General features: G+C 42.4%; 3 protein-coding genes across 4 annotated transcripts in view; 2 read left to right on the top strand and 1 right to left on the bottom strand.

Annotated features, from left to right (window-relative positions):
• Positions 1-2,239, bottom strand: part of LOC112255009 (stathmin-3) — a 22,065-nt gene extending 19,826 nt beyond the window's left edge. The window contains exon 1 of the mRNA XM_024428031.2: positions 2,094-2,239. Coding sequence (XP_024283799.1) covers positions 2,094-2,112 — 19 coding nt within the window. The 5' untranslated portion in view covers positions 2,113-2,239. The remainder of the gene's footprint in view (positions 1-2,093) is intronic.
• A 12,698-nt stretch (positions 2,240-14,937) lies between these two features.
• On the top strand, positions 14,938-37,491 carry helz2a (helicase with zinc finger 2a). 2 transcript variants are annotated; one of them, XM_024428029.2, is made up of 20 exons: positions 14,938-15,113; positions 17,341-17,959; positions 20,083-20,269; positions 22,920-23,027; positions 23,816-24,327; positions 24,427-25,080; positions 25,403-26,195; positions 26,504-26,579; positions 26,682-30,225; positions 30,331-30,413; positions 31,309-31,449; positions 31,540-31,701; positions 32,075-32,219; positions 32,435-32,551; positions 32,700-32,889; positions 32,983-33,117; positions 33,305-33,517; positions 33,609-33,765; positions 33,878-34,045; positions 36,896-37,491. In XM_024428029.2, exons 2-20 carry the CDS (start codon positions 17,361-17,363, stop codon positions 37,060-37,062), a joined length of 8,151 nt encoding a protein of 2,716 aa, XP_024283797.2. In that variant the 5' UTR covers positions 14,938-15,113; positions 17,341-17,360; the 3' UTR covers positions 37,063-37,491. The 2 variants fall into 2 exon arrangements, with proteins under 2 accessions (XP_024283797.2, XP_024283798.2); XM_024428030.2 differs by lacking the exons at positions 14,938-15,113; positions 20,083-20,269 and having other exon boundaries at positions 17,345-17,959.
• Positions 37,492-57,365: 19,874 nt separating this feature from the next.
• Positions 57,366-66,525, top strand: LOC112255007 (serine/threonine-protein kinase 35). Its single transcript, XM_024428028.2, has 3 exons — positions 57,366-58,033; positions 60,682-61,442; positions 64,432-66,525. Exons 1-2 carry the CDS (start codon positions 57,541-57,543, stop codon positions 61,401-61,403), a joined length of 1,215 nt encoding a protein of 404 aa, XP_024283796.1. The 5' UTR covers positions 57,366-57,540; the 3' UTR covers positions 61,404-61,442; positions 64,432-66,525.
• The last annotated feature ends 5,564 nt before the right edge of the window (positions 66,526-72,089 follow it).

Here is a 72,089-nt window from a genome sequence, read left to right as displayed (position 1 = left end):
CTAAAAGATCACTAATGTGAACGTACAGTATACTAGCCTCGTACAACCACCCTGAAGCTTTGAGAGCACAGCGGTTAGGATGACACCATACTCCCACAAAATACATTATTGACTGACAGGATATTGTTATGTAAACGGATACTTTAGACATTCTTTTGACACTGTAACAACAGTAATGACAAGAAAGGATGATAATCCACATTGCCATAAGATGTTTACTACTTTTTCCGTGCTGTATATATACTTCATCCGTAATACCTGTGCAGAGAACTGTTATTCTTTGATGAAAATGTGGTGAAATTAGTATTGTTGTTAATCTGCCTGACTTTTAGCTGGATGCATGGGGAATGATGCTTCTAGATCCTATAGCTGTTGTCAATGAGGTGCCGATTCTCTTTTTCCTCAATCAAGCGTGGAGCTATTATACTGTAGGTCAATGTTCAGACAGAGATGAGACTAATCTGTGTGAACAGATGAATGGAAGGACAAGACGTAAAGAAGCTGCACAGAGCATGGAACACTGAGTTAGCGCTGGTTAATATCCCTCGTGTTAATGCGGAGGCCCATGGGGGTTGCAATAGGCCATCAATAAAGATATCCCTCTAGTGGTGTGGGGGCTGTGCTTTGGCAAAGTGGGTGGGGTTACATCCTTCCTGTTTGGCCCTGTCCAGGGGTGTCCTCAGATGGGGCCACAGTGTCTCCTGACCCCTCCTATCTCAGCCTCCAGTATTTATGCTGCAGTAGTTTATGTGTCAGGGGGCTAGGGTCAGTTTGTTATATCTGGAGTACTTCTCCTGTCCTATTCGGTGTCCTGTGTGAATTTAAGTGTGCTCTCTCTAATTCTCTCTTTCTCTCTTTCTTTCTCTCCCTCGGAGGACCTGAGCCCTAGGACCATGCCTCAGGACTACCTGACATGATGACTCCTTGCTGTCCCCAGTCCACCTGGCCGTGCTGCTGCTCCAGTTTCAACTGTTCTGCCTTATTATTATTGGACCATGCTGGTCATTTATGAATATTTGAACATCTTGGCCATGTTCTATTATAATCTCCACCCGGCACAGCCAGAAGAGGACTGGCCACCCCACATAGCCTAGTTCCTCTCTAGGTTTCTTCCTAGGTTTTGGCCTTTCTAGGGAGTTTTTCCTAGCCACCGTGCTTCTACACCTGCATTGCTTGCTGTTTGGGGTTTTAGGCTGGGTTTCTGTACAGCACTTTGAGATATCAGCTGATGTACGAAGGGCTATATAAATAAATTTGATTTGATTTGATCAATAGTTAAGGAACATTTTTGTATTTTAAATATAAGGTTGCAAATTACAATTCATAATAACAGAAATGTTGGATTTAACTTTTTGGGCTGAAAATGTATATGACATCCAACTGAACTGACATCCTATGTACATGTCTAATTGGATGGGGTAATCATGTCAGAGATCACTGCAAATTACACCCTGGTGATTCCTATATAATGAACTGTATGGGACCTAGAATTTGAACTGTATAATCTGCTGCGTGCACTGCAAGACGCAATGTGAGATTCCTTTTTTACTGCTTCAGATCTGCGTCATCAAGCCGGCAGTTTACCAGCAGGCACACCTTGGCTGTGTCACAAATGGCCCCTCAATTCCCCCTGGGGCCCTAGTCAAAGGTAGTGCATTACATAAGGAATAAGGTACCAATTGAGACGCAGCCCTTGGTATGACTGGAGGTAAATCCCTGAGATCTCTAATCACAAATGGAAACCATCTGATCCCCTGAAATAATCCACACAAAGTCATTTTAGAGAAACATACTCAGTTTTAACATACGACCTTTAGAAGCACTCAAATGAAACAAATGCGAAACCTAGATCTCATCCATTCATGAATGGTGGAATTTGATGTGGCCAGACATTAGATCAAACAAAACATGCTCTGAAGATCTATTTTACATGTAAAATGAAGAACCTATTTGAGCAATACATATCAAAATACCCATCAGCGCATCTCCAATAACATCTAGATATTCCATCTAAAACATACAACAGAAGGATTTTATCTGATAAATACATATCCCCCCCTTTTATAAACGATAGGTTGTAACATATGCCTTACCTGATACAGTGCTGGACATGGTTGCTGGAGATGGAGGCGAGAGCAGGATGTTGCCTGATGGAGGAGAAGAGAGAATGTGAGCGAGGAGGAGGAGAAGGAGAGACAGAGGGCTGAGTGTATATATCTGCCCACGTGTGGCGCAGTGCACAAGCTTTTCTGCGTGGCTGCGTTAACATTGTGCAGCCGGTTCAGCACTAGGGGCTGCTGCAACCTGCCGGGGGGTTATACAGTCTTGCCCATTCCCCCACTGAATGGCACACATACACAATCCACGTCTCCTCCGCTTCATCTACAGTGATTTAAGTGGAGATATCTCTGACATGGGGCGACGCACAATTGGCCCAGCGTCGTCCGTGTTAGGCCGGGTTTGACCGGCTGACCAGGTCACCAGGTGTACGGTGTTTCCTCCGACACATTGGTGTGGCTGGCGTCCGGGTTGGATGTACATTGTGTCAAGAAGCAGTGTGGCTTGGTTGGGTTGTGTTTCGGAGGACGCGTGGCTCTCGACCTTCGCCCTCTCCCGAGTCCGTACGGGAGTTGCAGCGATGAGACAAGACTGTAACTACCAATTGGAAACCATGAAATTGGGGAGAAAAAAACGGGTAAGAAAAAATAAGATGGGTGACACCTGGAGGGGGGTGGAGACAGTCACGAGGACAGGTGTGACACTTACAGAGAAAAGGTTACTTAAAAAGCCCAATGCCGTTTTTAGAAAAATACCTAAAAGAACAAGAAATAAAAGTAACAAATAATTAAAGAGCTGCAGTAAAATAACAATAGCGAGGCTATATACAGGGGCTACTAGTACAGAGTCAATGTGTGGGGGCACCGGTTAATCGAGGTACATGTAGGTAGAGTTATTAGAGTGACAATGCATAGATAATAACATAGAGCAGCAGCAGTGTGAAAGAGGGGGGGGGGGGTGCAAATAGTCTGGGTAGCCATTTGATTAGAGTGTCATGGGGAAGAAGCTGTTTAGAAGCCTCTTGGACCTAGATGTGCTCCAATACCGCTTGCGTGCTGTCTGAAACGAAAGAGTATGTTGGCGCTAGAGCATTTGTATGATTGATGCCAGCAAGCATTTAGCCTCCCTGGATAAAAATATATCAGAGTTAGCCAAACAGGAGAGGCCAGTTTGGATTTGGCTTCACACCAATGAAATCACATTATAAGCAAAACATCATCACTGTCAGAAAAACGTGTCGGACACTCGTCGGATGTGACAGGGTTTGCAAACTATTACAGACTACAAAGGGAGGCACAGCCGTGAGCTGACCAGTGACGCAAGCCTACCAGACTATTTAAATTACTTTTATGCTCGCTTCGAGGCAAGCAACACTGAAGCATGCATGAGAGCATCAGCTGTTCCAGAAGACTGTGATCACAGTCTCTATAGCCGATGTGAGTAAGATCTTTAAACAGGTCAACATTCACAAGTCCGCACGGCCAGACGGATTACCAGGATGTGTACTCGAGCATGCGCTGACAAACTGGAAAGTGTCTTCACTGTCATTTTCAACCTGTCCCTGACTGAGTCTGTAATACCAACATGTTTCAAGCAGACCACCATAGTCCCTGTGCCCAAGAACACTAAGGTAACCTGCCTAAATGACTACTGACCCACAGCACTCACGTCTGTAGCCATGAAGGGCTTTGAAAGGCTGGTCATGGCTCACATCAACACCATTATGCCAGAAACCCTAGACCCACTCCAATTTGCATACCGCCCCAACAGATCCACAGATGATGCAATCTCTATTGCACTCCACACTGCCTTTTCCCACCTGGACAAAAGGAACATCTATGTGAGAATGCTATTCACTGACTACAGCTCAGCGTTCAACGCCATAGTGTCCTCAAAGCTTATAACTAAGTAAAGACCCTGGGACTAAACACCTCCCTCTGCAACTGGATCTTGGACTTCCTGATGGGCCGCCCCCCAGATGGTAAGGGTAAGTAGCAACACATCCGCGACGCTGATCCTCAACACGGGGGCCCCTCAGGGGTGATTGCTCAGTCACCTCCTGTACTCCCTGTACACTCAGGACTGCATGGCCAGGCACAACTCCAACACCATCATTAAGTTTGCCGACGACACAACAGTGGTAAGACTGATCACCGACAACGATGAGACAGCCAATAGGGAGGAAGTCAGAGACCTGGCCATGTGATGCCAGGATAACAACCTCTCCCTCAACGTGATCACGACAAAGGAGATTATTGTGGACTACAGGAAAAGGAGGACCGAGCACTCCCCCATTCTCATTAACAGGGCTGTAGTGGAGCAGGTTGAGAGCTTCAAGTTCCTTGGTGTCCACATCACTAACAAACTAACATGGTCCAAACACATCAAGACAGTTGTGTAGAGGGCACGACAAAGCCTATTCCCCCTCAGGAGACTGAAAAGATTTGCTATGAGACCTCAGATCCTCAAAAAGTTATACAGCTGCACCATCGAGAGCATTCTGACTTGCATCACTGCCTGGTATGGCAACTGCTCGGCCTACGACCGCAAGGCACTACAGAGGGTACTGCGTACGGCCCAGTATATCACTGGAGCCAAGCTTCCTGCCATCCAGGACCTCTATACCAGGCAGTCAGAGGAAGGCCCTAAAAATGGTCAAAGACTCCAGCCACCCTAGTCATAGACTGTTCTCTCTGCTACTGGCAAGCGGTACTGGAGCGCCAAGTCTAGGTCCAAGAGGCATCTTAACAGCTTCTACCCCCAAGCCATGAGACTCCTGAACAGCTAATCAAATGGCTACCCAGACTATTTGCATTGTCCCCCCCTTTTACTCGGCTGCTACTCTCTGTTTGTTATCTATGCATAGTCACTTTAACTCTACCTACAGTACATGTACATATTACCGAAATTATCTCGACTAAACTGTAATAAAAGCACATTGACTCTACACCGGTAGACCCTGCATATAGCCTCACTACTGTTACTTTACTGCTGTCTTTATCTATTTATTTTTATTTTTTACTTATCTATTTTTATTAACACTTATTTTTTTCTAAAAACTGCATTGTTGTTTAAGGGCTTTTCACTGTAAGGTCTACAACTGTTGTATTTGGCACATGTGCGATTTGATTTGATTTGATTAGATTTGACATTTACAAATTACAAGTGTAGAGGAGTACTACTTCAAGCAGTTATTTCACCATGTTATGCTGTGCTATTGGTTTACCAGTTGAGGTGAGGAAACCACGATGTTGCCACAGGGTTCCAAATATGCTACAGACACCAAAAGCGTACTGAGAGTCAGCATACACTGTGAGGGATTTTCCCTTTTCCCAACACACATGCGCTTGTAAGAGCAAAAAGCTCTGCTGCCTGTGCAGAGAAGTGGGAGGGCAGTCTAGCTGCCTCCTCAATACTGCGGGGTGTACACACAATATAAGATGCAACTGGATCACCTGAAGAAGAACATTAAGCACAACCATCCACAAAATAGATTGAATCACTGCTAGGAATTGGCCCATCTTGGAGATCAGGACGTGGTTTACAAAAGAGGTCAACCACCTCACTGCAGTCAAGTGCATCACCGTCAGACTGTGTGGGGAGTAAGATTGCAGGGTTTAAGACAGTGCAGAGTTTCAGAGTAACTTGGGACATTGTTAATAACACGTTCTTCCAATGTAACAGCCTTGCGGGGGTGAGTTGTTCTGTCCTTGCCTGTGAGATAAGGAAGAATACAGAATGAAGCACATGAACAGTCAATGGCCGCATAGCTACAATGTCAGCACAGGCCAACACTGCCTCAGTTGCTGCTGCCACAGAGCGGAGGCAGGGGAGCAGTGCACGCGCGACAGTATGGAAACGTTTCCAGTAGAAACCAACAGGTCTCATCTTACCAGTTTGTGTCAGTACCGATTACATAAACCCATTATTTTCTGAAACGAACAAATGGAAAGGTTTGGAGTGATCGGATAACCCCAAACAAGGTGACAACGGGAGTGCCCGTTTAAGCCGAATTAGCGCTTTTTCACCATCTTTAGTGCACTCAAACTGATCCCCATGGCCAAGGGTTTCAAATGAATGAGATCAGAGAGAATTTTGACAATTTCAGAGTAATCAATTAACCACACTCTACAATAGCCTGTCATTCCCAGCAGTGAGAACATCTGTTCTTTTGTACTTGGTTTTGTACTTGGTTTAGGAACCCTGTCCGTAGCCAGACTCCTGCCCCCTGGTGTAATCACATGGCCTAAATACTTAACAGTTTGTTGGACACATTGTCGCTCATTGTGGAGGGGCTTGCAACGTAACCTTGGGGCAGAACCGCCCACTGATAGCGCTGTCTTTGAAAAGAAAACACAAACTAGTACTGAGAATCTGGGTGCACAGGAATGCCAAAAAAGGTATTAGCCAAATCAACAACTGTAAACCAATTTGAACCTGGCGGGACAGAAGAAAGGATAGTGGCTGGACTGGGGCCCTGGCATACACTGCATCGTTAACAGCTCTAAGATCTTGTACCATTCTCCATTCACCAGATGCTTTTCTAACAGGTCAAATTGGCGTGTTGCAAGGTGATGACGTACAGGTGACAACAGCCCTCCAGCTCAGAAGAGAGGTCAGGATTTTGCCAATGCCTGCCTCTGCCTACTTATGCAAGGGGTACTACGCTGTGTGGGGTCAATATGTGCCTTTAGGAGAGACGGTCACAGGCGTTGCTCCTCTCATCTTCCCTATGTCATATTCATCCTTTGCCCATAAACAGTCCGGAACCTGAGACAACAGTACGCTGTCAGGGGCGGGCTGGTTAGGTGCAAGGGGAACAGGAACTTTATTGTCCCATCTGTGCACTGCGTGCGTGCCCCAACCACAGAGGAGAATTCTCTCCCATCTGTGCACTGCGTGCGTGCTCCAACCACAGAGGAGAATTCTCTCCCATCTGGCTGAGCCTCCCAATGCATTGCCAACCTCAATCCCCTCACCCATGTACCGAATTCTTCCCATTTGGTATCCTTTATCTTGGAGATAGAGATACGGGGAACTGATTGGGGCACAGAGAAAAACTGTTGCAGTTCAATGGTTACATCAGCTACCACACCCAAAGCTCCTTCATAATAAATAACATATTTTCAACTCTTCCTGCTCTTTCTCATAATGGCAAAGCGATTCAAACACATGGCCCTTCGACTATGACTAAATTTGGCAGTGCAGTGTAAGTGTTCCCACTTAGTTTGGCCTGGTCGAGCAAATGCATTCAGTGGGTCAAAGGGGTCAGGAAAGTCCTATGAATAATACCAGTGGTGGCCTGGTACTTCCAGTGTGGTATAGACACCGATGCTTGGAGTTACAACCAGGTCCTCCTCACTGCAAGAAATGCTAACTCCTAATTTACACAATAGGTCTCTTCCCATTAGATTTACAGGGCAGGTAGGACAATAAACAAAAGTTTTATCACCAACTTTGACCAAGAGAGGTTTAGTAAGGTTCTCTACCATTGGATTGCCAGATGCCCCAATGGTCTTTATTACATATTTTTACATATTTTGACAACAGAACTTTTAAATTGTTACATTTAGATCAAATAGAAATGGTTGGCCCTGAATCGACCAGGAAGGAAATTCACACCGCCCACACACACATTCCTATTAGGTGAATCTGCACTGTTAGAAGATAAAATGGGATACTCCCCAAAGTGGCATTGTTGGCTGTCTTTTCCTTCTACTTCCTCCTCATCCTACCTCGAGTTTCCCCCTCTACCCTGCGGGTTAGATGCTGTCACATGTGGTGGTGATGGATAGCAGGTATCATTGTCCTCAGCTTCATCATAACCACCCATAGCACCCCTGTTCTGGGGGCAATTTCTTGAAATGTGGCTAGGCTGTTGACAGTTATAACACCTCCATGGCCCTCTTCCTCCTCCACGGCCCCTTCCTTTTCTTGCTCTTCCAGCCCCCCTTCCTCTTCCTTTGTCTCCCAAGTTCCCTATGTTCCCTTCCTCATAAAACATCAGCTGGGCACTTGCCAGTTTCTTCTGTTGTTCCTCCCTTCCTGCAGCTTGTGTACAGCATGAGGCCAGACTGTAGTCTGAGGATGAGATTATGGTGGAAAACTGGGTCCACCATTGTGCCCCTCTATGAGGGGGAGGGAAAAGATCCTTCATGATGTCCATCCTTTCTCCAATTTCCCAATTCCGCTGGACTAGGATGGTTGGAGCGGCGTTCGCGTCATGACCTGCCAATGGATGTGGTATTGGGGGGAAACAGTGCGGCAGAGGTTGGTGTGAAAACAGGAGGGGGAGGGGTTGTAAATCTGGATAGAGTTCACAAGTCATTTCGGTGACTAGTCGCTCTGGGGGCTTAGGGTCTTGGCAGGGGCGGTCCTGAGGTGTCGGAATTCTACTCTGGAACTCAAGTGTGTATGGTGGTCAGAGGCGTGTATTTTTCTTCTTGGTTTTCCTCAGATTATCCTCCGTCCGCCCCCACAGCCCCCACTCCTGCTGCTGGGGGTCCATGTCGTGGAGGTGGTAGCTGTTGTTGAGGTGGGGGAGCGTAGGGTGGTGGACGATGTTGATACAGTTCTTCTTTACGTCTGTTCCTACTTGCTTTGCCTTTCTTCAGCTTTCATCATTACCTCTGCACCCTTCTATGCACGTTTCCTCTCTCTCTATCCTTGTCTCTGCTTCAACTTCCCACTTTCTAAAATTATCCCATCGTATATTATTTTTCTTGCCTTTCCCTAGTTTTTCCAACTGTTCTCTGACTAATTTCAACTTAACGGGTGCCTTCTTCTGGAAAGTCTCCATTCGTTAAGCAGGGCCATTGCGACACATCCTCGGCAACACTCAAACCCCACTCAAACCCTGTTGAACCACTGGAGAGCTAGTCCAAATTGGTATCGTGCCTACATAAAAAGTAAACACAGTTTTTCTATGATACTTAGTTTCAACTGTCCCTAATCTGATATTCTGTTCTAACATTTTCAGTGTATTAAACCGTATAGCCGTACAGATTTGATGATGTTTAAATGTTTAAGTTAAAATGGTGCAGGAATAGTGGAGGCAGTGCTCCTGAAGTCTTTGTGCTGACTTGCGGTAACTCTGTGGTTCTAAATCAGTAGTTTAGTAAACTGTCAAACATTAACCATGATGCAGGTCTGTTACATGCAATATTTGCTTTGTGGACTTCACCAGACAAATGTTCTTCTCCGGTTTTGTGATGAAACAAACATATGTGCAGTTGAATTTATTCCTCCACTGTGTGACTGTTGTCTTTTTGTTTCACAGCCTTATTGTCTATCACGTGGGCGTGTGAACGAATGGGTTATTGAGCAACAACACAAATACCACAATATGGCTTTTTTACAGGCTTGCCTTCCCCAGTGATTTTACCCAGACACCACTACTACATACATGACCGAAGACATCACAAGGGTCTTAATACGGTACGCAAGATGAGATATTCATTTGACAGACATAAATTATGAATATTCCTATGGGAATTCAAATAGGTTGGCCATTCAATTCAATACAACTTTATCAAACCAGTCATGGCATTTATGGTGGCATTGTCAGAGCATACAATCTTCTACTGTACACAATGACATTAATATATTCAACTCAAACCTACTCATACAACTCAAGCTGTGTCTACACTTGACACTCACATGCGACTTCTGCTATTAGAATACAAAGACCGCATTGAAAAGACAGGTCGATTGCATTGTGGCTGGATTGTGCTCAGATTTGGCTGACCACTTCAGAAGGTGATCAGGGATGCATTGTGTGCAGATTCATCCTCAATCTGGAAGCAATCAGGCTACCGAAAGCTCATACAAGGTTGCATTGTGGCTGGATTGTGCTCAGATTTGGCTGACCACTTCAGAAGGTGATCAGGGATGCATTGTGTGCAGATTCATCCTCAATCTGGAAGCAATCAGGCTACCGAAAGCTCATACAGTGGGAAACCTGGTCTCAGAGCATTTTGTATGATTCTGTATGTAAATCTGGAGACACTCCATTTAGTATGATACACTCTTAGAAAAAAAAGTGCTATCTAGAACCTAAATGTTTGTCCGCCACTGTCGTCGTACCTGGAGGAGAGCCCGGTCGGCACTCATCAAGACCACCTCCAGGTATCAAAGACAAGCGGGTCGCCATTGGACGCCGGCTGCCCGGTGTCGTCTCGAGTAGAAGGAATGGCTATCCACCCGGGACCTACCCCTCCGGGTGGAAACCCGCAAACTCTCCTCCCGGTTTATCAGCTTCTTCCCCATCTCCAAGATCATTACCCCTCTGCTGTTCGTCTTCTGTTGCCCCGTATCCTTCGTATACATCCCACCTTTCATGTGTCCAGAGTCAAACCCATGTCTCACAGCTCTTTGTCTCCCATTTCCAGCTCCTGCTTTTTCCAGTCTCTCTTTCCTCGCCCTCCTGGCTGTGACCCTTGCCCTTCCTGACTTCGAGCCCGCATACCTGACCACTCTGCATGCCCCTGTTGGTATAGTAAACTATTGTTTATTCCATGTGATCTGCATCTGGGTCTTACTGTAACGGATCTCGTCCTCCTCTTCTGAGGAGGAGTAGCGAGAAGGATCGGAGGACCAATGCGCAGCGTGGTAAGTGTCCATAATGTTTAATCAAAACACAACAGAACACTGGAACAAAACAATAAACGTGAATAAACGAAACAGTCCTGTGTGGTAACAAACACTGACACGGAAGACAAACACCCACAACTCAAAAGTGAAACCAGGCTAACTAAGTATGATTCTCAATCAGGGACAACGATTGACAGCTGCCTCTGATTGAGAACCATACTAGGCCGAACACAGAAATCCCAAATTATAGAAAAACGAACATAGACAATCCACCCAACTCACGCCCTGACCATACTAAAACAAAGACATAACAAAGGAACTAAGGTCAGAACGTGACACTTACCTTCATACCTGATAAATACAACTTATTATGTGACTTGTTAAGCACATTTTTAGTCTTTAAGTTAGTTAGGCTCGCCATAACAAAGTGGTTGAATTGAATTGACTCAAGACATTTCATATTTACATTTTTTATTAATTTTGTATTAATTTGTAAAACATAATTCCACTTTGGCCTCCCGAGTGATGCTGCGGTCTAGGGCACTGCATCAGTAGAGACCGGGGTTCGATCCCAAGCCGTGACCGTAAGACCCATGAGGCGGCGCACAATGGGCCAGTGTCGTCTGGTTTAGGGGAGTGTTTGGCTGGCCAGGATTTCCTTGTCCCATCGCGCTCTAGCAACTCCTTGTGCTGGGCCGGGCGCCTGCAAGCTGACTTCGGTCGCCAGCGGTGTTTACTCCGACACATTGGTGCGGCTGGCTTCCGGGTTAAGCGAGCAGTGTGTCAAGAAGCAGTGCGGCTTGGCATAGTCGTATTTCGGAGGACGCAAGACTCTAGACCTTCCCCTCTCCTGAGTCCGTAAGGGAGTTGCAGCAATGAGACAAGATTAACTATCAATTAAATATCCCGAGATTGTGGAGAAAAAAAAATCCACTTTGGCATTATGGGGGTATTGTGTTTAGGCTAGTGACACATTTAAAAAAAATTTTTTTTATCAAAATGCTTTTTTTGGAGAGATGAGTTTGGATTGGTCTGCCATATAGCACGCTTCTGTCTATTTGGGCTGGTAATCCTGTCTAGCACAGCTTTATATATATATATTGATAAGTGTTGCTTTCCACTTTCTGGAGGACCGAGTTTTGAAATCAGAGAAATTAGAGTATGATAGCTAAGGAGATTGAGAAAAATACCTGTCTCCAGATTATATCTTCAAACTAAGGGCAACCATGGAATCCGTGACAGGGAGAAGCATCCATCCATGATGTGTACGGGTAAGATAGTCCAGCTTGCCACATTTTCAGATATTACACGTTTCTAATTTTGACAATGTCGTTTTAATTTCAAGTTAAAAGTGTACTGTTAGCTAGCTAGCTAACGTTAGCTGGCTGGCTCGCTAGCTAACGTTACGTGTACAAACTTATGATTCATATCTCAGAGCCATTTGCTCTGCTAGTTATAGCCAAATGTCAGTTAGCTAACATTGAACCTGGTTGGTTAGCGACCTACAGATACATGCAGGGTAGTAAGGTCATGAGTTGGGATTATGGTTCATTGTTTAGCTAGCTAGCTAACTACATGTCTTAACAAAAGACTCCAATATGCAAGTAACCATTTCAATAGAATGTCTCTGCGACAACTGTTGATAGACTTAGCTGGTAAATTCGCTCTGGCTATCTACTCTGATTTCAGAGTACTCTCACTGGTATTGCCAGAGCTCAGAAAAACTGACGAAATTATGAACGCTCACGAATATGGCCGGTGTCAGTAAGCGTAAATTGTTGCCAGCAGCACAGTTGCAGTCACCAACAGCCTAACCAACTCTGCTAGGGTGAGTAAAGTGGTCAGTGAGCTGTTCTCTTATTTGTGTCTGGAAGTAGCTAGCAAGCTAGCCAACTTAAGCCAGTTAGCTTGGGTGCTTGAATGTTTTGGTACCTACTGGAGAGCTCTGTCAAGGCTGTGGGTAACTGGTGAAAGGAGTCAGGCGCAGGAGAGCTGAGATTTGTGGACAAGGTATTTAATACAAGATAACACCAATATAAACACAACATTACGATGCAGGAAAAATACTGGTACCACAAAAAAACGGGCGTAATAACAAGACCCGGCAACAAAATACCAGCCGTCAGTAACAGCCTGAACAATAGAACAAACATGCACACAAACATGGGGGAAACCAGAGGGTTAAATAATGAACATGTAATGGGGAAATTGAAACCAGGTGAGTAGAAAACAAAGACTAAACAAATGGAAAATGAAAAGTGGATCGGCAATGGCTAGAAGGCCGGTGATGTCGACCGCCGAACGCTGCTCGAACAAGGAGATGGACCGACTCTGGCGGAAGTCGTGACAAGCTCTTCTTTGTCTAAAACCATACAGTATTGTTCACACCCTCTTAAGCTTTAGCCTGTTGTGGCAGAATCAGAATTCTTTAGGTAACATTGGTAAATAAGATGTTTTATTAATAAGTATGCTTATGTGGGAAAAGTTACTTGGGGCCCAGAGAGGTGATAGGTCAGGTTGGTCTTATCTGTGAATGTGTCTGTAACTATTCCTAAACCATGTGAAGGGATGGTGTGATTAATGGGGAACCAGTTAGATGGCTCCACAATGTCTGTGTGCCAGTCACTCCTCTCCGAAAGCTTGTCCAGGAGGGGTTGTATTTTTTATGGGACTGTCTAGAATTGACAATTGATATATGCCATTAGATGAGGTAATATTTTGGTCCTAAGTGGTAACAAGAACGAGATAAGAACTTAGTCTAAGAGGGCAAACTGAACGATAATGTGTAGCCAATGCTGTCTGGCTATGGGATACTCACTCCTCTCTGAAGTAAAATCTTTCTTTGTGTAATGTTCCTAAGATCTGTTATTTGTCATGTGAGTTTAGATGGGTGTGTCTTTGCTATAAAGGATCTCAGTTGCCATTATTTTGACACTCTCAGAGAATTCATTTATAGACACTGAATTGATCTGAGAGTCACAGGGCTATGACTTTATTTATTTTCTTGAATTTTACCCCGTTTTCTCCCCAATTTCGTGGTATCCAATTGTTTAGTAGCTACTATCTTGTCTCATCGCTGCAACTCCCGTACGGGCTCGGGAGAGAGGTTGAAGGTTGAAAGTCATGCGTCCTCCGATACACAACCCAACCAAGCCGCACTGCTTCTTAATACAGTGCGCATCCAACCCGGAAGCCAGCCGCACCATTGTGTCGGAGGAAACACTGTGCACCTGGCAACCTTGGTTAGCGTGCACTGCTCCCAGCCCGCCACAGGAGTCGTTGGTGCGCGATGAGACAAGGATATCCCTACCGGCCAACCCCTCCCTAACCCGGACGACGCTAGGCCAATTGTGCGTCGCCCCACAGACCTCCCGGTCGCGGCCGGTTACGGCAGAGCCTGAAAAACATTGTGTAAAAAACATTGTGTAAACATTGTGTAATGTTCCTAAGATCTGTTATTTGTCATGTGAGTTTAGATGGGTGTGTCTTTGCTATAAAGCATCTCAGTTGCCATTATGTTGACACTCTCAGAGAATTCATAGACACTCATTTATAGACACTGAATGGATCTGAGAGTCACAGGGCTATGGTGAAGCTCATATAATTAAATATGGACTTTATGATAACTCTGACTTGTGTGTGGTTTGCTCTCTCATGATTTGGTAATACAGGAAATTTCCACGACAAGCCCCGCCCATCTCTTTAAGGATTGATCCGAGCAATCTGCCCTAACAAAAGACGTCAAGGCCGTTTTCTCAAAAGTTTATCAGCTTCCAAAGCAGAATTACTTCACCATTGTTCCTCAAATGCGGTGTATGATATACCATTGTGTAGCTCTGTGTCACTGCTTTTATCCAATGTAAAAAACACCATTTCAAATGTTGCTACATAAGACCGAATCAAGGCGGTCGGTCACAAATGTGGAAAAGGTCAAGGGGTGTGAATACTTTCTGAAGGCACCTGATACCACAATGTTATCATGCTGACTTTATGGTTTAACAACAGTGCCTATTTTGCATGTCAGCAAAGTATGACCTCACAATACGTCACTGTTAGACCTTGGTGTGTGCATTCCTTAATGATAAATGAAACCTGATTTCCCTGCAAAGCCATCCTCCAGCTGTGGTGGTCAGTTATCTCAACAGTTCATCTATGTTCTACGCCCACCTCATAGTGAAACCTACAGTATGTTTTAGGTTTCATTTCAGCATAAAAACGAAACTGACAGAGTAGTGTTGTAATGTTGTTGTTGTTACTAGGGAGGGATCTAGTGGTTGTTGACATACACCATAAATACTGCAGCACTTCCTGAAGGGTTTCTAATCCAATACAAGACATTATGATATTCAGCCTAGAAGTGTGTTGGAACTGTAGTGTAACATGAGCTTATGAATAACTTCACAGATTTTATTTCAAGAGGACAACACATCATAGCCATGGTACATTTCACATTTTCCTAAGAGGCAAGTATATTTTTATATTCCTGTTGTTGTTCATTATGTTGATAGTGGAAAGGTAAATGGTTCATACACATGAAGTAATATAGACAGATGGCCTAATGATGTCTATAACATGTTTTTGAATACTTCATTGAGATTGCTCTGCATTCATGTGTCATATCACATCCAGCTGTAGATGTTGTCAGACAGTGTACAAATTAATCAATTGGCAGTTAATGTTACTATTTTCTTGCTCGCTTAGTGTGACTTACAGTATACCTACAGAGATTTGAATTGAATATCTCAGGAGTCACAGAATGTTTTTTAATGAGATAGTGGGATACCTAGTCAGTTGTACAACTGAATGCATTCAACTGAAATGTGTCTTCTGCATTTAACCCAACCCTTCTGAATCAGAGAGGTGCAGATGGCTGCCTTAATCAACATCAACAGTGCCAGAATGACAGATTTTACCTTGTCAGCTCTGGGATTCGATCCAGCAACCGCCCAATGCACTAACCACACACCTGCAGTTCATAGCTATATCTGTATTGCTTAATGTTAATGTTGTCTGCAATTGGTTAATTGAGACCAGTTAGCCTGTTGAATTGAGAATAGCTTTATAGCTATATTAATTAACAAAAAATGTGTGTATATATATATATATATATATATATATATATATATATATATATATATACACACCTGTATATATATTTCTTGATCATATATTTTGCTATTTAGAGGATATTGTTTTGAAGAAACTTTTATTGAGATCATTTGATCATTTTGGTGACAGGTGCAAAGCAAGGTCCAAGTCAAGCAGAGTAAACTTATAGATATTTCTGGTTACAGCCAGTCCTATTTTACAGATACTATAACAATTAAAGGTGCAATATGCAGAAATCGCACCGCCATTTCCTGGTTGCTAAAATTCCATTAGTTCGCCTAATTTCAGTTTATGTGACAAAACAAGCAATGTATAGTGTAGAGAATCATTCTACCATCTAAACCGCTGTGAAAAGTAATTTCAATAACCAAAAATATTGTATTTTCAGCTGTTTGAAGCTGGTGTGCAAAACCGAAAGTAAAAGATCCAAAACTAAACTAAAGAAAGGGAAGCATAGAAATAGTGCACAATAGAACAGATCTACCACTTCTTAGACTTGCTTTCAATGAGAATGACTGATCTATAAATAGCGAACATAGGACAGATCTACCGCTTCCTAGACTTGCACTTTGGCAAAGGTTACAAAACATAGTACACACTGCTCATAACCGATTTTTGTTTTGGAAACAGAAAACTAAGGTCAAAAGTTTAATCTATGCGAAAATTAGCAGAATGTCGGCTGAGTTTCAGCTTGCTCCATCTTATCCTACTTGCGGTCACTGGTGGTGAGTGGAAGCCCCCACCGTATGCTTCAGATCTTTATCCCTTGTGACACATTTGAGTTTCCCCTTTTATCTGTTGGGAAACAGCTATGGAAACTCCAACTTTATTTGCTATAATGTGCCTCTATGAAAGTAATATAAAGCTAAAGGCACTATTACCTTCTGTTTGCATGATAATTAAATGTGCAGCTAGTGTTAGCTGAGTTACATGGACCAGTAGAAGGAATGTTGCTGGTTCACACTTCAAAGCAATTTTCTAAGCATTTTCACTATTTTTTGGATCACACTACTCAAATTGCTGTGATTAATTATTAATGTACTTATTACAAGAAAGGTTAAGACATAACTAAACTATCTCTTTAGTAAAAGCTTAGATGTGCATGATATCAAGGACTGAAGTGTCACACAACCATTTGCCTCTATCAATAATCAATAATGGACTAAATTAATATTTTAACGCCCTGATCTTAGAGATCCCTGTTTATTCTCTATATTTTGGTTAGGTCAGGGTGTGATTAGGGTGGGTACTCTAGTTTTTGTATATCTATGTTTTTCTTTGTTGGCCTAGTATGGTTCGCAATCAGAGGCAGCCGTCTATCGTTGTCTCTGATTGGGGATCATACGTAGGCAGCCCTTTTTCCCACCTTCTGTTGTGGGATCTTGTCTTTGTTTGGTTGCATGTGTTTTGCACGACAAAGCTTTTCGTTCGTTGTAAATGTTTTTGTTTTTTTGCTGGTTCACATTTTAAATAAATATGATGAACCCAAATCACGCTGCGCCTTGGTCTCCTTCCAACAACGGACGTTACAAATATTGATATATGTGCAAAAACCTGTCATGCTTTGTCTTTTAATTTCAGAGAAAACCTGGGATCACGCTATGACTACGAAAGAGAGAATTCAGCGCCAGTTCCCTGGCACGTTCATGGAACTCTGCGAAACTTGCTTGCATCACAGACCACGGCAGTTCTCCCGTAAGGGCATCAACTTGAAGTGCAATTCCAGACACAGGCATGTTTGGAAGGCAACTCTAGTTCTTTATGACAAGAAAAATACACGGTTGTATGAGGAAGTCAGGCCGCTGCCCATCCTGCCCCACTTGAACATCAACTCATGGCGGTACTGTAAGTATGTTGTGGATGGTGAGCCATGCTTGCATGGCGCCCATCGATGCTGGTTTGCACACAGTGAGGTAGAGATGACCGTGTGGAACGCTGAGAACCAGGAGGGGTTTGTTCGGGCTGAGCTGCTTCAGGCTGCACAGAAACATCAGCCGGTGGTGGCAGCAGCTTCTCGGTCTCTGCCCCAGCACTATTGCAAAGCCTGCGATCTATTGTTTCCATCATGGGGAGATTTCCAGAACCACCTCAACACGTTCAATCACATCAAAAGGACCAACGAGTATAACAATGAGACAACAACTGAGTGGAAGTATCGAGACCCACCTCAAACCAACCAAGCCTACAAATTGTGTGAAAGGTACATTACACCCAGTCAGTATCACACAACACATACACTGAGTATACCAAACATTAGGAACACCTCCCCACCTGCCCCCCTTTTGTCCTCAGAACAGCCTCAATTCGTCAGGGCATGGACTCTACAAGGTGTCAAAAGCGTTCCACAGGGATGCTGGCCCATGTTGACTCCAGTGCTTCCCACAGTACTGTAACCCTTATTTCTTGTTGTAGGTATTTAACACTATCTCCATCGGAGGACTTGTGGGTTCAGCAGAACATTTTTTTAACATGGGTTATAACAGAAAAATATTGCTTGTGGTTTAATTTCTCCTGGACCAAGAGATATAGCCAAGCAGTCTCCTTCACCCTCTCTCAAAATTCGCAGGTGCTCCTATGAATACTATTGCTTTCACAATAAAAGTCTCCAGGGTACAAAGTAACAGTGCCTCAATACATTTAGGTGAAATAAAAGTCATAACAAAAGTAAGGCTGGAGTTGTGAACATAGCTGGATGTCCTTTGGGTGGTGGACCATTCTTGATGCAGACAGGAAACTGTTAAGCGTGAGAAACCCAGCAGGGATTCAGTTCTTGACACAAACCGGTGCACCTGGCACCTACTACCATACCCCGTTCAAAGGCACTTAAATATTTATCTTGCCCATTTACCGTCTGAATGGCACACATACACAATCTATCTCTCAATTGTTTCAAGGCTTAAACATCCTTCTTTACCCTGTCTCCTCCCCTTCATCTACACTGTTTGAAGCTGATTTAACCTCTCTGGTACAAGTGGGACGGTAGCGTCCCACCTCGACAACAGCGAGTGAAATTGCAGGGCGCCAAATTCAAAAGAACAGAAATCCCATAATTAAATTCCTCAAACATACAAGTATTATACACCATTTTAAAGATAAACTTCTTGTAAATCCAACCACAGTGTCTGATTTCAAAAAGGCGTTACTGCGAAAGCACACCATGCAATTATGTTAGGTCAGCACCTAGTCACAGAAAACCATACAGCCATTTTCCAGCCAAGGAGAGGGCTCACAAAAGTCAGAATTAATCACTAACCTTTGATGATTTTTCATCAGATGGCACTCATAGGACTTCATGTTACACAATACATGTATGTTTTGTTCGATAAAGTTCATATTTATGTCCAAATACCTCCTTTTTGTTCACGTGTTTAGTCCAGTAATCAAAATGCACAAGGCGCAAGCACAAAGTCTAGACGAAAAGTCAAAAAAGTTATATTACAGTTTGTAGAAACATGTCAAACGATGTATAGAATCAATCTTTAGGATGTTTTTTATCATAAAACTTTAATAATATTCCAACCAGACAATTCCTTTGTCTTTAGAAATGAAAAGGAATGGAGCTTGCGCTCAAGGCCGCTCGCGACGATTCTAATGGCTTTCAACCAGACGCCTGATTCAAACAGCTCTTATTTGCTCCCCCTTCATAGTAGACGCCTGAAACAAAGTTCTAAAGACTGTTGACATCTAGTGGAAGCCTTAGGAAGTGCAATATGAACCCATGGACGCTATATATTGGATTGAAAATCACATGAAAAAGATTTCCCACTTCCTTGTTGGATTTTTCTCAGGTTTTTGCCTGCCAAATGAGTTCTGTTATACTCACAGACATCATTCAAACAGTTTGAAAAATTTCAGAGTGTTTTCTATTCAAATCTACTAATAATATGCATATCCTAGCCTCTGGGCCTGAGTAGCAGGCAGTTTACTCTGGGCACGCTTTTCATCCGGACGTGAAAATACTGCCCCCTACATCAAAGAAATATTTAACAAGGGACATCAATAAGGGATCATAACTTTGACCTAGATTCACCTGGTCAGTCTATGTCATGGAAAGAGCAGGTATTCCTAATGTTTTGTATACTAAGTGTATATTCCACAGTAGGCATATATTGCAAACAAATTAGTAAGTAGACAGCACACTGAAAATAAGACAATGCCGTTTTTCAACACTATATACACTAAGTCTCCTCTGACTAGATCACAGCCCAGCATAACCGTGCCAGTGATAAAATGAGTCTGATCCTATTCTTCAGACACTTATAGTTGGATATCTAATGTGATTCATATTTCTAAAACATTAAATGTAATGTAATTTATCCATAGGAGGGCCTCTACATGTGAGCTTGGGAGCAACTGTGTTGATGCTCACTCAGCGAAAGAACTACAGGAGTGGCGCACAAGAGACAAGACTGATCGGAAGGCAGTTATTGCTGCTGAAGAGCAGGGTTTACTTTCATACCAGGGCAATCTACTGAGAGAGTACAAGGATATAATTAAAAAGGCTGATATTGTAAGACCATTTCCATTAAATATATATATTTACACTACCGTTCAAAAAATGTCCTTGTTCTTCAAAGACAAATAAATAATAAATCCATTAAAAAACCATCAAATTGATGAGAAATACAGTGTAGACATTGTTAATGTTGTAAATGACTATTGTAGCTGGACTATTGTAGCTGATTTTTAATGGAATATCTACATAGGCGTATAGAGGCCCATTATCAGCAACCTTCACTCCTGTGTTCCAATGGCATGTTGTGTTAGCTAATCCAAGTTTATCATTTTAAAAGTCTAATTGTTTGTTAGAAAACCCTTTTGCAATTATGTTAGCACAGCTGAAAACGTTTGTGCTGATTAAAGAGGCAATACAACTGGCCTTCTTTAGACTAGTTGAGTATCTGGAGCATCAGCATTTGTGAGTTCGATTACAGGCTCGAAACTCGTTAGTATTCACGTTCTGAGAAATGAAGACTATTCCATGCGATAAATTACCAAGAAATTGAAGATCTCGTACAACGCTATGTACTACTCCCTTCACAGAACAGCGCAAACGGCCTCTAACCAGAATAGAAAGGAGTGGGAGGCCCCGGTGCACAACTGAGCAAGATGACAAGTACATTAGAGTGTCTAGTTTGAGAAACAGATGCCTCACAAGTCCTCAACTGGCAGCTTCATTAAATTGTTCCCGCAAAACACCAATCTCAACGTCAACAGTGAAGAGGCGACTCATGACATGCCATTGGAACACAGGAGTGATGGTTGCTGATAATGGACCTATGTACGCCTATGTAGATATTCCATTATAAATCAGCTGTTTCCAGCTACAATAGTAATTTATAACATTAACAATGTCTACACTGTATTTCTGATAAATTTTATGTTATTTTAATGGAGAAAAAAGGTGCTTTTCTTTGAAAAACAAGGACATTTCAAATTGACTCAACTTTTGAACGGTAGTGTACATTGTTCTGGTTATGATTTATGTGTATTTTATTTCTTTGTTTATTCGGTTTTTGTTCATCCGACACTGTGATTGGTTTATACAAAGGGGTGACAACGCATTGAAGTGGGGAAGGACACAACTTGAGTGAAGTCATGATTTTTTCCTTGCACAACTGAACAGCTGTAACACAAATCATAGGAAAGTTATTAGAATCTTATCAACCTACCACATTCAATAAATTATCTAGCTAATGTTGTCAATAGCTAACACAAAGATAGGCCTACTATTGGTTAGCCAGTTTTTTATATTAGTAAAAATAATCATTAGCTATCTCAAGAAGTTAGCCTACTAGTTGTCAAATCAGATCTAGCCTACTCACCAGCCAGCTAGCTAGATTCAGTTGTTGAGAGATGTGCATTTGCAAGCACTAATTAGTGTTAGCTACATTAGGTAATTTTTCGTGTGAAACATAGCTACTATGAACTAACTTTCTAGACTAGGTATAAAAATGGGCCAACCAAGAACAACACATTGTCTCTGTCGGAAGAAAACCTTGTATCTCCAAAATTGAAATTGTTTTGGAAATTGGATAAAAATGAGCATACAAATTCGAAACTTCAAACACTTTTTTAAATACATGTTCTTTGTCCTAGAATCATGAAATGTGCAGGGTACATTGAGGGGAGGTACTTGGAATTAAGAGATTTTCTTCCGACAGCAACCTTAACATTAGCTAGATTGACTTAGCTAGATAGGTAGGCTGCTTAGTCCAAGAAAGCATGGCTTATTTTCTCTGTACTGCTTTGTATCAACTAATCACAGTGTAGTCAAATAAAATAAATTGAAAACCAGCTAACAGCTATTTAATAACCTGTTTAATGTTAATATTAAGTGGTTGGCCATATAAAACATATCTATCTTCATGAGAGGGACATGAACAGTACCTAGTAATGCCTTATACTCCTAGAAATCTTTACATTTTTATTTGTTAAAAATATTATTTATTGATGATTTCTATGGACTTCCAGCTAGCACATTTGGTTCCTTGGATGTTCTGTGAACGTATATTTGTGGTGTCCCATTGGTTCTGGGAACAAAGCCATACGTTTCCTGACCGTAAAAGCTTCTTTTTTTTACCCCATTTTTCTCCCAAATTTCATGATATTCAATTGCTAGTTACGATCTTGTCTCACCACTGCAACGGACATGGGAGAGACATGCGTCCTCAGAAACATGACCCGTCAAGCCACACTGCTTCTTAACACACTGCTCGGTTAAACCGAAAGCCAGCCGCACCAATATGTCAGAGGAAATACTGTTCGACTGATGACCAAAGTCAGCTTGCAGGCACCTGGCCCGCCACAAAGAGTCGCTAGAGCACGATGAGCCAAGGAAAGCCCCCTCTGCCAAACCCTCCCCTAACCCAGATGGCGCTGGGCTAATTGTGTGCCACCCTATGGGGCTCCCGGTCATGGCCAGCTATGACACAGTCTTGAATTGAACCCAAGGCTGTAGTGGCGCCTCAGCACTGGACCCCGGAGTCATTCCAGGTCAACTGATTTGAAGCATGGAAGGGATTTGGTCCAACAGAAGTTGATTTTTAAGCAAAATTACCTTGATACAATAATTACATCAACACTGTATAAAATATTGCAAGCTTTTTAACACAAACTGAAACATTCTGTGCCATTGTGATTATACCTTCCATTTTCAGATGTCTGAGGCAGTGTCTGGTGTCAATATCAGCTGTGACAAGGACATGATGATTTCAGGTCAAAGAGAAAATGTGCCGCTGACATGGAAATTCAGAATACAGTCGGAGGTAAGGCTAACATACCATTATTAACTTGTTGTACTTCAAAGAGTACTCCATGCAAAGTTGTCACTCAGTGCTACAGTAAAACTACAGTACAACTACAGTTATTCTGCAATTACTGCGTCCAAAATACCACAATCGACTGCATTTACTGCACTTTTACTGCATCTAGTTTGCTCAGTGTTGTCGTAGTTGCATTGCATCGCAAGAGATAGAAATCCATCCTATTTCACAGAAATGACTGTATGCAATGTCCAGTCAGCAGGAAAAGGTTTACATGACTCGTAATCGTCATGTAATCGTATGAATCGTTCTGATCGGAACTCTGACACAGTTGTCATGTCAACACAACTGTCAGTGCTGCTGTAAACCCTGACCAAAGATACATGGCAAAAAAATTATAGACACCATGGCTAGTCATGGTTCATGTACATAGTCTGGCAGTCAATACATACATTTAATGAAAAGTGAACCCAGACCTTTCTGGGTTCACTAGCTAGCAAGCTTAGCTCGTCGGTCGCTTGATTAACTAGCTAGCTTGTGAAAACATGATTGGCAATTAGGCAACATTTTGGCTATCTAACTAAATTGTACAGCCAGCATTTTGTCTATATTGATGGTGTTACAATTATCAAATGTTTGGATAAACAAATAATTTATGATACCATGATGTGATGTTGCATGCAATTTCCATTGCGTTTGAATTGCTTTGTGTAGCTGTAAAGTTGCTTGAGATGATGTCACTTGCAACTTCCATCTGCACCTAATGAATTGTGTCTAATGCTTTTTTACAGAAACTACTTGCACATGTATCACTACTGAAACAGGAACCTGGAGCCTCTTTCTCCCTGGATGAAAACAGTCCTGAGCCCTGCACTTACTCCACGGGTGAATCGTTCTGTAACTCAGACATGACCTATGACATCACCGTGTCCTTCAAGTCCAACAACCCGGGTCTTTACGAACAGTGGTTGGTGTTCGACTTTGACACAAGGCCAGTGCTCTTGCAGAAACTCAAAGTTAATGTTGGAAAAGAGCCTTCCATTCAGCTAGTGGTGCCACCAGAGGACGACATCCATCCATCTTTAAATCAAGAACGCTGGCATCAGGGGAACAGTGACATCATCCCATATATGGAGAAGACAAAGGCACAGGAAAAGCTGCTTACGGAATATGAGCCTCAGATTTGTACGCCATATAAACCACTTGATGACCGCAACATGCCCATAAATCACCAGAACTACAAAGAGAGAATGCACAGCTTCCTGTACACAGAGGAGCAGGCAGAAGATCAGGTGGTTTCAAGGTAATGACTGTAAAACATTTACAATGGTAAATATACATGAGTTAAAATGGCAATCTACCTACCTACAGTAAATCTCTCCACATTCTAATACCTTTTTAGACTCAACGTTCAAACAACCATCACTTTGTCGGACACCCTAGAGGCCACTGTAGACGACCCTCAGTTCGGGATGAAGGTAGCTCCTCTGGGGGAACTATTCTGTGCTGTCTCAGTTCCTTATAATCTCACCCCAGACACCCCAGAGGGTTTGATGCTGAGACGAAGCATCCAATCAGCTCTCATAGCACCAGTATCTTCAGATAATCAAAGTCACAAGGTCTACGAAGCCATCATTCTCAGAGACGCCACCAGTGAGTATAAAATACACTTGCAGCTGTCTAAAAGATGCTGCTCTGACCTGAAGCTCCAAAACAATGAAACATGTGAAATGGAAGTTCAGTTCCAGCTGAATCGTCTGAGGTTTTGTGAGATGCACAAAGCCATAGATCTCCTTCCAGACACAGAGAGAGTGTTACCAGACTTCAGGAACTGCATTGTCCCTGTGAGCAAAACACAGCAAAATTACAACCTCAATGCAAAGCAGCAAGCAGCTATGGAATTTATCATTGGAGACACTGATGGAGCAGGAAGTGTGTCACCACTCCTCATTTATGGACCGTTTGGAACTGGGAAAACCCTTACTCTAGCTATGGCAGCTAAAGAGCTGGTACGGCAGCCTCACAATAGAGTACTGATCTGCACCCTTACAAACAGGTAGGAGATGATTTGATGTAAGTCACTCTTGATAAGACCTTGTGCTAAATTACTCAAATATAAATGTAATGTAAGTATAATATTCATTATTCAATGGGTTGAATATACACTATGTGGCCTCCAAATCTTCAATATGTTTATAATCATAACAAGTATTTGTAATTAGAGCCTGTAATAGTACAGTAGAAGTTATGAAAAGTAATAGTCTTTTGTATAGTTGGAACATGCTATCCTTATTAAAACCTGGTGAATTATTATTGTTGGTACAAAAGTACATAGCAGGTGAAACCATAGAAGAGATTACACTCATTATTTTCTTCAGTTCTGCAGATTTGTATGTGAAAGGTCATTTCCATGAGTCTGTCAACTCTGGAGATCTTGAAATCAAACCTCTTAGAATAAAGGCAGAGGAATCATCGGTACAATCTACTGATGTGATCACCTTACAGTACTGTCATCGTTCCAAAAACGGACAATTCTTCTCCCTACCTGACAAAGATACAGTCGACTCCTGTAGGGTGGTCATAACAACCACTGCAATGGCAATGCACTTACATGACCTGAAGCTCCCTGGCGGCTACTTCACCCACATCCTGATTGACGAAGCGTCCCAGATGCTTGAATGTGAAGCTCTGATGGCCCTTGGTCTGGCTGGGCCAGTAACTCGAGTGGTTCTAGCTGGAGATCACATGCAGATGGGACCAAAGCTCTTTTCAGTGGACGATGACCAACGCTCCAATCACACCTTGCTGAACCGTCTGTTCCACTACTATCAAGCCCAAGAGAGTAGTGCAGCTTTGAAAAGCAGAATAATTTTCAACGAGAACTATCGCTCCACCAAAGAGATAGTAGAATTCGTGTCCACTAACTTCTATGTTGGCAAGTCTGATGCCATCAAGGCTGTAGGTAATGTCCCAGCTCATCCGAACTGCCACCCCCTGAGGTTCCACCATATCAGAGGAGAATCTCACTTGGACAACACATCCATGTCGTGGTTTAATCGTGAAGAGGTTGCATCCGTGGTTGAAGTAGTGCAAAATCTGCTCAGAGATTGGCCACCTGCATGGGGAAATCAGGATCAAAGCTCAATTTGTGTCCTGTCTGAAGGATGCCAGGTAAATTGTGCTTTGAACATACCACCATTATTATAATGTATATCTTGAGCAAATGATAAACTATCGACAATATTGGGGCGGCAGGGTAGCCTAGTGGTTAGAGCGTTGGACTAGTAACCAGAAGGTTGCAAGTTCAAACCCCTGAGCTGACAAGGTACAAATCTGTCGTTCTGCCCCTGAACAGGCAGTTAACCCACTGTTCCTAGGCCGTCATTGAAAATAAGAATTTGTTCTTACCTGACTTGCCTGGTTAAATAAAGGTCAAATAAATTTGAAGCCTTACATGTCGTAATTTTATTGGTTGATAGGTTTCACTGATCAGGAAAGAGCTTCGGAAAAAAAGACATGGCCAAGTGACTGTGGAAAATATAGCCAATGTTCAAGGTATATTTTGACTGTAATTTTGACTTTCATATAATCTTTTCCTTGAACATAATAATGGGTTGTATACTTTAAAAACATTGACATATTTTCATTTCTTAACAGGCAAACAGTTCAGGGCAATAGTATTGACAGCCGTTCAAACCCGTGACAGCCTTCTTTCCTCTGACTCACATTGTCGAGAGTTTTTCAACGATGCTCGCGTATTGAACACGGTCATGACTAGGGCTCAATCCCAGGTTGTTGTGGTTGGAGATGCTGCTGCTCTCTGCTACTTTGGGAAAAGCTCAAGGATATGGAAAGCCTACATAGACCACTGCATCAGCAAAAACAGTGCAGATCCACAAACCCTTACTGAAGATTACTTGAAACAAGAATTAAGAGAGATTTCAAGATTTGTCAAAGGGGACGAGGAGGACAACAGTGATAGCGAGTCATCCATATCTGAGATACCCGACATAGATGACCCAATACTGAGGGAGCTTCTTGACGAGGGTAAAGATGTACGAGTCACTGTAACTGCTGACGGCCTGTTGGGTATCACCCAGGGGGAGGCAATTGTCAACCCATTAAATGGACTTGAGATGAACACAAGCCAAGACAGCTCCCCTTTGTACCTTCAGGCATTGATAAAGAGAGACCCGAGTATCTACAAACACTGTCACTTGAGTTTGGAGAGGTTTGACTCAGGCTACGCCATACCTCTTGAAGAGCCCTCCCTCCGCATTTCTATCAAAGGCAGAAAGAATATTGGTCGTTCTTTTCCTGGAGATCAGGTTGTTGTGGAGATCTTGGACAATGAGTGTCATCCCCCAAATGGGAAAGTGCTAGATGTGGTGGAGGTTGAAAATGCATCCATGGTGTTTGTCTGTACCATTGATAACTATGACAACCAGGTGATGACACCCATCAACAAATGCATCTCCAAAATTTACACCCCAGTTTGGAGGGACAAGCCAAACTACATTGCCGTGCGAAAACTGGAGGATCTAAGATTTGAAAAATTTGTGAAGATAAATGAGGAATCCAAAAGAAACAATCTCTTTGTTGTCAAAGTCTTGAAGTGGAGAGAGAAATTTCGATACCCTTTAGGAGTTGTCGTAAAAGTCCTTCCCAAAGTGGCCTCTTTAGATAGTGGACTAGAAGTATTGGACATAGAGTACCAACTGACAAGGGCCACTTCTGTTGAGAATGACCATGAAATTCTCAAGGAACTGAACACAGATACGCAAAAACGAAGGTGTTTTCAAGAATTCATAACATTTACAATTGACCCAGCACATTCCAAGGATCTTGATGATGCCATCAGTGTAAGAGATTTAGGTCAACACTACGAGATTGGAGTTCACATTGCTGATGTTGCAAGCCGTGTGACCAAGGGCAGCCAATTGGACAAAGATGCACAACAGAATGGAAGTGCTTTTTATCCCCCTGGAAAGGAGCCTGTTTATATGTTCCCACTTTGTCTGAGCACCGAGCATTTCAGTCTACTCCCTGGATGTGAACGAAATGCCATATCACTGATGGTGCAAATTGACAAGAAAACAGACCGCATCAAGACAAGTAAGTTTAGCCTATCTAAAATAAAGTCTGATAGAAAGTTGTCATATGAGGAAGCTGAAAACATCATCCAAAACTCTGATGATAATGGCCAACGATATGACACTTTAGAGGGCTGCCTCGCCAAAGCATGTCACTTTTCTGAGGTTCACAGAAAGGACAGGAAACAGGAAGACTGGCACTATAAATCCCCTGATGATGATGTAATCGTTGGTAGAAGACGGTCTCATAAGATGGTGGAAGAGCTCATGGTTATGTTTAACCACGCTGTCACTGAACTGTTGCTCAAAGATGCAAAGACAGTCAGCTGCACCCCAGTCAGATGCCAAGACAAGCCAAACACAGAGAAGCTTTGTCAACTAAAAGATAAATACAGTTCTCTGATTCCCCTGTCCATTCATTTCTGTCACTGCATTGATCAGATTGGTAATGTTGATGATAACCAGAGGGATGCGGTTTCTAAACCTTACCCAGGTGTGTCCAATCAGATGCTTGCAACGAGAACAGAGAATAAAGTCCATCATGGTCAAATTGTCCAGCCATCTGAGACATTCTCTCTATTAACATCCATTGTGAGGAGTCTTGAGTCAGCATTTCAAGACAAGGATATCCCTAGAATTGTGGACCTGATAGCAACTGATGACATTCATCCCCAGCTACTGCCTTTGATCATTGAACTCAAAAAGACGATCCATAGAGCATATGTTCTACGCTCTAACTCAACATACCTATCTAGAGTTGGCCACTATGACCTTCAGCTTGAAAGCTACACTTGGGCTTCCTCGCCCATTCGTCGGTACGTGGACGTTATTGTTCAGAGGCTCCTGCACTCAGTTCTTGAAAATAAAGCAGTCAGGTACACTTCTCTGGAAATTGACCAGTCCTGTCTGATTTTTTCGAGAAAATCTGAAAAGCAAAAAATGTATGAGAGGAAAGCACGTTGGTTGAGTTTTGCATCGCAGCTGAACAATCAAAGTGCACAGAAGATAGCCTTTGTCATTGATGTCTCCCCAGCTGGAAACAGTTTAAGAGTGTATTTTCCATTTAATCGATCCTCAATGCCAGAAAATATCCTTATCATGTATAGGGATCTGCAGTTGACAGACCAACCAGAGTTCAATGAACATGACAACCATGTGGTTCTGAAATGGAAGAGAAGAGTATACTCCTTCACAAATGAGAACATCCATGCTGAACTGCAACAACAGTCACCTCATCCATTTGTGACATCAGTGCCAACAGACTTGTGGAAAGGGATGCTGTCAGCTCTGAAGGAGGAGAACTTGGACATCGTGTTCCAATCCCTACAGACCATCAGCTCAAGTGTCAAGGATAACCAACAGGTCTGCTCAGGTCTGCTCCAATATACACCAACGGCCAGAACCAATCCAAATCCAGGTCATTACATTGAATTACCATTGAGGGTAAAGTCTGGTGAAACACTGGAGGTGCAACTGGGCACTGACACACAACGGGGATTATTAGTACCTGTGGTTCAGATGCTGGTTGTACGTAACAAGTTTGAGATTTGCTTGGAGCACTCAAAAGACCCAACTCTGTGTTTCTCCAAGTATGCATTCCATTCATCGAAGAAAACATACACCACTTACCAGGAGTATCAGAAGATATGGAAACCATTGTGTGAGATGGAGTCAGCCTCCAACGCTGTAACAGAAAATGACAGCATTGTCCTTGAAGATGTGCCTTTGACATGGAAACAGATACAGAAGGAGAGTCAACTTGGTGGATTCTTCCAGTTGTCACTTGAGAAGATGAAACAGTGGGCCATTGAGTATGGTCTCAAACACAGCTTTCTGTGTATCCGCATGAGGTACCAAAATCGAGTGGATTTGCCAAACAATGGCACTGATGATGATCAGCATGTGGACCTCAGCAATATCCCATCTCTCATTTGGGTTGCTCATGGAATAACCACTGGTGTCACTGATGAGGATGAGGCTAAAAACCTCTCCTATGTCCAGATAGACTTCCGGATTAATCACATGTCCATGGCCAAGATTCCAGACAGGGTCTTCGGGAAAGATACAAGATTCACAGTAGAATTAATTCCAAAGCTGTTACCTGATGTGTAAGTATTTGGACTATTTAATATTCAAATACAAATGTGTTTTTTAGAGTCGAAAGAAGATAAAATGTGAAATTTAATGAATGAATGACTCTGTGTTATTTTCAGGCGTAAAGAGGCTGCCGTCGACAACCTCACTCAGGCTAATGAACTTGTGAAGAACATTGCTCTTGGCAAGAGGACAAACTCTGGTAAATACACCTACAGTGCCTTGCAAAAGTATTCATCCCCCTTGGTGTTTTTCCAATTTTGTTGTATTACAACCTGTAATTGAAATGGATTTTTATTTGGATTTCATGTAATGGACATAGACAAAATAGTCCAAATTGGTGAAGTGAAATTAAAAATATAACTTGTTTAAAAAATAAATTAAAATTTAAAAACAGAAAAGTGGTGTGTGCATATGTAGTCACCCCCTTTGCTATAAATGTCTTGGAATGGCCTAGTCAAAGCACAGACCTCAATCCAATTTATGAATCTGTGGTGTGACTTAAAGATTGCTGTACACCAGCGGAACCCATCCAACTTGAAAGAGCTGGAGCAGTTTTGCCTTGAAGAATGGGCAAAAATCTCAGTGGCTAGATGTGCCAAGCTTATAGAGACATACCCCAAGAGACTTGCAGCTGTAATTGCTGCAAAAGATGGCTCTACAAAGTATTGCCTTTGGGGGTGAATAGTTATGTACGCTCAAGTTTTCCGTTTTTTGGGGGGGGTCTTATTTCTTGTTGTGGTATATAGGTATATATATAGGTATGTAGTGGTATATGTTGTGTAAATCAAATGATACAAACCCTCCAAAAATCTATTTTTAATTCCAGGTTGTAAGACAACAAAATAGGAAAAATGCCAAGGGGGTGAATACTTTCTCAAGCCACTGTAACACATTTTATTTCAGAACACAACACTAGACAAGCCACCATCTACAGTATACCAGCAAATTAGATTTAAGCTCAAATTCACTTTCCGTTGAATATTTACACATTTTAGTTTTAACTTTGACAAATAGATTCATGGTAAATTCATGTCTCATGTCTGTTGGTAATAAGTGAGGTTGTGAGGACGTTAATGTGGTAATATTTTACACAGCACCTGTAACTAAAGAGCTGAGACCTGCCAGGTTTGAGATCAAACTTCATTCCTCCAAGTTTCCTGATCTGAATATTAGTCAAACCAAAGCTATTAAAGAGGCCCTCGACAACCGATTCACTCTCATTCAGGGGCCACCAGGTAAGCACTTTGATGATTTACAAAGCCTATATTACCTTTCTCCTCATGCAGTTCAGTTAGAATCTTAATACATTCTAATCCTTTTCTTAGGCACTGGGAAGACGGTGGTTGGAGTCCACCTTGTTTATTGGTTCTTTCTGCAAAACCAAAAAGACCCAAACCACCTAAGGCCTAAAGCTGCTGGGGGGTCTTCAAAGAGGAGGTGCATTCTATATTGCGGACCCTCTAATAAATCGGTGGACGTTGTAGCTGGTAAGAATTTACCCCCCTTCTCCTTGTCCTTAGATGATGTTAGGTATGCCTGCATCTGCTATTTCAATGTGGGCCTGTGTCACTGTCTCTTTTTATGAGGTCTCATTGAGTCAGATACATCTGCAGTCAGATTGCCATACCACTGTCACAGCACCAGTACTAAGCTTTGGCAGGTGCTTACCGGAACTGACTACCGGCACCTCCATTTTTTTTTAGTTCCTGCACCTCTTATAGAATATTAGCTCAGAAGTATTGAGGAGTTCTTGCACCTAAATATAAACAGTACTGGCACCCAAAATGAGTAACGGCATCCATTTCAGTATAACTCAAGCACTGCATAGCACTAAAACTTGTCTCATCATATTTGTCAAAGGTCAACTTCTGAAACTCCGGAAGGTGTTGAAGCCACTTCGTGTTTACAGTGAGCAGATGGAGATGTTGGAGTTTCCCTACCCTGGCAGCAACCTGAAGCTGTCACGCAGGTCAATCAGGGAGGAGAGACCCAAGAGAGAGCTCAGGTCAGCTAACTTTTATCTAAGTGCAGAGAAAGAACTGTCAGTGTTTATGTTGGTTGTGCCAAGGAAGTGGGACTATAATGAAATTTGAGGCTTTATATTTGCATCGCACAACTATTTGTTTTATTACTGATCATTACTTGGAATAAACAGTTATGACATGATGTCTGCATATGCATGTGTAAAGTATGGTTTGCTTTTTTAAAAATGGTTTTCAGTTTCATCACATTGCATCATCTTATGCGGATGGCTGAGAACCCATTCTCCAATGAAATTAGACATTTTGATGCAAGAATTAAAAGGGGAGAGGATCTCACAGACATGGAGATTGAGAGGTAACTTACTTTCATGTAAATAAATAACCACATAGGATTTTATTTGAAGAGAAAACATTTACCTAATTCATGTATAATTATGAAATACATTTTATGATTTTTCTATTAATTTGGTGTTTTATTTTCCCATATATCTTTTAACTTTAAGCTACAAAGTCCTCCTAACTCAAGCTCGGAATCATGAGTTGATGAGGCATGATGTCATTCTCTGCACTTGTACTGCGGCGTCAAATCCCAATTTCTACAAACTGGACTTGAAACAGATTATCATTGATGAGTGTGCCATGGCAACTGAGCCTGAAGCCTTCATCCCCCTTGTGACACATAAACCTGAACAGGTAATTGATAATCAATTGCTAATTTGTTTCTCAATTTGCAAGCAGGGAAAGGTTATATATAACCTATTTTATGATTATGTATTCTCCTTTCAGATTGTTTTACTCGGCGATCACAAGCAATTGCAGCCCATCACGCACAGTGATCTTTCAGCAAGGTTGGGCATGAGGAAATCTCTGTTTGAGCGTTACATGGAAAAGGCGTTGATGCTTGATACGCAGTACAGAATGGTATGAAGCATGGATTGGTTCGGGAAATATTTCCATGTTCTATTGTAGAAGTTGTGTGGTTTGATTCTTCTCTAACATTCCACATCTGATTAGAAACTTGCACAAGCATTTTCTATTGTCTTTGTTATCATTTGCATTTTGTTCGTATAGAACTGGGGAAGCACTCGCTGCAATTTTGTCTTTTCAGCAAGAGCGCATTTGTGAGTTTCCTTCAAAGGAGTTCTACAACGGTATTCTCAAGACTGGAGCAACTCGGAAAGACAGTGTCCTGCTCGCTCAGTCTCATCATCTGACGCCCATCCTTTTTGGACACGTTTACGGAAAAGAGATCCGTCTTGTGGTCTCCACCGAACGGGGGAATGAAAACTCAAAGGCCAACTCGGCAGAGGCTGAGGAATCGGTGAGCAACAACCACCAAGCAATGTTTGGAAACACTGTCAATGCATAATTCCGTGGTAACAGTGAAACATAAACATTTTGTTTTTTGTCAGGTTCGCATCGCCTCTCTGTTGATCAAGCATGCTGGGGTGGCGGCTAGCGACATAGCTATTCTGACACCATACAATGCCCAGGTAGCCAAGGTGAACGAAACCCTGGAAATGAACCATATCCAGAACGTCAACGTGAATACCATCACAAAGAGTCAAGGTACAGTTATTTTGTCCATGAGGCACAAAGTTACAGTATAAAAAAAAATACAATATATGGAAAGGGAAGGAAAACTGAACTCCAGCTGAATGTTTATACTTTTTTTCTACAGGAAGTGAATGGCGTTATGTCATCTTGTCTACTGTGCGCTCTTGTCCCAAGTCGGAAATTGAAACAGAGCCAACCAAAGCATGGCTCACCAAGAAGCTTGGTTTTGTCATGGACCCAAACCAAGTCAATGTGGGCATCACTAGGGCTCAGGAGGGACTGTGCATTATTGGTAAGAAACTGTTCCAGGTGGTATTATATGGCCAATGTCTCTCTGCTCACCTTGTTGACTCATATCAGGCACCTCTGTAGCACACAAAGAGACAATATCCCAGACAGATTTAGCCTAGTCGTGTACTAAAAAGCATTTTAATGAATAAACTCTATTGAACATGCTATTCGGGACCAGCTTTGATCTGTTGCCAGGAAACCGGCCCTTAGAGTCTAAATTAAGGAAATAGTGTGCACTGAAAATGTTAAATGTGCAACCAAAGCATGTTAAATGTGCAACCAGAGCATGTTAAATGTGCAACCAGAGGGAAAAAAACTCTAGACCACCTTTACTCCACACACAGACGCGTACAAAGCTCTCCCTCGCCCTCCATTTGGCAAATCTGACCATAATTCGAAGCTCCTGATTCCTGCTTACAAGGAAACATTTAAGCAGGACGCACCTGTGACTCGGTCTATAATAAACTGGTCAGATGAAGCAGATGATAAACTACAGCACTGTTTTGCTATCATAGAGTGGAATATGTTACGGGATTCTTCCGATGGCATTGAGGAGGGAGTACACCACATCAGTCACTGGCTTTATCAATAAGTGCATCGATGACGTTGTCCCTACAGTGACTGTACGTACATACCCCAACCAGAAGCCATGGATTACTGGCAGCATCCGCACTGAGCTAAAGGCTAGAACTGCAGCTTTCAAGGAGCGGGACTCTAACCCAGAAGCTTATAAGAAATCCCTACATGCCCTCCGATGAGCCATCAAACAGGCAAAGCGTAAATACAGGACTAAGATCGAGTCGTACTACACCGGCTCTAATGCTCGTAGGATGTGGCAGGGCTTGCAAACCATTACAGACTACAAAGGGAAGCACAGCCGAGAGCTGCCCAGTGACCTGAGCCTACCAGACAAGTTAAACAACTTCTATGCTCGCTTCGAGGCAAATAACACTGAAACATGCATGAGAGCACCAGCTGTACCAGAAGACTGTGCGATCACGCTCTCCGCAGCCGATGTGAGTAAGACCTATAGACAGGTCAACATTCACAAGGCCGCAGGGTTAGACGGATTACCAGGATGTGTACTGCGAGCATGGGCTGACCAACTAGCAAGTGTCTTCACTGACATTTTCAACCTCTCCCTGTCTGAGTCTGTAATATCAACATGTTTTAAGCAGACTACCATATTGCCTGTGCCCAAGAACACTAAGGTAACCTGCCTAAATGACAACCGACCCGTAGCACTCACGTCTGTAGCAATGAAGTGCTTTGAAAGGCTGGCCATTGCTCACATCAACACCATCATCCCAGAAACCCTAGACCCACTCCAATTTGCATACCCCCACAACAGATCCACAGATGATGCAGTCTCTATTGCACTCCACACTGCCCTTTCCCACATGGACAAAAGGAACACCTATGTAAGAATGCTATTCATTGACTACAGCTCAGCGTTCAACACCATAGTGCCCTCAAAGCTCATCAATATACTAAGATCCCTGGGACTAAACACCTCCCTCTGCAACTGGATCCTGGACTTCCTGACGGGCCGCCCCCAGTTGGTAAGGGTAGGTAACAACACATCCGCCACACTGATCATCAACACAGGGGCCGCTCAGGGGTGCGTGCTCAGTCCCCTCCTGTACTCCCTGTTCACTCATGACTGCACGACACCAACACCATCATTCAATTTGCTGATGACACAACAGTGGTAGGCCTGATCACCGACAACAATGAGACAGCCTATAAGGAGGAGGTCATAGGGAGGAGACCTGGCCGTGTGGTGCCAGGACCGCAACCTCTCCCCAGCGTGATCAAGACAAAGGAGATGCTTGTGGACTACAGGAAAAAGAGGACCGAGCACACCCCCATTCTCATCGACGGGGCTGTAGTGGAGCAGGTTGAGCGCTTCAAGTTCCTTGGTGTCCACATCACCAACAAACTAACATGGTCCAAGCACACCAAGACAGTCGGGAAGTGGGCACGACAAAACCTCCCCCTCAGGACACTGAAAAGATTTGTCATGGGTCCTCAGATCCTTAAGTTTCTACAGCTGCACCATCGAGAGCATCCTAACTGGTTGCATCACTGCCTGGTATGGCAACTGCTCGACCACAAGGCAATACAGAGGGTAGTGCGAACGGCCCAGTACATCACCGGGGCCAAGCTCTCTGCCATCCAGGACCTCTATACTAGGCGGTATCAGAGGAAGGCTCTAAAAATAGTCAAAGACTCCAGCCACCCTAGTCATAGACTGTTCTCTCTGCTACCGTACGGCAAGCGGTACCGGAGCGCCAAGTCTAGGTCCAAGAGGCTTTTAAACAGCTTCTACCCCCAAGCCATAAGACTCCTGAACATCTAGTCAAATGGTTACCCAGACCATTTGCATTGCCCCCCCTCATTCTGTTTTTGTCTTTGCATTGTCACTTTAATAACTCTATCAACAAGTACATATTACCTCAATTACCTCGACACCGGTGCCCCCGCACATCGACTCTGTACCGGTACCCCCTGTATATAGCCTCGCTACTGTTATTTTATTGCTGCTCTTTAATTATTTGTTACCTTTATCTCTTTTTGGGGGGTATTTTCTTAAAACTGCATTGTTGGTTAAGGGCTTGTAAATAAGCATTTCACGGCGCATGTGACAAATTAAATTGGATTTGAAGTGAATTAACAATCCTCCCATGTCTATTGTTAGATTCTCATTCTGTTACATTGTTTTGTACACTTGAATTGAGAAGACTGTAGAACGGGACAAATGTGTTTTATTTTCTAATTCCTCATTCCTTACTGGCAGTGCTTTAACATGCAAATTGGCAGTTTAAATTTGCTCTTTGTTTCCTTTTAGGAAACCAAGAGTTGCTGAGGTGCAGCTCACTGTGGAAGAGCCTGCTGGTTCATTACCAGCAATGTGGCTGTGTGGTGGATCCTGCTAAGGACATTCAAGTTCAAAACCCACACGTCAAAACCAAATCAAAGGACAAAAGAGCCTCAAAGTTTCGAAACAGAAAATGAAAATGCTAGAGATTCTGCAGTACCCATAATTGACTGCTGGGGATCATTTAGAAAATTGAGATATGCATTGCTATGGTGCCGCTTGAAATCTTGATCTTTAACGCTTCTGAGAAACTGAAGACTTTTGCACTACTGACGAGAGCTAATGAATTTTTAACAAATGAACATAATATGGACTGTTACACATACAATGTTATTGTAATGATATTTCAGAACTATGTATAAAAGTAAAGCAACAATCATTGCACTGGTAATACAAGACATTTAATATATATTTCTACATGTTTGTTGCTAACCTTGACATTTTACACATTTTTTATTAGCTTTTTAAGTGTCAGACGTGCTTTATACTCAGTCAGATGTTTTGTATGTTTTAGAATGATTGTGTAATGTTTTAATCATTGTATATTAAACTAGCCATACTATGTATTTAGTGTATATGTCACTTCATTATTTACTACTAGAGGGAGATAAGACCTCAGCACACTATATTTTCACCATATCACCCTGACCCATTATTCATAAGTATACTGCATGTGTGGATGGGAGTGAATGGGAGTTAAACTGTAACCTCACTGACACTCAATTTGATAGAGGCAATGATTGAACTACAGTGATGTCGATCTTGTAGGGATAGTTGAAGATTTATATTTTATATATATATATATATATATATATAAATACATTCCTTTATCACACATTTGATTTGTAGTAGTTAAAGTCATGCCATGATTAATTTAATAATACACAAAGTTATACATTTTATTGCAATACTAATTACCAACACCATGTACTGTCTGGGTCAACCAACAAGAGCCAAGGCAAGTAGAAAATCATGTACAATTTATTATCTGTTAACTATCCCTTTAAGACTGTAGCCTACTTGTATGTGAAGGTATAAGTGTTCTGTTAAGAGGTCTGAAGCTTTATGGCACAGGTGGTAGTGCACTCCCCTTGGCTGTTCCCAGCCCCACTCTGGCTGTTTCCAGCCCAACTCTGGCTGTTCCCAGCCCCACTCTGGGTGTTTCCAGCCCCACTCTGAGTGTTTCCAGCCCCACTCTGGCTGTTCCCAGCCCCACTCTGGCTGTTCCCAGCCCCACTCTGGCTGTTCCCAGGCCCACTCTGGCTGTTCCCAGCCCCACTCTGGCTGTTCCCCTCTCTACACTCTTAGAAAAAAAGGTGCTATCGAGAACCTTAAAGAGTTCTCCGGCTGTCCCCATTAGGAGAACCCTTTTAAGAAGCCTTTTTGGTTGCAGGTAGAACCCTTTCTAGAGAGGGTTCTCCATGGAGTCCAAAAGGGTTCTACCTGGAACCAAAAAGGGTTATTCTATGGGTATAACCCTTTTTGAACCCTTTTTTCTAAGAGTGTATCGCTGCTACTACACTCGCTTTTCTAAGAACATAGGACAGTATGTAGCATTTAGTTGAGGAGAATAATACCGGCATTTTTACAAGATACAGACACAATTCACAGAAAGAATAATGTTACTGAATAAGATTCAACAAATTATACAAAAGAATAGTCCTGACCACTGTTGACATTTGTTGTAATGCATATTTTAAAACAGAAACAATGGAGCTCAGAGTAACCGATGTCTAGATATAATTTTGTCTCAACACTGTTTATGGTGTTCCCCTCACATAGGGAAGAACAGGAAACCACTGAATAAACAGCCATTATCGCTATCGCCATAGAGACTGAAGCTTGAGGGGAGGCGCGTGTAGACCAAGTCTCCCTCCATCTCTATAATCACTCCATTGGATACACTCACAACATTTCTGTTACTGTTCCACAGATGAGGCCACATTATACTCTGGTCAATCTTGAACAAGCATACTCTCAGGTATTGCGATTTGCACTTATCTATGGCACTGACCCTGAAGTAGTATACTCCTCTCACTGGTGCTGTGAATTAATGACAATTAATCTTAATGGTTGTACAGTCGTCTCAAATAAAACTGTGAAGGACCTCGGCGTTACTCTGGACCCTGATCTCTCTTTTGAAGAACATATCAAGACCATTTCGAGGACAGCTTTTTTCCATCTACGTAACATTGCAAAAATCAGAAACTTTCTGTCCAAAAATGATGCAGAAAAATTAATCCATGCTTTTGTCACTTCTAGGTTAGACTACTGCAATGCTCTATTTTCCGGCTACCCGGATAAAGCACTAAATAAACTTCAGTTAGTGCTAAATACGGCTGCTAGAATCCTGACTAGAACCAAAAAATTTGATCATATTACTCCAGTGCTAGCCTCTCTACACTGGCTTCCTGTCAAAGCAAGGGCTGATTTCAAGGTTTTACTGCTAACCTACAAAGCATTACATGGGCTTGCTCCTACCTATCTCTCTGATTTGGTCCTGCCGTACATACCTACACGTACGCTACGGTCACAAGACGCAGGCCTCCTAATTGTCCCTAGAATTTCTAAGCAAACAGCTGGAGGCAGGGCTTTCTCCTATAGAGCTCCATTTTTATGGAACGGTCTGCCTACCCATGTCAGAGACGCAAACTCGGTCTCAACCTTTAAGTCTTTACTGAAGACTCATCTTCAGCATTCTCACATAGGTATTCCTCTTGTCCAGATGGGTTAGGGCAGTGTGCAGTGTGGTTGAGATTGCATCGTCTGTGGACCTATTTGGGCGGTAAGCAAATTGGAGTGGGTCAAGGGTGTCAGGTAGGGTGGAGGTGATATGGTTCAACTGTTCTGCCTTATTATTATTCGACCATGCTACATTTGAACATCTTGGCCATGTTCTGTTATAATCTCCACCCGGCACAGCCAGAAGAGGACTGGCCACCCCACATAGCCTGGTTCCTCTCTAGGTTTCTTCCTAGGTTTTGGCTTTTCTAGGGAGTTTTTCCTAGCCACCGTGCTTCTACACCTGCATTGCTTGCTGTTTGGGGTTTTAGGCTGGGTTTCTGTACAGCACTTTGAGATATCAGCTGATGTACGAAGGGCTATATAAATAAATTTGATTTGATTTTGATTTGATTTGAAGACACCTGCATCAGAGGAAAGGCAGGGTGAGATCAACACTGTTCATCTCTCATAGACGCTGGGGCAGCCTCTTATAGTGATGGTGGACTCTATAGTTGGCCCCTGTGGACACTTGTGTTATACTATATCGATTGGTGTGTGATCAGTACCTGTAATTGGACTGTAGGCTTGGCTTATGTGGGTGAGGACTTTGGGGTCAAACAGAGCGGTGTCAGTATTGAAGGGTCCAACATTAATACCTTAACCAGCAGAGAATGCCACCTTTGGCCTCTCTGTGAACACATTTTTGTTATCGAACACACTGTACTGCATGCATGCCATCCCCTAGTGCTAAACATTTCAGAACTACACTATATATACAAAAGTATGTGGACACCCCTTGTAATTAGTGGATGTGGCTATTTCAGCCACACCTGTTGCTGACAGGTGTGTAAAATTGAGCACACAGTCATGCAATCTCCATAGACAAACATTGGCAGTAGAATGACCTTACTGAAGAGCTCAGTGACTTTCAACGTGGCACCGTTATAGGATGCCACCTTTCCAACAAGTCAGTTCTTCAAATTTCTGTCCTGCTAGAGCTGCCCAGGTCAACTGTAAGTGTTGTTATTATGAAGTGGAAACGTCTAGGAGCAAGTGGTAGGCTACAAAAGCTCACAGAACGGGACCGCCGAATGCAGAAGCGCATAAAAATTGTCTGTCCTTGGTTGCAACACTCACTCCCGAGTTCCAAACTGCCTCTGGAAGCAACGTCAGCACAAGAACTGTTCGCAGGGAGCTTCATGAAATGGGTTTCCATTGCTGAGCAGCCGGACACAAGCCTACCATGCGCAATGCCAAGCGTCGGCTGGAGTGGTGTAAAGCTCGCCGCCATTGGACTCTGGAGCAGTGGAAACACGTTTTCTGGAGTGATGAATCACACTTCACCATCTGCTAGTCAGACGGATGAATCTGGGTTCGATGGAAGCCAGGAAAACAGTACTTGCCCCAATGCATAGTGCCAACTGTAATGTTTGGTGGAGGAGGAATAATGGTCTGGGGCTGTTTTTCATGGTTCAGGCTAGGCCATTTAGTTCCAGTGAAGGGAAATCTTAACACAACAGCATACAATGACATTCTAGACATTTCTGTGCTTCCCTCTTTGTGGCAACAGTTTGGGGAAGGCCCTTTCTTGTTTCAGCATTCATTTATTTATATTTTTATAGGTAGTTACAGTCTTGTCTCATCGCTGCAACTCCTGTACGGACTCAGGAGAGGCGAAGGTCGTGAGCCGTGCGTCCTCCGAAACACAACCCAACCAAGCCGCACTGCTTCTTGATACAATGCCCACTTAACCCAGAAGCCAGTTGCAACAATGTGTTTGAGGAAACACCGTACACCTGGCGACCGTGTCAGCGTGCACTGCGCCCGGCCCACCACAGGAGTCGCTAGTGCACGATGGGACAAGGACATCCCTGCTGGCCAAACCCTCCCCTAACCCGGACGACGCTGGGCCAATTGTGCGCCGCCCCATGTTTTTCCCAGTTGCGGCCGGCTGCGTCAGAGTCTGGACTTTAACCCAGAATCTCTAGTGGCCCTAGTGCCTTAGACCACTGCACCACTCGGGAGACCCTGGAATGAGATGTTTGACGAGCAGGTGTCCACATACTTTGGTAATGTAGTGTATATTGATCATTGTCTAATATGCTACATCGGAAGAAATAAAATCATAAAATTATTCAATTTCTCTATGTACAAATGTTTGACAACACGTTACATAGTAACAAACTTGACTATTATAATAACAATATATTATGTAATTAATGTATAGTTAAGAAAAAATAGTAAATGGTATTCTTTCTCGTCAGCTCCTCCACCTCTCTTCACTGGCTGTCACTCTGACCCCCATGGCTGACAGTTCTGCTAATTCAGCTGGAAAAATACATAGAAGAACAAATGTCTAGAGCACTCAGCCTGATCAAATGATCAATAAAACCCTATTTTATACTTTCATATCCATACCATTCCTGCATTCTCTCTCTTCAGCTCTTCCACCTGGCTCTCACTGGCTGTCATGACGTGCCCAAATGTCTATCCTCTGCTTCACTCCATGTTCACCCACGACTGCGTGGCTTTGCACAGCACCAACTCCATCATCAAGTTTGCTGGCCTGATAATCAACAACAACGAGTCAGCCTATAGGGAGGAGCTGAGTGAACTGGCATTGTGGTGACATGACAACAACCTCTCACTCAACGTCAGCAAAACAGCGGAGTTGATTGTTGACTTCAGGAAGAAGAGGAGGGAACACGCCCGATCCACATCAACGGGACTGCAGTAGAGAATCATGAGTTTTGAGTTCCTCAGCGTCCACATCACAGAGACTTGTCATGGACCAACACCACCACCACTCTTGTCAACAGGGCACAACAGAGTCTCTACTTCCTAAGGCGGCTGAAGGAATTTGGCATGCTGCCCCGGGTCCTCTCCAAATATTACCGCTGTACCATCGAGAGCATCCTGACCGGTTGCATCACAGCCTGGTACCGGAATTGCTCTATCCATGACTGCAAGGGCCTCCAGCGAGCAGCGAAGACGGCCCAGTATTTCACTGGGACCATGTATCCCACCCATCCAGGACAACCACTCTAAACGGTGCCTGAGGAAGGCATGGATCATCATCAAGGACCTTAAACACCCCAGCCACGGGCTGTTCTCTCCCTTAACGTCAGGCAGATGGTATCGGAGCATGAGGTCTGACACCAACAGTTTCTATCTACAAGCCATCAGACTGTTGAACACTGTTGAACTGGACAGATCACCTGCTCTGATTCTGCACACCTTAGCATACATGCACTCACTCATGCACTCATCCACACACACACATATACATTCATGCTACACACACACATCACAACTGCTGCTACCAGACTTATTATACGGCTCAATTTATACACATAAAATAGGAACAAACTACCCATTATTCCCAGAATAAGGAGGCATTTATTTGAACTGGCCCAATTTTGGTTAAATTTCAATTCTCATAACATTGTTCCTGCAATCACTAGTTATTAGTAGTTATTAGGAAATATGCTAAATCATGTTGACATGGTGATACAAAGCAACGTAACCTACATTTTATTGCACTAAACATAGCAAATTATTTTGATTGTAGACAGGCCCTGGAGTTCATTCTTGTCTCCTACACTAATTTGTGTTCTTGCTCGCAATTGGACAGATATACAAATATTGGACAATAAATTGTACCTTCCTGTAATATGCTTATGCTAAAATGTTTAATCTATCCTACTAAGGCATTTACTTTATGTTCGTATTCTTATCTTTTATTATTTCTCATTGTTGTTGCATTGTCGATATGAACCTGCAAGAAGGCATTTCGTTGGGGAATGTATCCCATACATACCACTAATAAGACTTAATGAAAACCACTAATAAATCTGTCCCTCTGGCCTCCATGGCTGACAGTTCGGCTGCTTGGGCTGAGAAAACATGTATGTCACCTTTGTAAGGTTTGCATACATGCTTTTGTAGGTCTCTTCTCATTTTTGACCTCTGAATGTCATAAAAAGCTAGCTGCTGCTATTTATGTTTTGTTCAGCAAGACCAGCTACAGTAGTATTAGGCCTTTCAATTTACAATCAACTGACTGGGCTGACTATGGTGACTATGGTGACTGGCGACAGGGGTTACTCTGGATGCAGTTCTTTTGAAGTACACAGGGGGGCATCAAGACCCAATAAGTAGGCTACCATCTCAGTTGGTGAGTGGAACAACAAAGCAAAATCTTATTGTTTCAATACCAACGTATTGAAGAGGAGATCTGTATGATGTACAACAAAAGAATGAGTCATGTTTAATGAGGATATATTTGAAGACTAATGATATTTTATCATTTGTATATCTGTCCAATTGCGAGCAAGAACACAAATTAGTGTAGTAGACAAGAATGAACTCCAGGGCCTGTCTACAATCAAAATAATTTGCTATGTTTAGTGCAATCAAATGTAGGTTACGTTGCTTTGTATCACCATGTCAACAGGATTTACAATATTTCCTGATAACTACTAATAACTAAAGACTGCAGGAACAATGTTATGAGAATTGAAATGGAACAAAAATTGGGCCAGTTCAAATAAATGCCTCCTTATTCTGGGAATAATGGGTAGTTTGTCGTCCCCCCCCCTCCCCCGAGACATTCTCTCACCAGAGACTCATCAGGGTGGAGGGTTGTGGTCATCTGTGGTATAATCCAAAACATTATTTAAATGTCAGCTAACCATTTTTAATCATTTCCCTAAAATGTACTGTTGCCTTTTTTTTAAAAGTCAGTGCAGGTTTGATTTTAGCAGGATAGTACCGAATGGCTTCATTGGTCCATATTCCCAGTTAAAGGTTTCCCCAACATGCTGTCATATAGCTGTGATATAACTCAACCTTGGTTTCTGGAAATTGAATGTGTATCTGACGCGCAACTGTACTTTGGCCAGTTTGTCACTATACACAGGTACACTCTTAGAAAAATGGTTCCAAAAAGGTTCTTTGGCTGTCCCCTTAGGAGAACCCTTTTTGGTTCCAGGAAGAACAATTTTAGGTTCCACTTAGATCCCTCTGTGGAAAGGGTTCTACATGGATACAAAAATAGTTCTACCTGGAATCAAAAAGGGTTCTTCAAAGAGTTATCCCATGGGGTCAGCCAAAGAACCCTTTAAGGTTCTAGATAGCACCTTTTTTTCTAAGAGTGTAGGCCTAACTGTAAGTTTCAGAGAACCCGAATTTGCAGCAACAGGCGGGTCACAAATATGTGCCACCAGAGGGAAAAAAAATTCTAGATCACCTGTACTCCACACACAGAGATGCGTACAAAGCTCTCCCTCGCGCTCCATTTAGTAAATCCAACCACAACTCTATCCTCCTGACTCCTGCTTACATGCAAAAATTAAAGCAGGAAGCACCAGTGACTCAGTCTATAAAAAAGTGGTCAGATGAAGCAATGCTAAACTAGAGGACTGTTTTGCTATCACAGACTGGAACATGTTCCGGGATTCTTCTGATGGCATTGAGGAATACACCACCACATCAGTCACTGGCTTTTTCAATAAGTGCATCGAGGACGTCATCCCCACAGTGACTGTACGTACATACCCCAACCAGAAGCCATGGATTATAGGCAACATCTGCACTGAGCTAAAGGGTAGAGCTGCCGCTTTCATGGTGAGGGACTCTAACCCGGAAGCTTACAAAAAATCCTACTATGCCCTGCTACGAACCATCAAACAGGCAAAGCGTCAATACAGGGCTAAGATTGAATCATACTACACCGGCTCCGACGCTCATCTTATGTGGCAGGGCTTGCAAACTATTACAGACTACAAAGGGAAGCACAGCCGCAAGCTGCCCAGTGACACGAGCCTACCAGATAAGCTAAATCACTTCTATGCTCGCTTTGAGGCAAGCAACACTGAGGCATCCATGAGAGCATCAGCTGTTCCGGACAACTGTGTGATCATGCTCTCCGTAGCCAACGTGGGTAAGACCTTCAAACAGGCCAACATACACAAGGCTGCGGGGCCAGACAGATTACCAGGACGTGTGCTCCGGGCATGTGCTGACCAACTGGCAGGTGTCTTCACTGACATTTTCAACATGTCCCTGATTGAGTCTGTTATACCAACATGTTTCAAGCAGACCACCATAGTCCCTGTGCCCAAGAACATACAGGCAACCTGCCTAAATGACTACAGACCCGTAGCACTCACGTCCGTAGCCATGAAGTGCTTTGAAAGGTTGGTAATGGCTCACATCAACACAATTATCCCAGAAACCCTAGACCCACTCAATTTGCATACCGCCCAAATAGATTCACAGATGATGCAATCTCTATTGCACTCCCACACTGCCCTTTCCCACCTGTACAAAAGGAACACCTATGTGAGAAGGCTATTCATTGAGTACAGCTCAGCGTTCAACACCATAGTACCCTCAAAGCTCATCACTAAGCTAAGGATCCTGGGACTAAACACCTCCCTCTGCAACTGGATCCTGGGCTTCCTGATGGGCCGCTCCCAGGTAGTGAGGATAGGTAGCAACACATCTACCACGCTGATCCTCAACACTGGAGCACCCCAGGGGTGCGTGCTCAGCCCCCTCCTGTACTCTCTGTTCACCCACGACTGCATGGCCAGGCACGACTCCACACCATCATTAAGTTTACAAATGACAACAGTGGTAGGCCTGATCACCGACAATGACGAGACAGCCTTTATGGAGGAGGTCGGAGACCTGGCCATGTGGTGCCAGAATAACAACCTATCCCTCAACGTAACCAAGACTAAGGAGATGATTGGTGACTTCAGGAAAAGGAGGACCGAGCACATCCCCATTCTCATCGACGGGGCTGTAGTGGAGCAGGTTGAGAGCTTCAAGTTCCTTGGTGTCCACATCAACAACAAACTAGAATGGTCCAAACACACCAAGACAGTTGTGAAGAGGGCACAACAAAGCCTATTCCCCATCAGGAAACTAAAAAGATTTGGCAACATCGAGAGCATCCTGGTTACATCACTACCTAGTATGGCAATTGCTCGGCCTCTGACCGAAAGGCACTACAGAGGGTAGTGCGTACGGCCCAGTATTTCACTGGGGCTAAGCTGCCTGCCATTCTGGACCTCTACACCAGGCGGTGTGGGAAGAAGGCCCTAAAAATTGTCAAAGACTCCAGCCACCCCTGTAGACTGTTCTCTCTACTACCGCATGGCAAGCGGTACAGGAGTGCCAAGTCTAGGACAAGAAGGCTTCTCAACAGTTTTTACCCCCAAGCCATAAGACTCCTGAACAGGTAATCCAATGGCTACCCGGACTATTTGCATTGTGTCCCCCCCCAACCCCTCTTTTTTACGCTGCTGCTACTCTCTGTTTATCATATATGCATAGTCGCTTTAACTATACATTAATGTACATACTTCCTCAATTGGGCCGACCAACCGGTGCTCCTGCACATTGGCTAACCGGGCTATCTGCATTGTGTCCCGCCACCCACCAACCCCTCTTTTACACTACTGCTACTCTCTGTTCATCATATATGAATAGTCACTTTAACCATATCTACATGAACATACTACCTCAATCAGCCTGACTAACCGGTGTCTGTATGTAGCCTCGCTATTTTTATATCTATCCTGTTGCCTAGTCACTTTACTCCTACCTACAGTCTATTATCTATCATGTTGCCTAGACACTTTACTCCTACCTACAGTCTATTATCTATCCTGTTGCCTAGTCACTTTACTCCTACCTACAGTCTATTATCTACCCTGTTGCCTAGTCACTTTACTCCTACCTACAGTCTATTATCTATCCTGTTGCCTAGTCACTCTACTCCTACCTACAGTCTATTATCTATCCTGTTGCCTAGTCACTTTACTCCTACCTACAGTCTATTATCTATCCTGTTGCCTAGTCACTTTACTCCTACCTACAGTCTATTATCTACCCTGTTGCCTAGTCACTTTACTCCTACCTACAGTCTATTATCTATCCTGTTGCCTAGTCACTCTACTCCTACCTACAGTCTATTATCTATCCTGTTGCCTAGTCACTTTACTCCTACCTACAGTCTATTATCTATCCTGTTTCCGAGTCACTTTACTCCTACCTATATGTACAGCACATATCTGCCTCAATTACCTCGTACACATCGACTCGATACTGGTACTCCCTGTATATACAGTGCTTTCAGAAAGTACCCCTCAAATTATTCCTTATCTTGTTGTGTTACAGCCTGAATTCAAAATGGATTAAATAAAATAAGATTAAATTTGTGTTTTTTTCCCCCCGTCTTCATTAAATAATGCATTCACACCACGCTGCGCTTTGGTCCACTTCTTACGACGACAGAGTCAATACATGTTAGAATCACCTTTGGCAAGGATTACGGCTGTGAGTCTTTCTGGGTAAATGTAAGCTTTGCACACCTGGAATGTACAATATTTCCCCATTATTCTTTTCAAAATTCTTCAAGCTCTGTCAAATTGGTTGTTGATCATTGCTAGACAATCATTTACAAGTCTTGCCATAGATTTTCAAACAGATTTAAGTCAAAACTTTAACTCGGCCACTCAGGAACATTCACTGTCTTCTTGGTAAGTGCAGACTTGGCATTGTTTTGGATTTTGTCCTGCTGAAAGGTCATCACCCAGTGTCTGGTGGAAAGCAGACAGAACCAGATTTTCCTCTAGGACTTTGCCTGTGCTTAGCTCCATTCTGTTTATTTTTTATCCTGAAAAACTCCCCAGTCAATAATGATTACAAGCATACCCATAACATGATACAGCCACCACTTTGCTTGAAAATATGGAGAGTGGTACACAGTAATGTGATGTATTGGATTTGCCCCAAACATAGTACTTTGTATTCAGGACAAAAAGTGAATTTCTTTGCCACATTTGTTTTTTGCAGTATTACTTTAGTGCCTTGTTCCAAATAGGATGTATGTTTTGGAATATTTTTTTATTCTGTACAGACTTCCTTCTTTTTACTCTGTCAATTAGGTTAGTATTGTGGAGTAACTACAATGTTGTTCATCAATCCACAGTTTTCCCCTATCACAGCCACAGGGTTGGGCATGTTACTTTCTGAATGTAATCCGTTACATTTACTAGTTACCTGTCCAAAATTGTAATCCGTAACGTACCTTTTGGATTACTTAAACTCACCAAAGTAATCTGATTACATTTAGTTACTTCTATATTACTTTCCCCTTAAAAGGCATTAGAAGAAGACAAAAATGTATGTTGCCAAATGATAAATCTATATATTGCAGGATAAATCAATGTTAAAGTTTACATAGCTGGCCATACATGGATGTTCAATTTTACTTTATGGGTTTGTTATGTAGGCTTCTTCTAAACCATCACTTTCTAATATAATTTAATTGTATTATTAAATGTGTCTTTAAAATTAATTAATTATTCTATAATTTAGAAATCCAAAAATGGATGTAGCAACTACAGATTGCCCCTTTAAGTATATCAAAAGTGTGTGTGTTTGAGCATGTGTCCATTAGGTCTATGGATGTATTTTTTTATCAACATGAATTAGATTGAGAAATAAAAGCCCTACTTTAATTCCATAGGCACTATACAAGTGTTGCAAGAGAGGATTTTTCACTGGCTGTCCACTGGTTTCAAAAACAATGATTGATAGGCAGCTTAAACTTCTTGAAATCAACCATTATTGGGTTCAAATATACATTTAGATTTGTGAACAGACATCCATAACAAGCACAATCCGTAAGGTGCAAATAGCTAAATGAGAGAGCAGCAGTGTGATTCACATCAATGCGCTATGTAGTTATCAATAATAAGTGATATCCTTATTGCCATAGACTACACCAGTGCTGTCATCCTTATCTGCAAGCGTTTTTTCAAGTTGGACAATCTTTGGAATGCCGACAGCAGTCGCACCATTGGAGGACATGGCTTGGACTGTAGCCTACAAAAGCCCATTCCTCCTCTTTTTCCACGATCCATCAAACACATTTGGTGTGTCGTCATAGTGGTCTGACTTGTGGTCAGACTCATTCAGGTGGAACAAACTTAAATGTGTGCCTTTTTTCAATGCTGATTTGAATGTCATTGAGAAAACATAGAAGTGTCAAATACTTTTTTGCAAACATCCTTTCTGAATTTAAAAGTAATCCTCGAAGTAATCATCTAGTTTTTCAAAAGTATCTGTTATCTGTTAAGAAGCCTTTTGGACCTAGACTTGGCACTCCAGTACCGCTTGCCGTGCAGTAGCAGAGAGAACAGTCTATGACTAGGGTGGCTGGAGTCGGACTATTTTTAGGGCCTTCCTCTGACACCGCCTGGAATAGAGGTCCTGGATGGCAGAAAGCTTGTCCACAGTGATGTACTGGGCCCTACGCACTACCCTCTGTAGTGCCTTGCGGTCGGAGGCCGAGCAGTTGCCACACCAGGCAGTGATGCTCTCGATGGTGCAGCTGTCGAAACTTTTGAGGATCTGAGGACCCATGCCAAGTCTTTTCAGTCTCCTGAGGGGGAATAGGTTTTGTCGTGCCCTCTTCATGACTGTCTTGGTGTGCTTGGATCATGTTAGTTTGTTGGTGATGTGGACACCAACGTGTTTGCTCAACCTGCTCCACTACAGCCCCATCGATGAGAATGGGGTATGCTCGGTCCTCCTTTTCCTGTAGTCCACAATCATCTCCTTTGTCTTGATTACGTTGTGGGAGAGGTTGTTATTCTGGCACCACCCAACCAGGTCTCTGACCTCCTCCCTACAAGCTGTCTCGTTGTTGTCTGTGATCAGGCCTACCACTGTTGCGTCATCTGCAAACTTAATGATGGTGTTGGAGTTGTACCTGGCCATACAGTTGCGGGTGAACAGGGAATACAGGAGGGGACTGAGCACACACCCCTGAGGGGCTCAAGTGTTGAGGATCAGCGTGGAAGATGTGTTTCTACCTACCCTCACCACCTGGGGGCGGCCCATCAGGAAGTCCAGGATCCAGTTGCAGAGGGAGGTGCTTAGTCCCAGGATCGTTAGCTTAGTGATGAGCTTTGAGGGCACTATGGTGTTGAACGCTGAGCTGTAGTTAATGAATAGCATTCTCACATAGGTGTTCCTTTTGTCCAGGTGGGAAAGGGCAGTGTGGTGTGCAGTAGAGATGTCATCATCTGTGGATCTGTTTGATCGGTATGCAAATTGGAGTGGGTCTAGAGTTTCCGGGATAATGGTGTTATGCGAGCCATTACCAGCCTTTCAAAGCACTTCAAATTAAGTTTAAATAATAAATAAAATTAAAAAATGTCAGTGAAGACACTTGCCAGTTGGTCAGTGCATGCGCACAGTACACGTTCTGGTAATCCATCTGGCATCTGGCCCTGCGGGCTTGTGAACTGTTTAACGGTCTTACTCACATCGGCTGCAGAGAGCTTGATCACACAGTCATCCGGAATAGCTGGTACAATCATGTATGTTTTAGTGTTGTTTGCCTCGAAGGGAGCATTGATGTAGTTTAGCTCATATGGTAGGGTCATGTCACTGGGCAGCTCTTGCCTGTGCTTCCCTTTGTAGTCTGTAATAGTTTGCAAGCCCTGCCACATCCAACGAGCTTCGGAGCCGTTGTAGTACGATTTGATCTTAGTCTTGTATTGCCTGTTTGATGGTTCATCAGAGGGCATAGCGGGATTTCTTATAATTTGCCAGGTTAGAGTCCCTCACCTTGAAAGTAGCTCAGTGTGGATGTTGCCTGTAATCCATGGCTTCTGGTTGGGGTATGAACATATGGTCACTGTGGGGATGACGTCATCGATGCACTTATTGATGAAGCCAATGACTGATGTGGTGTACTCCTCAATGCCATCGGAAGAATCCCGGAACATATGCCAGTTTGTGCTAGCAAAAAAGTCCTGTAGATTAGCCTCTGCTTCATCTGACCACTTTTTTGTTGACTGAGTCACTGATGCTTCCTGCTTCAATTTTTGCTTGTAGGCAGGAATCAGGAGGATAGAATTATAGTCAGATTTGACAAATGGAGGGCGAGGGAGAGCTTTGTACGCATCTCTGTGTGTGGAGTAAAGGTGGTCCAGAGTTCTTTTCCCTCTGGTTGCACATTTAACATGCTGATAGAAATTTGGTAAAACTCATTTAAGGTTCCCGGAATTAAAGTCCCTAGCCACTAGGAGTGCCGCCTCTGGATGAGCGTTTTCCTGTTTGCTTATGGTGGAATACAGCTCATTGAGTGCGGTCTTAGTGCCAGCATTGGTCTGTGGTGGTATGTAGACAGCTACGAAAAATACAGATGAAAACTCTCTAGGTAGATAGTGTGGTCTACAGCTTATCATGAGATACTCTACCTCAGGCAAGCAAAACCTTGAGACTTCCTTAGATATCATGAACCAGCTGTTGTTTACAAATATACATAGTCCGCCCCCCTTGTCTTACCAGACGCTGCTGTTCTATCCTGCCGATACAGTATATAACCAGCCAGCTGTATGTTGATAATGCCGTTGTTCAGCCACGACTCTGTGCAGCATAAGATATTACAGTTTTAATGTCCCTTTGGTAGTTTAATCTTCCTCGCAGGTGATTGCAAGTTAGCTAGAAGAACGGAAGGCAGTGGGGGGTTTATTTGATTGCCTACGAATTCTCAGAAGCCAGCCAGACCTCCGTCATCTTTTTCTCCATCGTCTCTTTATGCAGATGACAGGGATTTTAGACTGTTCCCGGTAAAGCAGTATGTCCTTCACGTCGCACTCGTTAAAGGAACAAAAAGCTTCTGCCAGTTTGTGGTGAGTAATCGCTGTTCTGATGTCCAGAAGTTATTTTCGGTCATAAGAGACGGTAGCAGCAACATTATGTACAGAATAAGTTAAAAAATAAGTTACAAACAACGCAAAAAAAACTAAACACAATCGGTTAGGAGCACGTAAAACTTCAGCCATCTTCTTCGGCACCATGATACGAGCAGTTTCCTTCCTCTTCGGGAACTGAGTAAGGAAGGATGCCTGTATATTTGTAGTGACTGCGTGTATTGATATACTATCCAAAGTGTAATTCATAACTTTCCCATGCTCAAAGGGATATTAAATATCTGCGTTTTTTTACCCGTCCACCAAAAGGTGGCCATCTTTGTGTTTAATTGGAAAACCTCCCAGGTCTTTGTGGTTGAATCTGTGTTTGAAATGTACTGCTTGACTGAGGGACCTTACAGATAATTGTATGTGTGGGGTACAGAGATGAGGTAGTCAAAAATCATGTTAAACACTATTATTGCACACAGAGTGAGTCCATGCAACTTATTATGTAAGTTGTTAAGCACATTTCTACTCCTGAACTTATTTAGGCTTGCCATAACAAAAGGGGTTGAGTTGAGTTTATTTTTACAGGGACAGTTCACATTAATCAACGTTTCAGTGAAAGTGCCAGTTGAATACTTACTAACTCAAGACATTTCAGCTTTAACAGTATGGGGTATTGTGTGTAGGTCAGTGACAAAAAAAATCTAAATTGAATCCATTATAAATTCAGCCTAACACAACAACATTTGGAAAAAGTTATCTGAAGGCATTGTAGCCATGTTGTTTTCTACTCCCAATACAGTATGTAGCCATGTTGTTTTCTACTCCCTATACAGTATGTAGCCATGTTCTTTTCTACTCCCTATACAGTATGTAGCCATGTTGTTTTCTACTCCCTATACAGTATGTAGCCATGTTGTTTTCTACTCCCTATACAGTATGTAGCCATGTTCTTTTCTACTCCCTATACAGTATGTAGCCATGTTGTTTTCTACTCCCTATACAGTATGTAGCCATGTTGTTTTCTACTCCCAGTATATAGCCATGTTGTTTTCTATACAGTATATAGCATGTTGTTTTCTACTCCCTATACAGTATGTAGCCATGTTGTTTTCTACTCCCTATACAGTATGTAGCCATGTTGTTTTCTACTCCCTATACAGTATGTAGCATGTTGTTTTCTACTCCCTATACAGTATGTAGCCATGTTGTTTTCTACTCCCTATACAGTATGTAGCCATGTTGTTTTCTACTCCCTATACAGTATATAGCATGTTGTTTTCTACTCCATATACAGTATGTATCCATGTTGTTTTCTACTCCCTATACAGTATGTAGCCACGTTGTTTTCTACTCCCTATACAGTATATAGCCATGTTGTTTTCTACTCCCTATACAGTATATAGCCATGTTGTTTTCTACTCCCTATACAGTATATAGCATGTTGTTTTCTACTCCATATACAGTATGTATCCATGTTGTTTTCTACTCCCTATACAGTATGTAGCCATGTTGTTTTCTACTCCCTATACAGTATATAGCATGTTGTTTTCTACATGTTGCCATTTTTTTCTACTCCCTATACAGTATGTAGCCATGTTGTTTTCTACTCCCTATACAGTATGTAGCCATGTTGTTTTCTACTCCCTATACAGTATGTAGCCATGTTGTTTTCTACTCCCCTATACAGTATATAGCCATGTTGTTTTCTACTCCTACTATACAGTATGTAGCCATGTTGTTTTCTACTCCCTATACAGTATGTAGCCATGTTGTTTTCTATACAGTATGTAGCTCCCTATACAGTATGTAGCCATGTTGTTTTCTACTCCCTATACAGTATATAGCATGTTGTTTTCTATACAGTATGTAGCCATGTTGTTTTCCTATACAGTATGTAGCCATGTTGTTTTCTACTCCCTATACAGTATGTAGCCATGTTGTTTTCTACTCCCTATACAGTATGTAGCCATGTTGTTTTCTACTCCCTATACAGTATGTAGCCATGTTGTTTTCTACTCCCTATACAGTATGTAGCCATGTTGTTTTCTACTCCCTATACAGTATATAGCATGTTGTTTTCTACTCCATATACAGTATGTATCCATGTTGTTTTCTACTCCCTATACAGTATGTAGCCATGTTGTTTTCTACTCCCTATACAGTATGTAGCCATGTTGTTTTCTACTCCCTATACATAGCCATGTTGTTTTCTACTCCCTATACAGTATGTAGCATGTTGTTTTCTACTCCCTATACAGTATGTATCCATGTTGTTTTCTACTCCATATACAGTATGTATCCATGTTGTTTTCTACTCCATATACAGTATGTATCCATGTTGTTTTCTACTCCCTATACAGTATGTAGCCATGTTGTTTTCTACTCCCTATACAGTATGTAGCCATGTTGTTTTCTACTCCCTATACAGTATATAGCCATGTTGTTTTCTACTCATGTTGTTTTCTACTCCCTATACAGTATGTAGCCATGTTGTTTTCTACTCCCTATACAGTATATAGCATGTTGTTTTCTACTCCATATACAGTATGTATCCATGTTGTTTTCTACTCCCTATACAGTATGTAGCCATGTTGTTTTCTACTCCCTATACAGTATGTAGCCATGTTGTTTTCTACTCCCTATACAGTATGTAGCCATGTTGTTTTCTACTCCCTATACAGTATATAGCATGTTGTTTTCTACTCCCTATACAGTATGTAGCCATGTTGTTTTCTACTCCCTATACAGTATGTAGCCATGTTGTTTTATGTAGCCATGTTGTTTTCTACTATACAGTATGTAGCTCCCCTATACAGTATATAGCATGTTGTTTTCTACTCCCTATACAGTATATGTAGCCATGTTGTTTTCTACTCCCTATACAGTATGTATGTATCCATGTTGTTTTCCCCTATACAGTATGTTGTTTTTTCTACTCCTATACAGTATGTAGCCATGTTGTTTTCTACTCCCTATACAGTATATAGCATGTTGTTTTCTACTCCCTATACAGTATGTAGCCATGTTGTTTTCTACTCCCTATACAGTATATAGCATGTTGTTTTCTACTCCCTATACAGTATGTAGCCATGTTGTTTTCTACTCCCTATACAGTATGTAGCCATGTTGTTTTCTACTCCCTATACAGTATGTAGCCATGTTGTTTTCTACTCCCTATACAGTATGTAGCCATGTTGTTTTCTACTCCCTATACAGTATGTAGCCATGTTGTTTTCTACTCCCTATACAGTATGTAGCCATGTTGTTTTCTACTCCCTATACAGTATGTAGCCATGTTGTTTTCTACTCCTATACAGTATGTAGCCATGTTGTTTTCTACTCCCTATACAGTATATAGCATGTTGTTTTCTACTCCCTATACAGTATGTAGCCATGTTGTTTTCTACTCCCTATACAGTATATAGCCATGTTGTTTTCTACTCCCTATACAGTATGTAGCCATGTTGTTTTCTACTCCCTATACAGTATGTAGCCATGTTGTTTTCTACTCCCTATACAGTATATAGCCATGTTGTTTTCTACTCCCTATACAGTATATAGCATGTTGTTTTCTTCTCCCTATACAGTATATAGACATGTTGTTTTCTACTCCCTATACAGTATATAGCATGTTGTTTTCTACTCCCTATACAGTACATAGCATGTTGTTTTCTACTCCCTATACAGTATATAGACATGTTGTTTTCTACTCCCTATACAGTGTATAGCATGTTGTTTTCTACTCCCTATACAGTATATAGCATGTTGTTTTCTACTCCCTATACAGTATATAGCATGTTGTTTTCTACTCCCTATACAGTATATAGACATGTTATTTTTGCTAATTATTTTTATTCGTTATTCACTATGTATATATTCCTTGTATCACTATTTCAATGATTATTCTTTTTTTTATTGGATAATTTTATGGGGAGGGGGGGCTTTTTGTCTTATCTTTAACTCTGCATTGTTGAAAAGGGACCCATAAGTAAGCGTTTCACTGTTAGTCTACAATCTAAGAAGCATGTAACAAATAACATTTGTCACTACCAGGCTCCAGAGTGATGCAGCGGCCTAAGGCACTGCCTCTCAGAGCTAGAGGTGTCACTACAGACCCTGGTTCGATTCCAGGCTGTATCACAACCAGCTGTGATTGGGAGTCCCATAGGGTGGAGCACAATTGGCTCAGCGTCGTTAGGGTTTGACCGGTCATTGTAAATAAGAATTTGTTCTTAATTAACTTGCTTAGTTAAATAAAGGTAAAAAAAACAACCCACTTTATATTTGTAAATACATCCCATTATTATACGTATACTACCTCTTCTATATACTTATATTAGGCCTACTTGTTATTTTGTATTTTACTATTTTACTTATTATTGATATTGATCAACTGCACTGTACGTCACGACTCAAATTTGATTTGATTTCCTGTCCAGCTACCCTGGGGCAGGGCTGCGTGTGCTCCCTCACGTGTTCTCCTGCAAGGAGATGCACCCACGTTGAAGACCATGCTGGAAGGAAGAAGCCATATGGGGAAAACATGAGGGGGGGAGAAAAGTACATACATGTGTCCAGGACACATGGAAAAATGTAAGATTGTCCCGGATGTGCACGCAATTTTCATCCAAAGTATGAGTTCTATTGCGTAATTTAATTGTTGATGAAAGTAGGCTGTTTTAAAGGCATTGGACCTATTTCAAGAAGCCGAATTGAAGAAAGGGCCTCATGTTACCAATGCCAGCATCATTCTTATCAATTATAAATAACGTTTGCTGTTGCGCAATTTTATGTAGGCCTAGTTTATTGGAGGTTTTATACTGGAAATGCATTCACTGGCAAATGTTTAAACCAGCATCAGTAGAGAAAGCATTGTTGTGTTAATTTCCCATAACCTCATTCCTACACCCCTACTTTAAGAGAATGGTATAGTCTTTAGATTTGCCCTCCCCTCCTTGAATTTTTGCTCCACTAGGCTCTGATATTGATTGTGTGAGATAACGCCATTGAGCAGTGTAATCAAATCATCCTCACAAACATTGGAAGGTGTATAAATAACAAGCGCTCGTTTGCTTTTTAGTCGAAAGGTATGAAAGGAAAGCAGTGTATACCTCATTTCCTCGTGTATTCGCTTTTAACGTGAAGACATCCATGGATACAGGTGACAACAGACGTAGACGGGCGAGGAGTGTGAAAGCCAAAATAACTGGTACGCAAGATGCGTCTGCGAAAAGGGAAAATGCAAACGTCCTAAGATCTTTGAGTGTTGGGAATACAGACGACAATGATGTCATGGAGGATGACGCTGGCTTTATCAAAAATTGGAGTTTGGAGCGAAAGGTTATGGCTCCGCGGTACAGTTTACTCCGTGAGGTCGGAAGGGGCAGCTATGGCGTGGTCTATGAAGCGATTGCACGGAGGTCGGGTGCAAGCGTTGCAGTAAAGAAACTTCGATGCGATGCACCAGAAAATGTCGAGCTTGCCTTGGCAGAATTCTGGGCCCTGGCTAGCCTTGAGAAACGACACGAGAATGTGGTGCAATTAGAAGAATGTGTGCTACAAAGAAACGGTATGGCTCAGAAAATGAGTCATGGGAACAAGAGATCCAAACAATACTTGCGGTTGGTGGAGACGTCATTAAAAGGTATGCTGCCTATGATGATTGTGTGGAAATCACAGTTGTATATCAATTCACGTTACGTCATTTCTCTATGCCGGCAGCTGTCTTATGGTATATGGTGGGCATTTTGTGTCGGTTCCATTGTCTATTCAGTTCAACGAAAGTGTAAAATGAAACCAATGCGTGGAAGCGATTATTTATTTTTGTCCTCCAGTGATGACGTAACCTAATTTAGATGTATTATAGTGGCCTCTTTTTGTCAAGCCATTGATTATCATATCCACTAGACTGGGACGTTTTAATATTCTAGTAGTATGAACACCGTAGATTTTGTCGCACACCGGTTATTTTCCAGATCAGTCGAGACGGTATAGCCTAGGTCAGGTTGAAGTGAAATGCTTGGAAACGATGTTACAATGAAGCAGCAATTGCATCAGTTATTGTCCGGTCTTGGGAGCTGTTTTTTTTTACGTGAATATTTCAATCTGAATGCTTTTGAGCAAAGCCATTTGAGATACGTGAGTTGGTGTCACGTACCAGCTCTCATTGAGGGTCTTTGTGAGTGTCGTCATCTTGGCTCACTGAATGGAAGCCTCTTTAATGGCTGTGTCGCCCTCTTGTCACAATGCTGGCCCTCTCTGTTATGCAAGTGCTATTAGCCAGGCCATACCATACTCTGTAAGCCCTAGGGTTCACCCTGAAATATTTGTTTTCATTACAGTATAGAATGTCGATTTGCTTTTTGATTTGAAGCCTGAAGTTTACTTGCGTACAGTTTTATACCACTTGATTTGGTGATGGAATCAGTATTCAAAATACTTATTCGAGTGGGATAATTTATCCACTGAGGACAGATAATGATTGAGGTTCTCATTCTTCGCACGTAGATAATTGTATCCTGTTTTCAGGTAGGACCAGGACGATACCAGTAATCGCGATACTTATTAGCATTGTGGTAAGGAAATAAAACATGAACAGGTTTTAACAACCGCCCTAATGTTGTAAACAAACATTAATTATGGTGTCATCTAGTCACATTTATTTATTGTCCCCAGGTAGGGCACACAATATTTAGCATGTATCAGGTTTTAAAGGACTAAAGAATAAGGTCTGCTTCGTGTTTTCATTTTTGCCAATGAAATAATAACGCAATAAGGCTATTGTCACAGCCCTAGTTTCTGGTAGGCATAATAGCTATATTTTATAGTGGGTCAAGGTCTTGACAGTTTGCTATGAGTGCATTCTTTACCACTCTTTCCACTCACAAGTTCAACTGCCTTGTGTGAAGTAGTTTCTCTTGTTTGTATTCAAATTAGTACCTATGATAGGATCACAGTTCGCCTGATTTTATTTTACCTTTATTTAACCAGGCAAGTCAGTTAAGAACAAATTCTTATTTTCAATGAGGGCCTAGGAACAGTGGGTTAACTGCCTGTTCAGGGGCAGAATGACAGATTTGTACCTTGTCAGCTCAGGGATTTGAACTTGCAACCTTCCGGTTACTAGTCCAACGCTCTAACCACTAGGCTACATTGCCTCATTAATGTTGTGTTTAACCCTTTCGCCCATTTGTCTTTAAATGGGGATTTGATAAACATTCCTTTGGATTTCTTGAGGTCATGCTGTTACAAAGCTTTGCATGAAGTTGCTCAAGGTTAGATTGTTGTTCAAGTAACAGAGGCATAGTGAAGAAAGCATTTGCAGATATCACTGTCTATAATATAGCCTAGGTTAATATGTATTCATGTAGGCCTAGGTTAATATGTATTCATGTAGGCCTAGGTTAATATGTATTCATGTAGGCCTAGGTTAATATGTATTCATGTAGGCCTAGGTTAATATGTATTCATGTAGGCCTAGGTTAATATGTATTCATGTAGGCCTAGGTTAATATGTATTCATGTAGGCCTAGGTTAATATGTATTCATGTAGGCCTAGGTTAATATGTATTCATGTAGGCCTAGGTTAATATGTATTCATGTAGGCCTAGGTTAATATGTATTCATGTAGGCCTAGGTTAATATGTATTCATGTAGGCCTAGGTTAATATGTATTCATGTAGGCCTAGGTTAATATGTATTCATGTAGGCCTAGGTTAATATGTATTCATGTAGGCCTAGGTTAATATGTATTCATGTAGGCCTAGGTAATATTAGGCTTATAAGAAGTTTGTGTAGCACCATAGTCATATCTGTACCTGTTAGACGTCATTGTGTTGACAGTATACAAACAAGAGAACATTCAAGCTACTCCAAACCTGTTTTTTTAACAGCCTAGCCCACTTGTAATTCCTATATTTTGCAGCTTGTCACAACCTTTTTTCCTGGAACACACACACCCTAGATAATGGGAGTTGGATTAACTGAGGTTATAGACTGAAATGTCCAATATGACTTCCTTGGCGACGCTGCGGCGATGGATTTTGTAATTAAAGCATCTTATGTGTACATTTTGTAATATTATCCAGTTTGGGTATTAAACTGTGATCAGAAAAGAGAACTTCATTACCTAGTCATGATTGTCTTTTTGTCAAGCTAATCATTCATCTGTTTATAATTTCCTTTATTTTTCACAGTATTGGCTCATTTGGTATCCATGGTTCTGTAAGGTAGGGGTTCGTTTTACTGTTTAGTACTGCTGCACTTTTTTTGATTCATGTCCATCCATTGCAGGTGAGCGAGTGCTGAGCCACCCAGAGGAACCCTGCTACCTTTGGTTCGTCATGGAGTTCTGTGAAGGTGGAGACCTGAACCAGTTCATCCTGTCGCGACGACCCGACCCGCTGACCAACAACAGTTTCATGCTCCAGCTCACCAGTGCCGTGGCCTTCCTGCATGAAAACAACATTGTCCACCGAGACCTCAAGCCTGACAACATCCTCATCTCTGAAAAGTCGGGGACACCAGTTCTCAAAGTCGCCGATTTCGGCCTCAGCAAGGTGTGTGCTGGCCTAGGGGGTGCTGGGAAGGACGACGAGGGCGAAGACAAGAACAAAAACGTTGTCAACGTCAACAAGTTCTGGTTGTCGTCGGCATGCGGCTCAGACTTCTACATGGCACCCGAGGTGTGGGAGGGCCACTACACGGCCAAGGCGGACATCTTCGCCCTTGGCATCATCATCTGGGCAATGCTGGAGCGGATCACCTTTATCGACGCTGAGTCCAAGCGCGAGCTGCTGGGAACTTACGTGAGGCAGGGTGCCGACATCGTGCCAGTTGGCGAGGCACTGCTAGAGAACCCAAAGATGGTACTGAACATCCCGCAGAAGCGCAAGTCCTCCATGTCAGATGGGGTGAAGAAACTTTTGCAGGACATGCTGTCGGTCAACCCGCAGGACCGGCCCAATGCGCTTGAGCTACACAACAGGATGGACCAGCTCACATGTGCTGCGTGACCCCCCCCCCCGAGAATCGGAACTAGAACTCTTCCCCAGGTGCTTATCCATACATTTAATCTTTTGTCTTGTTTTTGCATTGTCTACAATCAATGGTTGTTTCACGCTGGTTGTTTTGTCTAGATGTACTTTATTATCCACAAGCACTGTTCTGTTGACAGATTGGCTTTGAAAGATGTCTCTGTAGCCCAGTAGAGAGGTATACTTAGTGACAGAAGGTTCTGGTCAGGGCATCGGCTCATAAGTTCCAAATGTTTGTGCTGCCTGCTCCCCAGATGTTTTCAACTGAATTCCTTTAGCTCCAGCAGTTTATACTGGTTGAGGAGTCCAGGGCTTTCTTCCTCATTCCAGCTGAAGGGCAGAGTTATTTCTATTTAGAGAGACACTAGTGAAAACATAAGTGCAAGCCAGCAAAGAGATGAATTAATGGAAAATGTAATACATTTTTTATAATCAAGGCACGTCTTGCATCCTTAGTTTGTTTTGTTCATAACACCACTTAGGAACAACTGTTATCAGAACAGGAAACACAAACTGCTGTTAAGTCAATGCTCCCTATGGGAAACGGCTTGGATTATGTCAGGGCTTGACTGAACAGCGTGTACTGTATGTCCTCCATAGGTGTATCCATGTGTAGAGAAGCGCGCTGTTCTCAGTAGATATAGACTGTGTTTGTGTGAGGGTCATTTCCATGACCACCAACATGTGAAGTTCATAGGAGCATGGAGCCAGGTAGCCTAGTGGTTAGAGTGTTGGGCCAGTAACTGAAAGGTTGCTGGATCGAATCCCGAGCTGACAAGGTCGTTCTGCCCATGAACAAGGCAGTTAACCCACTGTTCCCCAGTAGTCCATCATTGTAAATAAGAATTTGTTCTTAACTGACTTGCCTAGTTAAATAAAGGTTGAATTAAAAAATCTCCATGGACAGAGAGCTGAGGCTTTAAATCCCCTTTAAACCAGCTACATAACAGGTTGGTGAGAAATAGGACGGCATCAGTAGGCAAGAATCTGCCACTGGCAGCCAAACAATGACAATTTGCATACAGTCCTCAGTGGTAAACGCAATGGATTTCAAATAACTGGAGAATATATGGAATACTAAAATTACTGTGTATTGATTTGTGGGGATCCTAATAAAATACTAAAATATTCAGCAAAGGACCATGTTACTGTGGATTTAAATCTCTCATGAGTCTAAAATAATTCACATACTAAAGTTCAAGTAGAATTTTCCTATTCCTTTTTGATGTAAATGTCATGTTTTATAGAAGGGTTCAGACTTTTCCATTTTTGGGGGGGTGGGGGTCTTGTTTTTCAGAAACAATTTACTTACTCGTGTAGTATCAAGGCACGTAAAATGCATGAACAAAAAACACCCAAATACGTCCTTTTAGAAACGGACACACTCAGTATAGTGATGGTCTTTAGATGTATTATACATGAAATTGTCATTCCAAACTTTATCCGCTGTATTCCATTTTTTGCATCACAAGCCGTTTCTACCAGCTGTGCTGCGTGGGCTGTGTCTGTACTATAAAGACACACTCGGCCTCCACAACAGCGTGGGGGAAACGACTCAACCAAAATTGATTATAACGTTGCGGATAAAGTTTGTAATGACACAATTTAATGTTTAAAACATCTAAAGACTTGCATCACTATACTGAGAGTGTGTCTGTTTCGAAAAGGACGGTGGGTGTTTTTTTGTTCCATGTCTTTTGTGTGTCCCGATACCGCACAACAAGCAATGAGGAAGTGATTTGCAGCTGAGCAAAGTTTCCACAAAAAAAAAAAAAAAAAAAAAAAAAGAGTCTGGACCCTTCTATAACAAGCCATTTACATCAAAAATAGAGATTTTCTTCAGAAAAGGGCAAATTCTCCTTTAACCTGTTCCTTATCCCTTTTATAGTACCTTCTATCAGGAAGCCAGGCTTTAGAAGAAGCAAGGTTGTCATGTCTGGAAAATGGTATCTGTAATCAAGTTAATAAAAATTCCAGTGCAGTGCCTAACTAACAAAATCACACTGTCACAAACCAGCATCTTCATATTTAAGGTGATGTCACATACAACCCAAATATGACCCTATTACCGGGTTGTGTTTTTGCTGAGTAATGATATGATAAACAGTGCTATTGCGTCCTCGTGTCATGTTAGGGCCAAGTTTCAGTCAGCTGGGGTTTGTGGCTCAGACCCAGACAATGGTCCCACTGCAGTGGCTGCTGCAGATGAGTGGGACATGTAGGTAGTAGCCTGGTAATGGTCTGCAGCGGGCCACTGTTGCATTGACTCAGCAATACTAAACACTGACCTAGGCCACACAAGTCTGGTTTTGTAGGCTATAGTAAGGTTAATGTATTTATTGTAGTGAATATGGCTGTTTATCAATCTGTTTTTACACACTCCATACTTGTCTTTCAGACTATGTAAACACACTGGTGAGTGTATAGCCCCTCAGACTAGCTGCTGGTTTGACCAGTTCAGATGTCCTCCGTATGGCCAGTGTGAAAGACCTGGGTGTTTGTTTACCCTGGCCCGCATTCAGAGAAGGATTTCTGTGTGCACTGTTAAGAGCCTCTAGTGTTTTAATGTCTCACGCTAGCTGCCGCTGACCCATTTGCGCTTAAGCCACACATTTAGGTCATGCAACCCATTTAGGTTATGCAACTGAAAAAGTCAGCTGGCTTGACATAACAGTAGGTTTTTTAATAGCTTAGTCATTGAGATTAAATTGTTTATGGTTAGGTGTGAATGCTCTCAATTGTGGTTTTAGATTGTGTTCTTTTGTCTTGGCCCTGAACTCCTCCTGCCACCCACACAACCTCGTGATGGAGAGGTTGGAAGGCCTAGCTACAAGGCTACATCTCTTTTTCCTGCGCCCGTGTGTTTTAAAAAAAAAAAAAACAATCTTGCTTAATACAATTTTTGGATTGAATATATCCACTTTTTTGTTTTAACTGAACATTCTTTGCATGTTAGCTCTGACTTAAATTATGCATTTATTTAGATTTTTTTCCCTTGTCTCCTCAGGTACCACTTTCAAACTTCCTGGACCCAATGAATCAGTGAAAGTACACTTTACTTTGGAAGACTGTGAAATATCTACCGTGAGAAAAGAAAAAGGAAGCATTCGAGCTAATTGATACCGCAAATGGAATTAGTATTCTATCAGTACAGTTCTCAACCTATATTGTTACAGGGAATGTTTTACTTGGCCTGAAATTAATTGTAGAATAATGATTACACATGTACTCCATTTGTATTGATATACCTGTTATATCTGCTGCTTTGTAGTAGGATGGCCATGTTTGGTTGGTTGTTTGTTTGTCCTGAATGTGTCTGTTTTGGGTTCACCCTGTGAACCGGTGGCACTGTGTATCAAGACACGTTTGATATATGTTCAACACCTCGGCCACTTTGTGTGCATGCTTCACTGACACCCCACCATCTTGCCCCATCTTCCATTGACAAACTACATTATCCTACTGACAGCTTTTCATCCCGTTTCACTTTAACTTGTCCATCACTTGAAGGCATGACATAAAATGGTGAGCAAATTGTTGATTTGAAACCAGTGGACTGAAAATATATATTTTTTACAGATGGTATGTGCACCTTTGCTTAAATGATTTAAATCCAAGTAGCCTTTTTTATTATGCCCCACCGTGCCTTGATAATCATCTGAAAGTGGGATTGAAATTACCATTTTAATTGTTTTCTTTAATTTGAATTTGGACTTTTGGGGGGGGTTTGGAAAGTGTGCATTTAAAGCCGATGGGTGCTGTTTGAGATGTGATGAGATCGATGCTGTGGATATGGTGATATCACCCATAGGGATATTCTTTGATTTAGACTCAGCCCAGTTGTTGGTAAAAAAGAAAAAAGCTGTTTAAGGTGTACTGTGTTTTTAAACTATGGATTGCTCCTAAGAGACTGGCTACCACCCTACATCTCCTCTCAACTCAGTATATTGACTGGTCATGTATTTTTGTGAATTGTTTTTGCCATCTCACACTTTACATAAGAGCAGCATATTGATCTATTTGATTCTGTTTTAAGATTGTTTGTACTAAAAAAAAATGTTTTTAATGATTTTCTTTTTGAGCCATTTTGTTGAAGGGTATTTTATCTTTGAGCTTCCCAAACACCTGGTAGGATCTTACATATCGCAAATGTGTGACAAACACGGGATGGCACAGTTTTTTTTATTCGGGATAGTGATTGTTGACTCTTACTGAGAATCTTGATCACATTTAGAGAAATATAACCTTTTGATCGGAGAAAATATCGACTGAAATTCACAATTGTTTTAGTTCAAAGTTAATTTTAACTACCTAACAAAACTACAATCTCAGATTTTTGTTGTTGCTTTGTAAATCGTTGCCATTAATTGAGTTCACTTTTAGTTCTGCATCAAAGTGTTTTCCTCTTTTGTGATTTAGTCACTAAGCAGCCATATAGACTTGTTTCCAGTCCTCCTCTGTGTATTATGCTACCTCATTTGCCTGTACGTTTGCAGAGACTTTCCTCAACTGAGCCATCATGTTTGTCTGTGTATATATTTGTTTTCTGATTCTTTGGGAAGTGCAGGGTTGCGAATCCCATTGCTATCAGAACTAAGTTTATGTAAGTTGTCTGTTCTATTCAACAGTATTTTTCATATTTGTTGCTTAGTTTTCATTTAAGCAAAGAAAATGGGTCATTTCTTGTTTATCCTTAAGATCTAAAGGGTTATCCAAATTACACAACTTCTGTCATTTTACACAAGTGGAACGGGTCAGTTTTTTTTTTTTTTTTTTTTGTCTGTACCCATTTTGAGTTTGGTTTGCATTTAGCTGAAGCTTACTTTTAAGGCAGGCAATTGTCTTTCTAATACAATGGTCATCTTTCTCTTATGGTTTCTGCCATGTTTTGATCACCCTTCCCTTGAGAAATATACCTCATGTTCCACTACTTGTTTTCTGCCCGGGGTTGGTAAACTGTATGACCTGTAAGCAAGCTCAAGGTCAGAATTGTTGTTTTTTGAGATACCTAATTTAACGAAAGGGACCATGGAGACAAGTATAAGAGACTGTTTTTTTTTTTTTTAAGAATCTTATTTATACTACTTTAATTCAGTTTATTTCGAGCTCTTCATGCAATCTTTTTACTCAACTGAAAATATTCCTGTAGTGTACTGTGGCAGGTTTGCTGTACAAGAGGTGACACCAAATATCCCAATAGTCTCAGATGTACAGTAAAACTAACTCTTCTTTTGCTGCTGGGTTTGGTAAATTACACATCTACCTGTCAATGTTTAGTAACGTGTGGTTTGCTGCTGATTAGAGACGCACTTTCGTCTCATGTTCTTTACTTTCTCAATCATGCAGAGATTGAGTATTTTATAGTTCCATTTGGTGATTCACACAACAAGCTTCTATGCAACCGTCCCTCACTAAAAACACTGTGCAACGAAGCAGGTTTGACCTGTTTTAATTTTTTGCTATTTTAATTGCTTGTCATCTTTCTCTGAGGGTTTAGAGGAGGAATCTCCATATTATCGTGATGTGAATTATGCTTCCTATCATTTCAATGGAATTCACTGTCCTTGGTCTGGTCTTAGAGCGTACTAGAGATGTTAGCTTCAGTGAAGACTTCTCTTTGGTATTGTTGTACATCTTTTGGTTTCTCTTCCAATAAAGTCTATGAACAAAAAGAACATTGTTTTTTTTTGTCCTTTCTGTAAGAGTTCTAGGAAGTGTGTAGTCTGCCTGGTGAGACTGCAGTAAAACAGTTCCTACCAAAGCACTTTGGCATTGGTTTTTACAATGGTTAGATGATGCCTGTGCTTGTTTAAACATGCCTTAAGCCCAATACCCAAAGGATATTTTCACATCATTATCGCCTAGTTAAGTAAAGATGAAATATAAAATTAGCTGGGAAGGGGCAAGTCTTTTACAAAGAGAAGCTGTCTCCCTTGAGGCTTGTCTTTTTTGTATTTATTACGGATCCCCATTGGTTCCTGCCAAGGCACCAGCTACTCTTCCTGGGATCCAGTGAAATTAAGACAGTTCTACAATTTTAAAAACATTTCACAACACATTGTGCCCCCTCAGGCCACTACTCTACCACATATCTACTACCAAAATGCATGTGTCTGTCTGCATGTGTCTGTCTGTGCATGTGTGTGTGTGTGTGTGCATGTGTCTGTCTGCATGTGTCTGTCTGCATGTGTCTGTCTGTGCATGTGTGCACGTGTCTGTCTGTGCACGTGTCTGTCTGTGCACGTGTCTGTCTGTGCACATGTCTCCACAGTCCTCGCTGTTCCATAAAGTGTTTTTATTTTTATTTTTTTACTGCTTGCATGAGTTACTTGACGTGGAATAGAGTTCCATGTAGTCATGGCTCTATGTAGTACTCTGCATCTCCCATAGTTTGTTCTGGACTTGGGGACTGTGAAGAGACCTCTGGTGGCATGTCTTGTGGGGTATGTATGGGTGTCCGAGCTGTGTGCTATTAGTTTAAGCAAACAGCTTAGTGCATTCAACATGTCAGTACCTCTCAAAAATACTAGTGATGAAGTCTATCTCTCCTATACTTTGAGACAGGAGAGATTGACATGCATATTATTGTTAGCTCTTCGTATACATTTAAGGGCCAGCCATTCTGCCCTGTCCTGGGCAAATTGTACTTTTCCTAAGTCCCTCTGTGGCAGCTAACCACACGACTGAACAGTAGTCCAGGTGTGACAAAACGAGGGCCGGTAGGACCTGCCTTGTTGTTCGTGCTGTTTAGACAGTGCTTTATTATGGACAGACTTCTCCCCATCATAGCTACTGTTGTATCAATATGTTTTGGCCATGACAGTTTACAATCCAGGGTTACTCCAAGCTGTTGAGTCTCAACTTGCTCAATTACCAAATTATTCATTACAAGATTTAGTTGAATTAATGATTTGTCCCAAATAAAATGCTTTTAGTTTTGGAAATATTCAAATCCAATTTTAATTGTCACATGCGCCGAAAATAGCAGGTTTAGACCTTACCGTGAAATGCTTAGTTACAAGCACTTAACCAACAATGCAGTTCAAGAAATGGAGTTAAGAAAATATTTACTAAATAAACTAAAGTAAAAAATACAATAAAAAGTAACCCAATAAAATAATAACGAGGCTTTACACGGGGGTACCGGTACCAAGTCAATGTGCAGGGGTACAGGTTAGTCAAGGTCATTTGTACATGTAAGTAGGGGTAAAGTTAGTCCTAACTTACCCATTCTGAATGCAGCTCTTAAGTGTTGTAGTGGTTTCACCTGCTGTGATAGCTGGTGTGTATAGTGTTGAGTCATCAGCATAACTGTTGATTCTCATGAAATACTGGTTTTGTTCATTCTAGAATAACCCCCCCATCACAACAGATGGGCCTTTGGAGCTGCAATGTCAAATGGCTGTCTCCCTCTAAGCAAGTTCAACAGAGGGAGTCTTGTGTGACTTCCACAAACACTGCATTCACACAACAGAAGTACAGTATGTAGCTATTCAAACGTGCTATTGGCACCTCTGACTGCACAATTCAAAATGAAATGCAGCGAACCCAGAGAGTCTTCTCAGAATCTAACACCCTAAAAAAATGTAACATTAAAAAGATATGATAGAACCAAATCATTGCAGGCAGGGCGCAGTGGATCTGTGGATTTCAAAGAGATGTTAGAAGGTGCCAGACTGCCAGTAATGATGTCAACAAGCCCACTCATATTACGCTTAATTAGAATCACCTCGTGAAAATCATCTCGTAAAGAACACGGGTAACATGTCACAACACATCCCAAGTCAAGTCACACCAGGTGAATTCCCCTCAGGGGTGATGCTGTGCTCATGAAAAGGAGGAAAAACAAGACAGAATAACACAACTGCCGTTTTGTGTCAGGAAGAGGAAAGCCCTCTCCAACGGTCTTAAGAACTCTCCATCCTGGCAACTGAAAAGAAAAGGTGATATATAATGAAGAAAATACAACTGTAAAAATAATGCATGGTGTAGGTGAAATTGCCATGGGCCACTGCCTCAAAAAAAAAAAAAAATTGGTGGGGGGTCTGGAGGGCGGAGGGCCACAGATTGTATATGAACACGTCGTTGTGTCGAAATGTGAAGAATTGCAGAGAATTTATTTGCTTTAAAGTAACTGTCCAGCGTTTCCAGATTTTGAAGAAATATGTCCTATAGTTAATTACAAAATGTGTGAGTTCCACTTATACTGCATTTTCAAAATACCACTCCATATACACCCCTCCAGATACCCCTCCAGATACCCCTCCATATACCCCCCTCCAGATTCCTCTCCATACTCTCTCAAAATACCCCCTCCATATACCCTCCTTACACCCCTCCAGATACTCCTCCAGATACCACTCCATACCCCCTCCAGATACCCCTCCATATACCCCCTCCAGATACCCCTCCATACCCCCTCCAGATACCCCTCCAGATTCCCCCAGATACCCCTCCATACCCCATCCAGATACCCCTCCATATACCCTCCAGATACCCGTCCATACCCCCTCCAGATACCCCTTCCAGATACCCCTCCATACCCCATCCAGATACCCCTCCATATACCCCTCCAGATACCCCTCCATACCCCCTCCAGATACTCCTCCAGATACCCCTCCATACCCCCTCCATACCCCCAGATACCCTCCAGATACCCCTCCCATACCGAGATACCCCTCCATACCCCCTCCAGATACTCCTCCAGATATCCCTCCATATACCCCCTCCAGATACCCCTACATACCCCCTCCAGATACCCCTCCATACCCCCTCCAGATACCCCTCCATACCTCTCCAGATACCCCTCCATACCCCCTCCAGATACTCCTCCAGATATCCATCCATATACCCCCCTCCAGATACACCTCCAGATACCCCTCCATACCCCCTCCAGATACCCCTCCAGATACCCCTCCATACCCCATCCAGATACCCCTCCATACCCCCTCCAGATACTCCTCCATACCCCCTCCAGATACTCCTCCAGATACCCCTCCATATACCCCACTCCAGATACCTCTCCAGATACCCATCCAGATACCCCTCCAGATACTCCTCCATATACCCCCTCCAGATACCCCTCCAGATACCTCTCCAGATACCCCTCCATACCCCCTCCAGATACTCCTCCAGATATCCCCTCCAGATACCCCTCCATACCCCCTCCAGATACCCATCCATACCCCCTCCAGATACTCTCCCAGATATCCATCCATATACCCCCTCCAGATACCCCTCCAGATACTTCTCCAGATACCCCTCCATACCCCCTCCAGATACCTCTCCAGATACCCCTCCATACCCCCTCCAGATATCCCTCCAGATACCCCTCCAGATACCCCTCCATACCCCCTCCAGATACCTCTCCAGATGTCCATCCATATACCCCCTCCAGATACCCCTCCATACCCCCTCAAGATACTCCTCCAGATATCCCTCCACATACCCCCTCCAGATACTCCTCCAGATATCCCTCCACATACCCCCTCCAGATACTCCTCCAGATATCCCTCCACATAACCCCCTCCAGATACTCCTCCATAAACCCCTCAAGAGAATCATAATTTGTCATCTCTAACAGTGTATAATTGCAGGATCTATGTTTTAAAATGTAAAAAACATTCTGGGTAGGACCTGCCGGGTAGGACCTGTGGTGTAGATATTCGCCCCCCAATATCTACACCACAATTTTGCCTTGTGACGCATGGTAAACACAATGACAACTTTATATTGGTACTTTGTCCACCGTAACTGAGTTTACTAGTTGCTAATAGTTTCTGCAAGTGGCCATTTCTGTTGATTTCTAGAGATAGGATATTAATTATGGGAAAGGCTACAAAGGTTTCTGCCTTACTGACTACATATCTGGCAGAGCACCAGTCTCCCGGGGTACCCTGGGGTGTGACACCAGTGGCAAAATGACAAAAACAAAGGATTTCTTCCATTGTTCTTTGTGAAACGTCCTTACAAGTCATTTCCCAGCCCATTGTCATTGAGGAGCATTAGTAGTGCAACACATGGTCACCTGTGTAGATGACATAAGCATAATGTCCTAACCATGCATGCCTCTGCACAGTTCTGTCCTAGATAACAAAGACAGTGTGAGAAAATGGAGTGTTGTGCTCACTGCTCACCCTGGCACCAGAGCACCACATTCAGTCCCCCTCTAATTGTGTCACTCCTCCCAGTACAGGCAAGGCACCGTGGGGAGGGTTGTCTAAGAACCACCCCCTCCCTTCAGTAAGAGCTCCAACAACATGTCACCTAACACTGTACTAACATGGCCATAAAAGCCAGGATCAAAAAACCCACAACAGCCCACCAAAGAGCTGCTGACCTCTCGTAAAAACCTATACACTGCAAACATGCCTGGGTTCACAATAGTCATGTGTGATCACTACTGGGGGGATATATTTTTCACTTTATCAACAAAAGGGTCATTAGATACATGATGGAATGGTCTGTTGACTTCAAGATGAGTAATAAGAAACATTATGTGCTCTATGACAAAGCGCTATTGACATTGATGTTGTTTTAAGGTCAACGGTGACAAAGGAGATAAAGGAGAGGGCATGTTTCTTTCCCATTTGCGGAAATCCCTGAAGAATTTCCTGGTCTAGAAAACTGACATGAGGAAGGGTAACGTTCCAACTGAAAACAAAG

This window comes from Oncorhynchus tshawytscha, linkage group LG07 (assembly GCF_018296145.1).
Source record: "Oncorhynchus tshawytscha isolate Ot180627B linkage group LG07, Otsh_v2.0, whole genome shotgun sequence".
Lineage (NCBI taxonomy): Eukaryota > Metazoa > Chordata > Actinopteri > Salmoniformes > Salmonidae > Oncorhynchus > Oncorhynchus tshawytscha.
The sequence above is the reverse complement of the archived record's forward strand: the minus strand, read 5'-3'. Positions and strand labels throughout refer to the sequence as shown.

Coding starts and splice junctions, on each gene's coding strand:
- LOC112255007 (XM_024428028.2), top strand. CDS start 57,541: ATGGATACAGGTGACAACAGACGTAGACGGGCGAGGAGTGTGAAAGCC. Junction 58,034..60,681: donor GGTGGAGACGTCATTAAAAG/GTATGCTGCCTA, acceptor CATCCATTGCAG/GTGAGCGAGTGCTGAGCCAC.
- helz2a (XM_024428029.2), top strand. CDS start 17,361: ATGACTACGAAAGAGAGAATTCAGCGCCAGTTCCCTGGCACGTTCATG. Junction 17,960..20,082: donor GCCTACAAATTGTGTGAAAG/GTACATTACACC, acceptor ATTTATCCATAG/GAGGGCCTCTACATGTGAGC. Junction 33,518..33,608: donor CGGCAGAGGCTGAGGAATCG/GTGAGCAACAAC, acceptor GTTTTTTGTCAG/GTTCGCATCGCCTCTCTGTT.